Raw genomic sequence first — 68969 nt, forward strand, 5'->3', positions numbered from 1 at the left:
TCTGCGGGGATCGCCCCTCCCCTCACCTGGAAAGACCCTGGGGCATGGACTGCCTCATCCCCGTTGTTTCCTGGAATACACCGTCCATATAGTTACCTGTGTGCACGAGTTACTTGTGTGCATGAATTATCCCTTTCGATACGCTGTGACGAGGTAGAAACAAAGTACAGCTGTTCTAGGGCCGGCTTTTTCCAGAAGTGGGAGGTGGGTTTGGGCCCCGCCCCTTAATGGCCTTGAAGGTCCGACTATGAGTTCCTGGGTTCTTTTGTGTCACTTCTGCTTTGTTTTGCCAACAAAGGAAAACTATTAAGCCCCAGGCCGTATGAATCCAGTAGAAACCTCCCTCTGGTCAAAGCCTTGGGCCCACTGCCCTGCAAATTTACCTGGAAAAAAAAAAAAAAAGAATCCTAATGCTCCTCGCTTCCTGGAATTTCCTCCAGGCTGTCTGGAAACCAGGATTTGACCCTGTGGTTTTAGGTGGAATGGATAATGAAGTGCAGTTAATAATGGCACGTGCAATCAAAGCTGCCTTTGCATTTTTCTTTTGCAGTAACCCTCATAAAGCTGATATATTTAAACTGCTGTGAAGTACACAATTAAGAGTGTTTCTTCACCTCTTTACACTAGGGGTTCAAAGTCCTTTAACAAGGCGAACTGAGGCAGGAAAAAAAAAAGGTTCCTTGCAGTGCAGCCTTACAATCAGACAACACTGCCCCCTAGTGTCTAGTGCAGGCACTGCCTCAGGTGCATGGACTTGCAGCTGAGTGGGTTGCAGAGGGAGGTTCTGGAGCAGGTGTGAGTGTTCGTTTACCGGCCAGCACACGTGTTCCGGGATGTAAAAGCTTAATCACAAAATAGTCCCAAACAAGGAAGTGTGAGCTTTGCAAAACCATGACTCGGAGTCTACTAAAACTCCCGCCTTCTTGGGTCCCGCAGGCGGGTGGAGAGCACAGCAGCTGTGGCAAAGCCACGCCCCTTACTCGGGCACGGCGTTCCCCAATTTCTAAATGCCACAGGACCCAAAAACACTTTCGGGGGCCACATCTGGCTGTAAGCCACCCCTCTGCATTGAAAGGGTTCTAAATGGGAAAAAAGAGACTTTCTTTCTCTCCGGGTTTCTTTTTCGCCCTAAGGGGGCTGCTGACCTGGAGCCAGTGACCTGTGCTGCAGAGCTTCCAGGTTCCGGCTGCTTGATCTCCCCGGTGCGTGGGGACCACCGCCAGGCTGTGGGCGGCCCTGGGGTCGGGTAGCCAGCTTCACGGGGGCGGGACCTGCCTAAACAGCGCCCCCAGTGCCGATGGCCCCATAGGTGGCCCAGCACCACTGACAGGATCTTGAAATTCTTCATCCTCTTTGAACGGGTGGGCCCCACGTTTTTGTTTTGCTCAGGGACCGGGAAATTACATTTCTGGCCCTGCATATAACAGAATGCGCTACATTCATGTCTTTTCTCCCTATTTTCTGTGTGCGCTCCATGTTCTTGGTGCCATCCTGTGCCCGGCAGCTTGCTCAGAAAAGGACGGTTGTGGCCGTGGTCGTGTGGCCCCAGCTGGCCCTCCCAACCCCAGCATCTGAGACTAGGGCTGAACGTCTCCTTCTGAACGGCACCGGCCGTGGTCCTCCCACAACCCGCACCGTGAGGCCCGGGCAGCCTCGTGGTTCGTTTTGGCACCTCTCACTGGATCCTGTGCAGCTACCGTGTTTATGCTTGTTCTCCGGGGGTCTCCTTAAACAGACAGGGGCCCCTGTTGGTGACCCCAGGTGTCAGGGACAAAGGCACCAGGAGCTGCCAGCTGTTTCGCGTGGGGAATTATCCTGAGACATCTTCTGACCACAGATTTGTTTGTGCTCCTCCCATCTCCTTACCCTTTCTGCACCTGGCAGGTTTCTGCTCTTCTCTGCCGTCTCCTCGCCTACCAACCACGCTACCTCGCTACCTCGCTGGCTACCTGTCTGCCACCTGCTCTTCTTCCTACCTGCAGACCTGTGAAGTCCCACACCAGATGCGGCACACATTGTCGGGGAGGAAAATTTATCCTGCACCCTTGAAGTCCTTCGGGCTGGGCCGACGATTAAGTGAACACAACGCAGATTAGCGGGAGAAAACCAGCTCAAACTGTAATAACATGCACACCTCCTATATGGGGGGGGGACCCAGGAACACTGGGTAATTCACCAAAATGGTGGCCGCCACCACCTTAAGTACTGCCTTGGGCTGAGGATCAAAGTCAACGCTGGGTGTGGAGCATGGGAGAGGTGACTGCGAGGGCAGGATTGTCATGGAGATTTAAGACCCGCTTTCTCCAGGGAGGGGCGCACCCTCCCAGGTGGAGGCTCCTCTTACAAATGTAAACGACTCTTATAAAGGGTGACTTCCAGCTTCCCCTCAGGTCTGCAGGTTCTTCACATTAGCCAGGCTCAAATAGTCAAAACCCCAGAGAGGCTTATTTGGGGGATGCCAGCACCTCTGTGTAAAAATCTTTCGCAGCCTGGCCGGGTAGCTCAGTGGGTTAGAGCGTCGTCCCAGTTCACCCAGGTTGCGGGTTGATCCCTGGTCAGGGCATGTGCAAGGATCAACCAATGAGAGCATAAGCGAGAGGAAAAACAAATCGATATCTCTCTCTCTCTCCAAAGTCGGTATTTTTTTTTAAATTAAAAATCTCTTCAGTTCATCCCTAATCTTCCAGCCCTAACACTACAGTTATTTATGTCATTGACTCAGATTCTCACTACTCCCTGCCTTCTCCTTCCTGTCTCCACGTGTCCACCTTACCAACCGCTGTAGAGCCACCTATCCTGAAGGGCAGCCCCTGAGCCCACCGGTCACAGAGGAAAAGCGTCCGTCCTTCGGTCCTCCCCGCCCCCACGGCCCTCTCAGGTCTCTCACGGCACCTCCCTTGAATCACGGCGAGTTGTGTGCTTGTCCGAGGGGACGGCACGGGAGGAAAACGAGACGGGTCTCCAGCAGCCGTTCAATAACAACATCAGCTTTAGTTCTCTTTTGCGTGGTCACATCAAGGGGCTGATTGGCTCTCTGCCGCTGGAAGACGGGTTGACAGGCGTCGCCCACATTCTTGCAGCCCGATGACGAACCCTCCCAGTGACCCAGAACAAACTCCCAGTCACCCAGAAAACACCCTTCGGCGACGGCAACAAGAAAAGCTGGACTGTGGGAAGCGGAAAGCCTTTTCAGTGACCATGGCATCACCTCTGGAAAAGTTGCCGTGGGGCCCACGGGAGCGGAGGGCGGACTCCCGCACGGCCGGCCGCGTTAACGACACAATTACGAGCGCCCTCCCAGTTAGCCGGATTCATTAAGCCCTGGGTTTTCGTGCACTCAATCCGGCCCTTTGTCGCTCGCTGAGGTAGTAAATACTGAGTGGCACCTTTCTCCAGCCACCCGTTTGATGAGCTTAAAATGACCTCATGCTGGTCGCACCCCCTTGCAGGACCCGGCTGATCTCATCATCCATCCCGCTCAGGAACTCCCCTCGGCATTAGTTCGCACCTTCCCCAAAGCGCCCACCCTGGGAGGGGAGTCACAAAAGCCTTTTCTTTTCCCTTGGGAATGTTGCACAGTGAGTGGTAGCCTGCAGCTCATCGCCTCCTCGCCTCCTCGCCTCCTCGACATCTGACATCTCGTCTTCGGTTTCCAGTGTCTTGCACGCAGACGTGTTGAGAATGAGCCCCTCTTCCTGTTCAGCTTTTATTTATTTATTTATTTAAAAAAAAGACTTCATTTATTATTATTTTTTATTATTTTTTTTTAGACAGAGGGGAAAGGAGTGAGAAAGACAGGGAAACAGCAATGTGTGGTTGCCTCTCGTGCACCTCCTACTGGGGGCTTGGCCTGCAACCCAGGCATGTGCCCTGACCGGGAATCGAACCGGTGACCCTTTGGTCTACAGATTGGCACTCAATCCACTGAGTCACACCAGCCAGGGCTCATGTTCAGCTTTTCGTCGTCACCTTCTAGTAAAACTTAAGAGAACTCAGAAAATCTGAGCTCGAGAACCAGTTGACCCTCGCTGGAGAACATTCGTCAGCGCCTCAGCTCCTGAGTTATTATTCCTAACGCCACCTGACATCTGTCGCCCTCCTCCTCTTCCTCGAAGCACTCCCACATTTGTTGTCTCATTCGACCCTGCGATCATCCTTTCGGGGCACAGGGACCAGAGAAGTCACGGTTACTGTAACGAAGCCGCCGCGGGCCTTTGCGTGGGGGTCTTTGGGAGGGCGTGTGCATCACCGATCTGGGGTGTGCACTTGGGGGTGGAGCCCTGGCGCCAGCGGGGAGACACAGGCTGCACTGTCATCGGTCCCGGGGGACCCAGACGCCTGACCTGACTGCGGAGGGATCTCCCCTTCGGCCAGAGCGGAGGTGACCTGCGTTCGCGCATCCAGACGTCCGTAGTATCTGGTTTTCACCCTTTTTGTCCCTGGAACCGCCATGGATATGAGACTCCTGGATTCATGAACTCATTAGCGGTTACAAAGTGGTGATACTCTAGTGATATCATTTTAATCCGTAAGCTGAAATAATTTGATAAGAACACCTCCTCCTGCACCAATTATTAAGTGATGTTTCTGTAAGTCTCACGGAGGAAAGTCGGGATAAGTGCCTGATTATTTCCTTCTATTTACTAAATTTTCAAATAACGGTTTCCTGTCATCTTCAGAAGGTAATTAATGTGTTGTTTAAATATTATTATTAACTCATGCATTTGAGCGTGCTTGGTGGGTTTTAACTCTTTGTAATTCTTATTTTATTGAAACTCAAATAGTCCCATCTCTGGCCACCGGGGGCCTGCCTCTGTAGGTTGACTCAGATCCCTTTGCCAAAACCTGAGAAGGTACCAGGTGGAGGGACAGCCCCTCTGGCCTGTCCACGTGAGAAGCATTCGCACCTGTAGGGAATTTTCGGTGAGTTTATTTGAGCCGAACTGAAGCCATATCTCAACGGACTGAGAAATGCTCCGGAGAAGGGCAGTTTAGCACCTTCTTTTGTCCATTAGAATCAGAGGAGGAGCCCTGACGGGTTCCATGAAGCCCCCTGGTGATAGATTCGGGGGGGGGGGCAGGAGAAAGCAAAGCGGGAAACCTCGTAGGTTGGATAAAAGGTAAAATGATAGGCACGTCCTTCTTTTACACAGGTGGGTAAGATTAGTGCTGTCACACCCCAGCTCTCCTGGCTTCCAGCGGAACAACTTGAACTTCCCCACGAGAGGAGAGGAAGTCCGATGGCACCTAGAGGTGGCTGGCCTGGAGGGGCACCTGCTAGTGACAGCTTTCCCTCTGCTGTTCTGCTTTGCACCCCCTCCAGGTGTTTCCCAAGCTTCCGAACTAGACTGCTGGCCTCCGGGGCCTTGTTTCTGGACATGCATCTGGGAACCCCAAACTGAGACAGAAAGTTCAACAATTAAGGGCAAAATGGGGAGCAGCGGGTGCAATACATGCACACGGATGCAGGGAGGGGTACAAAGGGGAGTGTGGCCCATTCTACCCACCTGGGCAGGGGTGAGAGGTAGGGGATGATCCATGAGCTGAGTTTTTAAAAAGTTTTTTTCTATGACAGACCTCAGTTTTTGACTTTTAGAGAGAGGGGAAGAGAGGGAGAGAAACATCAGTGTGCGAGAGACACATGGATCAGTTGCCTCTCACACGCCCTGAACTGGGGATCTGGCCCGCGACCCAGGCCTGTGCCTTGACTGGTCATCGAACTGGCGACCTTTCAGTTCACCAGCTGGCACTCAACCCACTGAGCCTCACCAGCCAGGATTTGCAGCCAGGGCTTTTTAAATTAAGTTAATTTGAGACAGAGAGGGGAGACAGAGAGAGAGAGAAAGAGAAACATCAATTTGTTGTTCCACTTATTCATGCACTCACTGGTTGACTCTTGTACATGCTCTGACTGGGGATCAAACCCTCAACCTTGGTGTATTGGGACGACACTCCAACCCCCCGAGCTACTTGTCCAGGACCATCAGCTGAGTTTTGAAATCAGTAGGCAAATCCGTGGGTGAGTTTTGGATTAGGGCGGGGACTGTGGGGTGGGCCACAGGCAGGGGTGATGTGGGCAGGGACAGGAAATAAAGTGGTGAGGACTGGGAGGGGGGTCTCGGCTTGTGAAGAGGTAAGGCCTGAGAGGCTGGCGGGTCAGGAAGAGCTTAGCATTCAGTCGTCACATGGGTAACGGGGAGCCCCCGAAGTGACAAGCACGTGATGTACGTGCTCAGATTGGAGCTCCCCCGGAAACGGCAAGGAACTGGGGAGGTTATTTAGGAAGATCAAGAGAGACTAGTTGAGGGAGTGGGAGTGTGCAGTAAGGGCGCAGCACGGGGGGCGGAGGGAGGGACAGAAGCACTGCCGGGGAGGGACAGCCAGCAGGAGTTGTACGTGGTGGCTGGGGAGGCGAGGCGAGGCTGACGAAAATGATCCCAAACTTGAAACAAGCTACAAAGGTAGGTGTGCAGTTAGTTCTTCCACTGAGATGGTACAAGGGGAAGCTCCCACCCGAGGAGTATCAAGGTGATATACTCAGCTCAACTTGCTGCTTTCCAAGGACTGAAGTTCCCGGCTTAGAGAACTTGTACGCTAACCTGTAGGTGTTTGTCTGGTAGAGATACAGGTAATTGCTCTTCGGGGGTGGGGGTGTGGGGGTGGGGAGGGGACAGCCCGAAGGTCATGCCCTATTGTCCGCTAGGATATTAGCTAGTTTTTTTTTTTAAGATTTTATTTATTTATTTTTAGAGAGGGAAGGGAGAGAGAGAGAGAGAGAGAGAGAAACATCAATGTGCGGTTGCTGGGGGTCATGGCCTGCAACCCAGGCATGTGCCCTGACTGGGAATCGAACCTGTGACACTTTGGTTCGCAGCCCACGCTCAGTCCACTGAGCTACGCCAGCCAGGGCCTTATTAGACAGTTTGTAATGCAAACCACCAATCTTATCCCAATAGTTCTTCATCAGCTTGCTACTAAGTACCCAGCTCCTCTTTTTGACCTTCAAAGCAGTCTTAACATCTTACCATTTCCCATGTTATTGCGCTGAATAAAATACTGGACAAGTGTTCATCCTGTATTTACACAAGCATCGTGATTTCATCACTTTCAAAATTGTACTTTAGTAGCTTGCATGCATGACAATGCTAGGAATGAGACTTCCCATAGAGAGAAGATCTAGTTTGTTGGCAAAGATAGTAATTTATGTCTTTACGTACTTGAACTTGAGGTGCCCTTGGGACATGCAGAAGCAAGTATGTACTGAACTCCCTAATGGAGATAGGAAAGAGCTTAGGGAGTGAGGACAATGTAGCAAAGAGGGAAGGTCTTCCAAGTAGTTTTTAAATCAAATTAAGCAGCAGAGTAATTACTTCCAATCCAAAGATATTTCGAGAGTTGCACTCGACAAATTAAGATAACACCCTTGTTGCAACTATGTAACCATCAGACTGGCCTTTGCTTGTCATCAAAAATAATCTTTAGATGCTACGTGTGTTCAGAAAGGGGAGGCTCTTTAAAAATTTACCCAAAACTGGGAGCTAGGGTCCAAAGGTGCGAGGCACGTCCTTCCAAAGCCACCCAGGGGTGCAGCCCAGCCGCAGCATGTCCGGAAGATGGTGCGCTGTCTCTTCGCATTGGTCACCCTTGAGCACGGGGCGCCGCGAGGACCCTCGGCGTTCTGTGGCGCCCGCACCTCAGTGTCTCCTCAATGACGAGGTGTCGTTTCTCCACTCACGACGTTTTTTCTAAACCCTGAACTTAAAGCAGTGTTTTTTTTCCCCCTCAAAAAAGCTGTTATAAATTGATGGTGCTCCTTGCGATTAAGGAAATATTGTGCCATTTCAGTTGACTTTTACTTACATTCTCGTAAGTATTCCTATTAACTAATCAAATGCCCTCATTTTCCATTGACGCGTCTGAGACGTTGTCGGGCCGCAGAGCGCCCTGGTGGCTGACAGCGCCCCCTCAATCAACCGTCAACCAGCCATCAGGCGCGGTTCCGGGAACAAGGCCTGTCAGTCCTCCCTAATTTTCCTCTCCGGCGAGGTGAGCGCTTTGATGGCTAGAAACAGGGGAGCGAAAGACAGGCGATATTTTTATTTTCATAGAGCACTAAAATTTCGTATTTCGAGTCACACCGTCAGCAGTAGATTATCAATGAGAAGAGATTAACCGCCTCCGGGTCCACGTCTTTGTTCTGGGTGTCACGGCCTCGGAACCTGTCCCTCGGTAGTTACGCGTCCTGATTTTGGGCTGATCCGGGCTTCTCATTTCTTGCCCTCCGAGAGCCAGTGAGGTGAGAGCTGAGCATCCTTAGGACTTCCTTTCACTTGCAGGCGAGCTGGGGAAAAGACAGTGACAGTCGCTGAAAATGCACCTCGTTCATCGTGAGGCTTCTGAGTGTTTCTGAGAACATCTGTGTGTACCGAGCGGTCACATGCCTGTTCCTCCCCACCCCGAGGCGATGCTGGAAAGTGAGCTAGCTGCAAGGTTGCCGTGTGTGGGCATACTCCCGGTAGAGGGGCACTTTGTGAAAACTGATTTTAGGGAGAGGCCGGGGAGGGGGAGAGAGAGACAGAGAGGGAAACATCGATTATTGTTCCACTTACTGAAGCATTCATTGGTTGTTCCTCGTATGTGCCCTGTCCAGAGATGGAACCTGCAGCCTTGACCTGCGGGGATGATGCTCTGCCACCTGAGCCGCCCGGCCAGGGTCTGCCCTGCCTCTTCTGCTGCTGTTGTCATCGTGACCCTCCGTGTGAGCCGCCTCAGGGTCCCCCAGTGACTTTCCTTGTGTCCAGTCTCACCCTCTTACCTGCTTCACACACACACGCCCCTCCTGAAAAGTATTCGGATATTTATTGGTTAGAATAAAATACAAATGTCCCCCTGCTGGCGTAGCTCAGTGGATTGAGCTCGGGCTGCAAACCAAAGTATCACAGGTTCGATTCCCAGTCAGGGCACATGCCTGGGTTGCAGGCCACAGCCCCCAGCAACCACACATTGATGTTTCTCTCTCTCTCTCTCTCTCTCTTTCTCCCTCCCTAAGAATAAATAAATAAAATCTTTTAAAAAATACATAAAACATGCCCTGGCTGGCGTAGCTCAGTGGATTGAGCTCGGGCTGCAAACCAAAGTATCACAGGTTCGATTCCCAGTCAGGGCACATGCCTGGGTTGCAGGCCACAGCCCCCAGCAACCACACATTGATGTTTCTCTCTCTCTCTCTCTCTCTCTTTCTCCCTCCCTAAGAATAAATAAATAAAATCTTTTAAAAAATACATAAAACATGCCCTGGCTGGCGTAGCTCAGTGGATTGAGCGCAGGCTGTGAACCAAAGAGTCACAGGTTCGATTCCCAGTCAGGACACATGCCTGGGTTGCAGGCCATGACCCCCAGCAACCGCACATTGATGTTTCTTTCTCTCTCTGTCTCTCCCTTTCTTCCCTCTCTAAAAATAAATAAATAAAATCTTTTTAAAAATACATAAAACATGCATTAAAAAAATACAAATGTCATAGGACAGCACGGAAGGGTTTTCCCAGCTGGACTTCAAGCCCTTTTGACTTCACTGATGCGTCCCCTTGGACCGCTGGCCCCCCCGAAACAAACCTCTTCTTTTCCCGCTCTGTGTTATTTCTTTTAGAAACGTTTCTCCCTCTGTGGGTGGAGCCTGTGCCCGTCCTCCTGAGCAGAATTAACCGTGTTCTCTCGCCTCACCTGTACCTCCTTCCTTCTCCCCACGCCCTCGAAGGCATTCCTCCCGAGGCCCCAGCCACCTGGCCGGCCGCCAGCCCCTGACGGGTTCTTAACAACGAACGCTTAAACTCGGAGCTCAGACCCACACCCGGGCAGTTTGGTGTGACAGTCCGTGCTGTGTACCGGGATGGACTCTTGAGCTCTGAACTGCCAATGCAGACGTGACAATGAAGTGTCCTTGGTCATAACGGAAAGCTGGACAGAGGGCACGAATGGTTACCCGTAGTTCATCTCCACTCACGGAAACCCGTCTCAGCTCTTAAGCACCAGTGAGAACAGTGATACCCGGACAGAGGCTGGGCCCAGAGCGGGGCTGCCCAGGGTTGGCCGGCAGGGTGCAGGCTCCTGCCTTCGTGCAGGAGAGATGGCACGGCACGAGCCCAGCGGCTGTGAGGGCGGGTTTGCTCCAGCCGGGGCGATGAGACCAGGATGGGCCCAGCACGGAAGCAGCGACAGGAGAGCCGAGGTGGGGCTGCCTTAGCCCACGGGGAGGTCAGAGGAAAGGGGGCGCTGGGGACAGGTGCAGGGGACAGCCCAGGACCAGCTGCTCCCTCACCCCCCTGGTGGCAAGTCTCGTGGGTCCCCTTAGAGTTGAGGAGACGCAGGCTTGTGGGGGCAGGGGAGGGGGGGAAGAAAATGGCTGGGGCAGCTTCCCAGAGGAGAGCGAGCCCTGGGTCCTTTCAGTTTCTTTCTCTCTCTCTCTCTCTCTCTCTCTCTCACACACACACACACACACACACACACACACACACACAGGTGGGGACCTTAGGGCAGGTCTCAGGGGCGGGGTTCAGCAGAGTGGCCATCATTCTTTCAGGGTCGTGGTGCCCACTGACCAGTCAGTGCCCGGCAAGGGGTCTTCGGTCACTGCCGTTGGCTCTGGCGTCGCCCGCCTGGCTTTGCTGCTTTTCTGGGCCCGGGGCTGACGCACCGCTGGGGCCCAGATGTTATCTCCAGGGAGGCAGCCTTCTGTCTCCGCCTGCAGATGGCTCGGCTGGTTGGTTCAGCCGTCCGTCTCAGTTTCCCTGTGCCACCTGCCAAGGGATATTCCCGGCTTCTGAGTACCCTGCTTCAACAGGTTTGTTCCAACCCCTTCCTTAACTCCCTTGGTTAGAATCCCAGTAGCCAGGGTGGAGCTGTGTGGCTGCGTCCACGCGGATCTAAGGTTCAGAGGGTGCGAACAGCAGCCGCTGAGAATCAGGGCGACAAGGACACCGAGCGCCTTCTATGACACAGGGTCTGGCATTTCCCTCAACTCACCGTGCAGCTTGGAAAAGCCCTTCCTCCCACGGAAGGAAATTCAGGCTCAGAGGTATTCAATGACCCGTGCACGGACGCCTTCATGTTTCTGAGGTGGGGTTTGGGACACAGTGCCGAAAGGCAGAAAAACTGGGACTCATTCCATACTCTAGTCAACAGGTCAGACGAGTTTGATACATGTTTTTATCGGTAAAACCAACACAGTTAAAAGTACCTGGATTGAGGAAGAGGCAGGACAACTTTTTACGTTCACGGACAGCTATTTGCTTGCAATGATCAGGGACAGAGCGACTTGTGGTTTTTCTGCAGACCGCTCCTGCTCAGGGTCACCTGGTACCTACATGAGGTACCAGAAACCTGGGCCTCAGGTTTCTTGATCAAGAGAGGCATTTATAATACAACGCCTAGCTGAGCAAGCAGCGCAGGCAATGGTGGGATAAGACCTGGAAACGTGACTCTGGCCCAGTGTTCAGACGCACATTGTTGCAACCAGAGTTTCATCCGGACGCAAAGACACGCTCGGCAGGCCTGGCTCCACTCCCTCCTCCCTCCTTGCCCCTCCCCTCCACCGCTCGCTCCGACCTACTTGGGTTTCCCGGCCCACCTTCTCACATCCAAAAAGACCAGGTCATTATCTGGGCAGACTGTTTGAAATGGCATGGTCTGGATTCATCCCTTCTATTCTAATTGCATAAGACTTCCTGCCCTGCACTTCTGAAAAATGTTCTAGAGTGAAGTGAACATCTCTAAGGAACGGAGAGGCCCCCCCATGCCCCCTGCCCCCCCTCCCCTGGGGAAGCCGGCTCCTCCAAACCCTGTTGCTGCTTGTGAATCTCACAGCGGCAAGAATGGTGCTCTGTCCGGGTTGCCGAGAGCCCAACTCTACTGCTCAGCAGTTTTGTGCCCATTGGCACAAGAATGAGGTTTTTACTGGCTCTTATTCAGTCTCCAGAACATGCAGTGACTGCCTAACGGGAATTCGTGGGCACTGGTTACTGGAAAGGGAAACTATTCAGGGGGAAGGGCTCGCGGTTTTCCAAGTGTATTTGAAACTGTCGGAGGGTCAGGTGAGTCTGAAGGACGACGGGTTGCAGGGACCCCCCTCGGCTCCAACGCGCCTTCGGCGGACCCTCAGCAGATGCTGCGTTTGCAACACGTTAGCGTTTCCTGTGTCCTCCGTAGGGCCCGACGGAGGTGCCCAGAACAAAACTAAATTCTTAATGTATCCTAATTTTAAAAGTAGGAGCCTCAGTTTTCTTTTCTTTTAAAATTCTATTTATTGATTTGTAAAGAGAAAGGAGAGAGACATTGACTTGTTGTTCCACTTATTCATGCACTCACTTGTTGATTCCTGTGTGTGCCCCGACCGGGGATCGAACCCACAAACGTGGCGTATTGGGATGGCGCTCTGACCAACTGAACCACCTGGCCAGGGCCTGAGCCTCAGGCTTCTGGATAAAGAGAGGCATTTATAATATCTGCCTAAGGGATTGTCATGAAGATTGCATGCGATGACGGACTGAAATGCTTTGCCAGCTAAGCTATGACTGTAATTCACTTCTCCACGGTAACTGGATGGGAAATAGCTCCACAGGGAACCGCACCTCTGTCCGGCAGGACAGAGGACCGGATCACAGTGCGCGCACCCAGGTTCCACCTCTGGATTCGGGCTCCTGGACAGAGAGTCAGTGAGTGGCTCTGCGTGGGGGCCTAAAGGAGTCCTCACCCTGTTCTGTTGAAAAATAAATAAATAAATAAATAGATAGATAGATAGATAGATAGATAAATGAAGTGGATCTGAATTGAAATCAGAAGGATGAGTGAACTTTGAAAGGAGGCTTGCGGGATGAAGAGGGCGGGGCCGGCGAAGAAGTGTGTTCCAGACTGAGGGCCTGCGGGAAGAACCTGACGACACAGGGGGCTGGGCCTGGGGCCTCTGCGTGCAAGCATGTCAAGGCACATAGCGTGAGATAGATTTGAAAGGTAACTCGGGGCTGTGGCTGGTGTGGCTCAGTGGACTGAGCACTGGACTGGGAGCCAAAGGGTTGCTGGTTCGATCCACAGTCAGGGCACCTGCCTGGGTTGTGGGCCAGGTCCCCAGTAGGGGGGTGTGTGAGAGAGGCAACCATACATTGATGTTTCTCTCCCTCTCTTTCTCCTTCCTTTCCCCTCTCCCTAAAAATAAACAAAATAGCCCTGGCTGGCATGGCTCAGTGGATTGAGCGCGGGCTGTGAACCAAAGCATCGCAGGTTTGATTCCCAGTCAGGGCACATGCCTGGGTTGCAGGCCACGGCCCCCAGCAACCGCACATTGATGTTTCTCTCTCTCTCTCTCTCTTTCTCCCTCCCTTCCCTCTCTAAAAATAAATAAATAAAATCTTAAAAAAATAAAAAATATTTTTAAAAAGGTAATGTGGGAGCAGATCATAGAGAACCTTGTTATTGTAGAGGGTTTCGATCACATTCCATAGTAACAGTGAGCCGCCGACGCTTTGGGGGAGAGGAGGTGACAAGATGTACCCAGGTCCTGCATTTTGGCAGGACGCCCCAGAGCAGTATTGCTCGCCAGAGAGACGTCTTGGACAGGCAGAAGCGCGAAGACGGCGTGGCTACAGGGAAGCCACTGAGCAGCTGAGGGTGGGTGGCCGTAGGTAAGAGGCAGGGCGGGAGATGCATGGGAAGCGAGCCTTCGGTGGGGCCGAACGAACAGGACGTGGCAGCTGAGTGGTACTGGAGGGCAGGAGGTGGGCAGGGGGAGCCCAGGACCAGTCCTCGTGCACGGAGGGGAAGGAGAACAACACAGCAGCGTTGGAGTAAACATGCTCAGTCCTTAGCAATGCTGAGCTTTCAGGGGCGGTACCGTCTCTGGCCCCGCCGCCACGCTCTGGCCAATCAGCTCCCGCCGCCACGCTCTGGCCAATCAGCTCCCGCCTGGGCCGTTTCCCTCCACTACTGCCCAGACCTCCGGGAGGCCCGGGCCGCGCAGCGACGGGCCCTTCCTCTTCCAGGAGCGTGCCAGCGGCTTTCAAAGGAGTGGGGCCCCGATTTCTGGGTGCTCCGTCCTCCATTTGCGTCCTCATGGCAACGGGGAACACCCAGGCGGCTCCTGCCCGCAGCGCGGCCATTGAAGGTTCCCAGAGCCGTTGGGTGGGCCGTCTTGGAAGACAGCCTTCAGTGTTTGTGTTCTTTCTCCTCCTTGGCCCAGCGCGACCGGTTAGATGCAGGAAGTTAAGATCGCATTGTCCCAGGGCCCACTGACGAAGTCCCACTGGCCAGCCTCCGAGCCCTGGTTGTTTTTTAAAGGGGGCTCCACAGGCACAAAAATGCATGCACAGGGGTTTATGGAAAGTTCGTCCGAGGCTGGCGCTGGGTGTGCGGCACTCAGGATAGCAGTCAGGGAGGAGTCACGGGGTCCACCACCGAGGAGATGCCGAGCGCTACACGGGACGCCTTCCGGTTTCCACGTCTCTCCCTATTGCGGGTGGACGGGGGTTGGGCGGGGGTAGAGGAGGGGGCCCTTGTTGGGCAGAAGCACATATAAGGGTGCCTCTTTGCTAGAGAAAGCCAACGAAAAGTTTCCCCCCATTGCCAGTAGAGCGAATGTTGCCGAGTGTGTTGGCAGGAGCAAGCCTCCGTAGCAGTATCACTAACAGGGACTGCAGGTGAAGTGCTTCTCGCAGAATGAGCTTCACCTCCCCACGGGGGTTCTGCTCTCGACGCTGTGGAAAGTGGTGCCATCAGCCTCGGGTCTGCAGGAGTTTCAGGTCTGAGACGAATAACAGGAAGCGCAGGCCATGATGTGCGGGGTGGGGCAGAAGTAGGTCTACAGTTGTGAGCGCGTGAAACCATTTGTTCTCGTATTATTATTAATTATTGTATCATTTTCCCCAGAAACAACTGTAAACGTACTTTTGCCCCACCCTGCACAGAAAAAAAAATCAAGTAAAAACAGAAATGATACATAATACTCACTTTTATTTGCTCACGATAATAAAAAGCTAACAAAAGTGAGTATTATGTGTAACTGAGAGGTTGCGAGCCTGCTGATGACTTTCCCTGACTGAATAAGCATTTCTCGAGTCCTTACAAGACACCAGGCAGTTTCCAACGACCCGAGGACACAGGGCGCCCCCAGGGCCCTGGGTTATGGAGGGGCGACCATGACCGTGCCACCATGTACGTGCACAGGTGGAGGGACACAGGTGGCCCTCTGGGAGCACAGAGGACAGGGAGAGTCTTTTGTGAAGTTGAGGAAAGATGTCACAGAGGTGCCGAAGCTCCAGCTGGGTCAACAGGATGATTTGTTTAAATGACGCTTTCAAACAGAGGCGTGAAAGGGCGTAGAATGAGTGAGAAAAATGGATGAATTAGGAAAACGATGAGCGAGGCAGAAACTTTTTTTTTTTTAAGATTTTATTTATTGATTTTTAGAGAGAGGGGAAGGGAGGGAGAAAGAGAGGACGAGAAACATCCGTGTGTGATTGCCTCTCACGTGGCCCCCACTGGGGACGTAGCCCAAAACCCAGGCCAGTGCCCCGACTGGGAATTGAATCAGCGGCCCTTTGGTTTGCAGCCCGTGCTCAATCCACTGAGCCACACCAGCCAGGGCGGGAAACTATTTCTTGCCATTTCCTTCTTGCTGATCAAACCCAGCTCCAGTCAAGTACTGGCAGCCGTCTGTTTCAGAGGACACGAGTCCCCCTCCCGAGCCCAAGGGGTCATCCTCCCAGGAGTGTCCAACCTTTTGGCGTCTCTGGGCCACACTGGAAGGAGAAGAGTTATCTTGGGCCACACATTCAATACATTGTGACATGTAATCACAAAGAAAATCTCATAATGTTTTAAGTCAATTTACGATTTTGTGTTGGGCTGCATTGATAGTACCTTTACAATGTGGTAGGTGCTCGGCCGCTGCGATCCCCGGTTTCGGTGAGAACTTTTGGACGATTCCATCTTTGATACTCGGAAACCTTTTCCTGTAATGATGTGGGTGTGGTGGTAACTCGATCTAAGATCATTCATTCCTTAATGCTGCCCACGCTTTTTTTTTTTTTTTTGCATATTTTTCCTGTAGGGAATAAATTATGCAGTGTTCTGCTAAGTATCGTAAGACTAACAACATATACTCTCATATATATGTATACACATACATATTCTTAATGGTGAAGGCTATTCATTCATTCACCAGACACCTGGGAGCTTTCCATGGATGCAACAAATACTCTGCACGCGCTTGCAGTATGGATCACCATCGGTAAAACAAACACCAGCCCTAATAGAGTGGAGCGGGGGGGCTGGGGAGGGCGAAAGGATACATATAATTACATTTAACAATTTGCTTCAAGTGCGGTGAATGAAAGCAATAGATTGCTGCGATAGAGAGTACGGTGCGGGGAGGAGACAATTTCATTGAGAAGGTGACATTGGGCCCGAGACTTAAAGGATGAGAAGCAGCCAGGCCACGGAAACCGGGTCGCGTTCACTGTAAGTCAGTTAAAAATAGACCCCAATCTCTAGAGCCGGAAGGCGGGCGGTGTGGGTACCGAAGCCTTGCCGCCAGCACTGAAGATGGCGGGCGGCGGGGGCGTGCCCACGCTCTGATTGGCCGGCAGGAGCTGCGTCACGTGGGCGGCCACCGAGCATCCGGGCTCTGGGGGCCGCGCTGCGGAGGCTCCCGGGAGCCGGCGGCGCGGGGTGAGCGCGGCGAGCGGACGGCGGCGGGGCCTCCGGGGCCGCCTGCGTGGGCCGAGCGGCGCGCGTGCGGAGGATGGCGGGCTCCCTGCCTCCCTGCGTGGTGGACTGCGGCACCGGGTAAGAGCCGCGGCGCCGAGCACCTGCCCCGCGGCCCGCCCCCCTTCCCCTGCGCCCGGGTCCTGGCGACCCCCGTGCAGGTGGAGGCGACCCGCCCCGCTCCCCCAAGGCCGCTCACCTTGACCCGGAGGGAGTCGGGGCAGAAGCCGGTCCAGCTCGCCTCGCCACCCCCTCTCCTCCCCGGCCGCGTCCTCTAACCTGCCAGCCTCCCCGGAATGCCAGCTTCAGGCAGATGCATGCAGACCCTCCGGCGTCCCTGTCTCCATCCCGCCCAACGCTGTCCTCCCCTCCTAACGGCCTTAACCCTGGCCCTCTCCTGGTCCCCGGGTGCATGCCATTGCTCCTGGCTGGTGACTTTTAGCCGCTTACTCGCGGAGGCTGTTACAGCCGTCTACCAACTGACACCTTGCTTTGCAGCGCGCTCTGCTGTCTGCCAGCGTCGGGGGCTCGCTCGGGCTGAGCCGGGGCTGTAGTTTGCGTACACTTGCCCTTTCTCTTAAAAGGCTCCATTTTGAAAAACAGGTAGGCTAAATTTGGGAAAGCCTGTTCGTGGTATAGGATTTTTTTTCCTCCCTCCTTTACTTTTTGGGTGTGATTGCTTCTTTTGGTGTTCTCAAGAAAGGCAAAGGAGGCCTTCGGAAATTTCCTGTACTCTCTTGGCCCAAGCTTAGCTGGTTTTTGGAAGGTGTTACTGAATCCGGCCAGCTGGTAGTGCAGAAATTCAAGGTTGCCTGCTTGCTGTATAGATGAGGTACGTAATAAAACAACCTGGAAGGAAATGTAGTCTCTCAAAAGATTTTTCCAGGCGGGATTTTAATCTTTTTTTTTTTTTTTTGTCACGAAATAGTCCATGCATGTTCACTGTAGCCTTGATTCTTTTTGTGCATAAATGCACTTGGTTTGGTTTCCTTGACAACCTTGTGGGGGTGTCTTCTTTAATTTGCTGCCGTTCATCTCCTCCTGAGCTTGTTTCCCTTTTGCTGCTGAAGCCACCATTCGTGGTTACAGGCTGCTGGAGAAAAACACCTGCCTTTTTGCTTAGAGCAATTCTTCTTTTTGAAACACACGTTGTGCCAGAAGTATGATGACTCTCGATTTTAGAGGTCATTTTGCTGCCCAAACCAAGCCAAAGTGAGGATTGCGATTAACACCTCCCGGCTCCAAATGCAGGCTCCTCCCACTCCCGAGTGTGCACCCCTCACCCACCAGATCTGGGGAGAGCACCCCCCGCCACAGTTGCATGTGCAATTTTTGCTTTTGTATTTTCGGCCTTGTCAGACTGTTGAAATCCAAAAGCATTACTTGGTAGCAACAATACAATAATGCCCACAGGGGTCGTCACTTTTAATATTCGGAAGCCGGGGACTCATCATCCTTGCTGTAAATATCTAAAATGACCTCAGAGGTTTGGACCTTCTGCACTCAGTGGTCAATGTAACTGGGCTTTTTTGGAGGTAGAACTACGGGATGCCATCGTTTCGTGGCTCAAAGTCACGCCGTCTTCAGGCTGCCATGGGCTTTGGCGTCGAGACTCAAACAGTGGCAGGGGAGCTGTTGGTGGTGTCACGTGGGCACGTTCTGTGATGGGAAGGACTGTGGTCTGTCACAGATGCCCAGTGTCCAGTGGATGGCCAGCAGGAGCCACCCAGAAGAGCCCATGTTTACTTAAAGCATGGTAGTAGTTCTTATGTTTCCCAAGGAGTTTACATGGGGTTTTGGATGGACTTTTACCTCAAAAGGGGTGAAGGCAGAGTAGAAATAACCGGGACCGAGGGGAAGCATGGGCCTGGGGGTCACCCGGGGGTGCAGGCCGGGGCCGAGGTTGTCCGGCTCCACATTGGGCCTCAGTCTGCCAGTCTGACAAATGTGAGAGTCACCTTTGCTGTGTAGTTCTTGTCACCAGGAAGCAAGAGGAATACCTGGTTCGCAGGTGAGAGAGCTTGCTCTAGTACCACATTTTAAAAGGAAACTTCACATTGGCTAGTCTTCCAGCCCCCTCCCTGCGCCCCTGCCCTCTGAGCTCTGTCCGTGAGCTCCATGTCTCCTTGCCTCTGCTTTTATTTTGTCCATCAGTTTATTTTCCATGCGTAGAATCCACACTTGCGTGAGATAACATGGTGTTTGCCTTTCTCTGGCTGCCTTATTTCCCTTCACGTAATGTTCTCCAGGTCCCTCCACTCGTGTATGTCTAGCCCGTGGCCACAGGCAACAGGGGGTGGGGAAGAGGGGGTTGTGTGAGGGGGGCAAAGGTAGGGGAAATGGGGGACACCTGGAACAGTGTCAACAATAAAGATTAAAAAAAAAAGAAAAATTCACGTTTAACTATACACGATGGACAGCAACGATTTAGTAAACGGTGTACTAAGTAGTGGTTTTTACAGCAGACACATTCATCCTGGTGGCCTAGCACTTCTGGTAACCCCGAGACCCGCGGGCGGAGCAGCTCTGCTGGGGGCCAGGATGCTGGGGGCCAGGACGCCGGGGGCCAGGATGCTACGGGCCGTGGGGTCCGCCCGACCCGAAGACAGAGCTCCGTTTGTTTAAAGCAGTTGCTGGGGTTTGTAGTTTTCAGAGAACATCCACAGACACTGGTGTCACTTCTCACAACCACACTTTTTCCAAAGGCAGATTCTGTATTTTTTAAACCTGTTTTGAAAAGCTGCAGGAAGTGCACCAAAAACACTGCATGTTCTTCATCCAGCTTCACCAGCTGCTGACACTCGCTCTGTCGTTCCCTGCGTGCCCATCTATACTATCATTTTCCTGAACTGTGCTTCAGCGCGTACCGTCTGAGGACGAGGGGCTTGTGTCGGCACAGGCTAACGATCAGAACTGGAGCAGTTCGCTCTACGCGACGACGGTGTGACAGGCAGCCGGGGCCCCCAGCATGGCCCGTGTGTGCCTCGTGCAGTCTGTCCCCCTGCCCTCTGGCACCGCACGTGCTGCTGGTTGTCCTCTGTCCTTTCAGTCCCGCTTACCTGGACCAGTTCCTCAGCTGTTCTCTGTCGCTGAAGACACTGACATAGTTGGCAGCCAGTCCGTACGGTGTCCCGTCAGAGTCAGACGGCATTCTGTCCCCTCAGTTTCACTGACCTGTAATTGTCACATAACTCTGTGTAAGTTTGAGGTGGATAGCGTTGATTTGATGATACATTTGTATCCTTGCAAAATGGCTGTCACCACAGTGATCGCTGACCCTCCCATCAGGACGCATAGTTACCGTTTGGTTTTTGTGGTGAGAGCGTTGAAGGTCTACTCTCTCAGCCTCTGCGGACTATCTGAGACAGTTGGTACCTGGCCGCGGTGCTGTCCCTGGGACCCCCGGACCTCCTGGCGCTCACAGGGGGCTGAAGATCGTGCTTTGCCTGGTTCCCGTTAAGGTTCTCTTGGGTTGTTTGCACCTGGGATGCCCACTGGGTTTCTTCACTGTCTGGTTCCTGGTTCCCTTCTTGTCAGTCGTGTCGTTCGTGGAGAGAGACCCTGTTCGTCCTTAAACTTTCACCCACCAGCTTTAGTATCCATTGGTGGTTCTCGACTTTAGTGGTTATTACAGTGACGGTTGCAAAACCGTGATCTAAAAACACACACACACAGAACTCTAGAATTATCTACATTTGTCAGTTAACATTTCACTTTCAGGAAGCAGTTTTCCATAGCCCCCATTTATTTATTTATCATCTGCCTGGGTTATTATTGATACTTTATTCAAAGGGTTAAAATCCATTGTGCCATTACTGTATTCAGTGGGTTACTGTCTGTTATGGTCATTATTTGTTCTGAGGCTTAAATTGCCCCAGGTTTGGCTAGCTGAAGCCCAGTCAGCCTGTTCCTGGCGTTCACTGGACATGTCCCCGCAGTTTTTTGAGCATTTTGCTATTATCAAAAGACTGCAGTGATAGCCTGTGCAGTGCATATACCTTTTTAAAAGAAAATATTTGTTTTTAGAGAGAGGATAAAGGGAGAGAGGGAGAGAAACACCAATGTGTGGCTGCCTCTTGCACGCCCCCTGCTGGGGACCTGGCCCACAACCCAGGCCTGTGCCCTGACTGGGAATCGAACTGGTGACCCTTTGGTTCGCAGCCCGACACTCAGTCCACTGAGCCACACCAGCCAGAGCCACACACCTTGCTATATTTTTTTTCCTGGAGTATCTCTGGGTTATATTTCCAGAAGTGGAGTTTCTGGGTCAAGGAGTAAATACGTAACGTGATTGTGTTAGACAGTGTGGACCCCACTCTGGTGTGCATCTTCGGCGGTGTAGTGTAGGGAGAACGCCTGTCCTCTTGCAGCCGCACTAACGGCGCATTGCCATTTTCTATTATTTTTATCAATCCAGAAGGGCAGAAAGGACACATCTTGTTGCAGTTGCAGTCTGAGTTCCTTGTGTTGTCGTGTGGGCCAGTGAGCACCTTTTCACGTGGTTAGGAGGCGTTTGCATTTCTCTTTTCTGTCCCTTCATGCCGCTGGCCCCTTTTTCTGTGGGATTTTGGTCTTCAACTTGTTTATTTTTAGAAGTCCTTCATGTGTTAGGGCGTGTTCAGAGCCCCACGTCCCACCCCCGGGTGCAGTGATTTGCTAGGAGGACCACAGAAGTATACTGAAGAGGTACGGAGCACCGTCGGGGGGCGGGGGGGGAGGCTCAGGAGGCAGGTCTGGAGGGGCCGGAGCTGGCTCCTGGGCCCTCAGAGCCGCACCCCTGTGCCAGCGCCACCGACGGGGAGCTCTGTGTGGCTCTGCCCGGGTCTCCACCGCTTGGGGGCTGCTCATGCACCCCTCACTAGCGCGGGCCCAAGTCCCAGCGTCCCAGAGGGAGAGCAGGTGCGCAGCGCGAACTGTCGCTTGCGTGGGTCAGGCACACGTGAGTCAGGCACACGCGAATCACCCCTCCCTCATAGGGGATGGCGGGCCCTCCTGCAACCCGGGGCCCAGACGCCAGCCAGGGCAGGGCTGTGCGGAGGCCTGGTGACGCTCGTCCGCTTGCTTGCAGGGGCGCCCGCCCTTCGTCACGTAAGCTGCAAGCGCATCTTCCCTGTGTGTCGTTTGTCTTTCGCCAGGCGGAGCACTTTGAAGCGATCAGATCTATTTCTTTCTTTCTTTCCTTACTGTGTCTGGATTTTGAGTCGTAGTTAAGGAAGCTCCCCTGCCACCCCCATGCTCAGGTGCGTGCGTGTGTGTTTAAATTTTTTATTTATTGGTTTTAGAGAGAGAGAGAAAAGACATCGGCCTGTTGTTTTTTCCTCCACGCATCCACACGTGCGTCCACAGCCTTGGCGTGTGGGATGGTGCTCCGACCAGTGAGCCGCCCGGCCAGGGTGGGAGGCCCTGTTTTTTGATGCGTAGGTGGATTCTGATCGGTGTTTTATTTAGACCTTTGCACTGGTGGGACTGTGTGCGCGTGTCCGTTCCTTCTGCCACTCCTGTTATTCCTGCGTTGAATTTTGGGGCTGTTTCTCATCTTTTCTCTCTGTTTTTCACTATTCTGTCTTTTTTCTTTATTTCTAGGATATTCCTTTTTTAGCGTCTCTCTTTTTCATGTTTGCTCTAATTTCCATGAGCTCTTCGTGTTCTCTACATGTTCTTTTAAAAAATAGCACCTTGTCTATAACTTAGATGACTCTGTCCAGCAAAGCTATCATTCAGAACGGAAGGGCAGATACAGTGCCTCCCAGACAAGGTCAAGCTTAAAGGAGTTCGTCATCACCAAGTCCTTGTCATATGAAATGGTAAAGGGACTTATCTAAGGAAAAGAAGATCAAAATTGAACATTAAAAAGACAACAAATTCACAGCTATCGACTGGATCTAAGGCAAAACAAAACGAAATACTCAAACAACTAGAACAGGAGCAGCATCGCAGATGTGGGGAGCGTTGGGAGGGTTATCAGCGGGCAGGAGGAGGAGCGGGGAGAGGTACAGGGATTAAAAAGCATGATTGGCAGGTACAAAGTAGACAGCTGTTGTTAAGAATTGTATGGGCAATGGAGAAGCCAAAGAACTTACATGCGTGACCCATGGACGTGAACTAAGGGGGGATTGCTGGAGGAAAGGGGATACCGGGTGGAGGGGGGCAAAGAGGAAAAAATTGGGACAACTGTAATAACATGATCAATAAAATATACTTAAAAATAAATAAATACAGGCCTGGCTGGCATAGCTCAGTGGATTGAGTGCGGGCTGTGAACCAAAGCATCACAGGTTCGGTTCCCAGTCAGGGCACATGCCTGGGTTGCAGGCCATGGCCCCCAGCAACCGCACATTGATGTTTCTCTCTCTTTCTCCCTCCCTTCCCTCTCTAAAAATAAATAAAGTCTTTTAAAAAATAAATAAATACAAAAATAGCATCTTGTTCTTGTTTCTTGGATATAATGTCTTCTCAGGAAATCGGTGATAGTGGGTGTGTTTATTTATTTAGGTTTGGTGTTAGTGGGGCTTCCCCCTGTAGTTTCGGTGTCCTTCCAGTTGTTGTCTCTGTTTCGTAGTGAAGGTCCCTCTCAGATGCTGGTGATTTCTGGTTGCCCACTCACGGTGAACAGTGGAACTTCAAGAGCTTCAGGGGCCTCTGCGTGCGTGGGTTTGCTTTGCTAAGTCTGAGCTTCACCAGGGGCGAGAGAGGCAGGTGGTTTGCTGGGGCTTCTCCCAGTGTATCCGGGGCTTCAGGTTTCAGGGGGTGCTGGGGCCGGGGGAGCAGTGGCCCAATAGTGTGGGATGGGGTGGAAGTCTCCCCCAGGCCCCAGGGTTCGGGTCCTCAAACCCCAGTTCCCTAGGTCTGGTGCTGTGACCGCCTCCCGAGCCTTTCAGAACCTGGGCGTGGGGGGGCCAGCTCTCCGCTGTGCTTCTGTGGGGTTCCTTGTGTCTCCAAAGCCAGCCGGCACTGATCTCTGCTCCCCAGGTCCAGGGCTGTACTACTGCTTCCTCTTTTTTCCTCCATATATCTTAAAAAAATAATTTTGCAAAAAAAAAAAAAAATATCATCCTGGCTGGTGTAGCTCAGTGGATTGAGCGCGGACTGGGAACCAAAGTGTCCCAAGTTCGATTCCCAGTCAGGGTACATGCCCGGGTTGCAGCCCATGACCCCCAGCAACCGCACATTGATGTTTCTCTCTCTCTCTCTCTCCCTCCCTTCCCTCTCTGGGAATAAATAAATAAATAAAATCTTAAAAAAAAAATCATTTTGCTTTGGCGTTAGTGGGTCCTTGGGACAGAGTGAAGTTAGGTGTTTAGTCGACCCCTTTTCCCTGGGAGTCGGAACTCACTCCCTGGTGCTCCACCTCCACAGAGAGGCCACCTGTGCCTCCTGAGCTTACGTTCACGGAGCGCAGAGCAGAAAACGCCGCCCGTGGGAGACATGGCCGAGCACAGGCTGCAGCACACAGAACACCCCTTCTTATTACAAAACCATAAGCATGCAATCCTGCAACACAACACGATGGCACTGCAGCCCGCCCTCTGACACTTTGGGTGAAATGCTCACATTAACACTCTGCGTTATTAAACCCATTCATTCCCCTGCTGACCACACTCAAGCAGGTGTTACTTCTGCCAGACCCTGTATATTAAGTAAAGTGTACAGAGCAGGCAGCCAAAACAAGGATATCGGACCCAGATAAAATAATAATACACGTGGACGCGCACATCCGACTCTGCCCTGTGAACACAGGCCGCCCCCTTCTGTTCGGCACCCCAAGGGGCATTCGCAGAACCGGGTCCATGTGTCGGCCCCAGCGTGCACGGTGGGGAGTGTGTACCGTCCAGAAATACGTCCTTAGGGCTTGTGAGCGATTTTAGCTGTATTCGAACCATATTCTCAGGCAGCGTAGTCACACTTTTTTTTTTTTACACTGACAGTCTTAGGAGCAGAGCTGTCTGGGTGGAGCTGGGGTTTGAGACTGGGCGTCACACGGTCTCATCCGGAGGAGGTTCCGGCAGAAGCGAGGCTTGGAGGATGCAGTTCCCAGGTGGGACCGCTCCCCTTTCAAGCGTCAGTTGAGCTTAAGCCGGTCACCTTCCGCTCTAGACACAGGGTTGCAGGAGGCGTCTCAGCCACACCACTAATGAATGTTACCATTTTACTATATGTCAGTCTGTTTTTAAATTTTTAAATAACCGCATTGCACAGCGAGTGCTCTCCCCTGGGTGAGAGCTTGTGTTGGACGGTGTCTGTGGTCTCTGCCGGACCCCCCGAAATGCTTTCCCCTTCCGAACCCCGGCCCTTCCCCCCCCAGTGTGGCGGTGACAGCCTTGTGTCCTGTCTGGGAGAGCTCGCTCAGCAGGTACTGCCCGAGTGTCTGCTGCGGGCCAGGCGCTGCCAGGGCGGGGCACGGTCAGGACAGGGCACCCCGCTTTGGTCGTCATGGGTATCAGAGCCTCGACCGCGTGGGAACGCGGACCCATTAAACGCGAGGGGCGAGGCGTTCTTGGGGGTGGGCGGTGTGGCCTGTCCAAGCCGCGGACTGACGAGGGACGACGCACGTTAGACCCTGTCGCTCCGTCCGCCTCGGGTCAGAGACTCGGTGTGTCTGTGTGTGTCGGCCCCAGGAAGGCGGCTGAATCGGGGGTGGTCGGACTTTTTTAAGTCCAGTAAACGTTGACTCTTCTGGAAAGCTCCCTGGCTCTGGGCTGGGTGTGGACCCGCCCTGTGGGTCCGGGGAGCCCTGGGGCGGGAGGCTGGTGGGTGTACGTGTGGTGGGGCGTCCGTGGGACTGGGGAGGGCCTGCACGTGGGCCGCAGGGCCGGGCCCGGCCCGAGCTCCGGGGCACCGAGGCCTCCGGCCCTGGGAGCCTGGCAGAGGGATGGGGTTTACGTGGGGCTGACTTGCTTCCTTGTTTTTCTCTTCAGACCCTGTTCACTCACTCTGTGTTAAAAATAGTAAAATTAGCACAGGGTAGATAGAATACATTTAAAAATCATTAAAATTAATTTATTAGAATTTGGAATGTGTTACCACAGCAAAAAATTAGCATCAAGATCTTGAAAGACATTTGTAAACTGGAATGAATCAATAAAGTCATTTTTAGCACTGCTGGCAAGTGTCACCCCCAACGTCGTTGCCGTTGGGGCTCGCTGTCCAGTGGGGCTCGCTGTCCAGTGGGGGTCGCTGTCCAGCCGGGGCTCAGTGTCCAGCCGGGGCTCAGCTGTCCAGCCGGGGTTCAGCTGTCCAGCTGGGGCTCGCTGTCCATCTGGGACTCGCTGTCCATCTGGGACCCGCTGTCCAGCCACCACTGTTTGACACGGCAGCAGAGCCTGATTCGAGTTTCCAGCGGATGGTTCTGGGTGGTGCTACCCTGCCCCCGCTTTTTTGTTTTTAATGTAGGAGATTAGCAAATGCTTTCCGAACAGATAGTAGCATTCTGGCATTCATTTTAGCTGAGGCTTTTGGCACCCGTCACACGTTGCGTCCTGACAGAAAATGGGCTCGTTCGGAAATGGGGCGGAAAGAGACGCTTCTGTCAGCTGCTCGCCCGGTGGTGGGGGGTGGGGGCGGGAGCCATGGATGCCAGGAGCCATGGCATTTGAAGAAAATGATGTAATGCTTTCTACCCCCCACCCCGCCCCCCGCCCCAGTCCACAGGTTTTCGGACTTCGAGAGCAGCCCTGCGGGTGGAGGCTGCACCCCGAAACCTGGGCCCCGCCTCCGCTCACTGGCCGTCCGGCCCTGGGCGCCGGCCTCCTGCCTCGGCCCCTCGCTGTCCTCATTTGCAGAGCGGTGATGCCGTTCACTTTGTCCCCGGGTTTTTGGGAGGGTCCAAAGAGAGTGTGAAAGCGCTTCCAAAGCTCCTGGGGGTCCCAGGGGTAATCTGCGGGCCCGTGTGTGTGCACCAGAACGTTTCCAGTAGGAGCAAGCGCAGCGCCCGCCCCCGTGTTTGGAGCTGCTTGCCTACCCGGAATCAGCGTTTGAGTCCCAGCTGTCGCAACTGCTTTAAAAACAAAAAAAACTTCCAGGGAGGCTTCCGCGGCCGGATGTGTTCGGGCGGGCGCGGAGGGCGTGTGACGGAAGGCGCGAGCGGGCTGCGGGGGGGTGTCCCTGCCTGAACACCTGTCCGTGGCTTTGTGCTTCCAGGTACACCAAGCTGGGCTACGCGGGCAACACCGAGCCCCAGTTCATCATCCCTTCATGTGAGTAGCCCTCAACCTGGGGGGCGGGGGGGGGGCGGGGTGGGGGCGGGTGGCACCCTGGTTCCGTTTCCGAGGCTTGTTAATTTACCTGCCGTCTTCCTGGAGAAGGTTGCTCCGGTCCCTGTGGAGGGTTATTTATGTTGACGCCTAGTTCCTGAATACTGTGATTGTTGCAGCTGGGACCCCCCCCCAGCCCACACGCACACACTTTCTGGCAGCCCTTGGTCACGGGTGTTGGCCGGTCGGCCAGGGTGGCCGGCGGCGGCCTTGCGTTCCGTCACAAGTGTCTGCGTTGTGTCGAAGCGCACGTGTCTCTGGGAGGTTGATGGGTGACGTGTAACGCAGTGCAGTTGCATTAACTGGCAGCTTCGTGGACTCAGTGTCCATGGTGCGTACGACTGACTCTCATGAAAGACTTTATTGTTATGACACGAGAGGTCTGGTGCTGTGGTCCCGGTCCAGGAGCGTCTGCTGCCGTGCACGCTTCCATCGGGGGAGAAGGGTGAGCTGAGAGGCGGTGCTCCCGCAGAGTCTCGGGGCAGGCCGGGCGGGGTGGGACTCTCCTCTGAAACCGTCTCGGCTCTGGGCTCTGCGCTAGTGTTTGGGGACAGTTCTCCAAAGAGGAAGGCGCGTCGGTCACGAGTGACGTGAAACTCCGCCTCCTGAGCGCAGCTCTGGCGCGGTGAGTTGCGGTGTAGAGGGTGGACGCTGTTCGGGGGCCAGGGACAGGTGGCCACAGAGCCCCCCCACCCCAGACCGGTGTGGGACGTGCACAGGTGGGCGGGGCTCACGGGGAGGTACACGCCGGACTCCGTGAGAGCGGTCCGCTCACCTCTCGCCGTTCCCTGCCCGCCGGCCCGCCCTGACCGTGGGTCACTGTCGGTGCAGGGTTACAGCTAGCTGAGGCGTTTATTGTTGGATTTGTTCAAGTCATTTGCACGCCGTATTTTCTTTGCCTTTACAGTGTTTTACTTGGGGATGACTGTAGACTCCCAGGAGGTTGTCCGTTCTCTCACAGTCACTCATTTAGTGCAGTGACATCAGAACTAGGGGACCGGGAGGTGCGGGGGTGCCACTCCCCCCCGCCAGGTGGGCTCCCTCGCCGCCTCTGCCGCGGGACGCAGGGTTCTCGCCTCCGCGGGGACCTCTCCCAGTGTGCCTGCGCAGCGACACCCCGCCCGTCCCACCGCTCCCCACCGCTGACCGCGGTTCGTCTGGTTGTCCGTCTCCGCAAGCTTGTTGCTGTGACGACGTGGGAGCCGCTCCTTCACCCAGTGGGCGGCCTTTCCCGCGGGCCCTTCGCTGGGCACCACGCCCGTGGGTCCGTCCCAGCGCCTGGCCCTGCCCGGTGTTCCTCCCTGTCCCCGAGCTGGACCCCAGTGTGCGGACGTGCCGCAGTGTGTCTGGACGGCCATCGGCGGAGGACGCCGTGGTCGTTTCCGACTCTCAGCTCTCACGGACGCAGGCGCTGGGAACACCTGTGCACGGGCCTTTGTGCGGGCGTGCGTTTTCGGTCTCTGGGTAGACACCGCGGAGTGCCGTCGCGCGCTTCTGTGACAGGTGTGTGTTTAGGGTTTTTAAGAAACTGCCAGAGTGGTTCCCCCTTAGGTGGCAGCTGTGGCATCTGGGTCCCGCGGGCCCTCCCCGGGCCACACGCTGCACGGACAGCACGTGCGCACATCCGTGTTTCCACCAGGTCCGGCGCAGCAGCCCGTGCGCGGTGCCCCGGGCCTTCCCCGCCGCCTGCAGCTGAGCCGCGCTCCCGGGTTACTGCGCGCAGAGCGGCCTCGTTCCATTCACCATCCTGCCGCTCACCGCACCGGGTGCGTGCCCAGCGGGGATGGCCCGTGTCAGCTCCACGGTGGTTGTGTTTGCTGTCCTTCCATCTCGTGTCCTCGTATGTTCTGCGTCTTCTCGCCGGCCTGCCGCGGTGTGCTGGAGACCGCCGCCGGGGCGGCAAGGACCTCTCCTCCACGGAGAGCCCTCTCCCATGAGTTCTCCTGACGCCCACGGGCGCTGCCCTCTCAGACGTGATTCTCCCGCACCCTCCCAAGGCTGTCTGGACCACGTCCAGCTTTTCATGAGGGTAAACGGGAGATTTGACTACAAGGTCTGCGTACCTTTATTCTTACTGTTTTTCAGGGGTTCACTTGCTTCCTGTATTGTAATTAAAAGAAGTGTATTTTATGTTCGTTGTTTTCTTTAAAAACTTATTTTGATTGTTGTTCAGTTACAGATGTCCCCATTTCCCCCTGTGGCTAGTTCTAAGGCTCACTGACCACAGGTCTGCTGTGGCTGGGGCCACGGGACTTCCATCTGCCTTTTCAGGAGGGACCGGATGTACTTTTCGTCACTTAAATTTTCGAGCGTGGTGGTTTCATCCTCACTAGGTGCAGCATTTCCCTTTAAGGCGGTGGTCTTTCCTGAATGCTGTCATGAGCTGCAGAATCCTCCTGCCTGTGTCTCTGCACAGTCTTTTATCCTGACTTGGCAGTTTAACCCCAGACTCGTGCATCATCGAGTCTGACCCCGTGCAGAGGATGGGACCGGTCACGCGTGCGGGCCGCCGGGTGAGGATCCCCGGGGTCTAGGCCGGCCGCCCTGGCGGGCCCTTTCACGCACCCGCCCCGTGCCCCCCACGATCCCGTGTGGAGCCTTCGGCCCTCCGGGGTGGGTTGTGTTTCTTTCTGCAGGTCGCCTCCGGGAGGTGGCCCCCCCCTGCTTCCCTGCCCGTCCTCGACCCGTGGCCCGGGGCAGCAGCGCACCGCTTCCGGCGGGGCCTCAGCCTGGCTCAGTCCCGCCCGTGCCCACCAGGCCTGCCGCGTCAGCCCCGCCCGCGTCCCGTCCGGCTTTGCGTCCCCCTTTCCGACAGGTGGAGGACAGGGGTGGGCAGCCCCCTTTCTTGTGTTAGGTACTAGCCAGCAACCTTCTCGTCTTCTCGTTTGATGGGAAGTCAGTTCTCTTCCTTTTGTAGCAAACCCAGGCATCCTTTACACGTGTCTGATGCAGGGTCTTGTTAAAGGACGTGAGAGCACAGAGGCCCTGTTTTTCCGTGTTCCTCCTCTTCTGCGTTTTGCCTTCAGTTTTGTCTCCTTCTGCATCGTACTTTGAAACTTGGGACCTGTCGGTCGGTGCTTCAGGGACACTGCACTACCGTGAGGAACTTTTTTCAGGGGAGAAACTGAGGAGCTGAGTGAAGCAGCGACCGCGAGCGCTGACAGCAGAGCAGCCAGGCGCCAGCGCCCGCAGCAGACAGTGGCGGAGCGCGGTACCTGGTCTCTGTGTCCTATGCACCCGTGTCCGTCCCGTGACCCCTCGGCCCCTGTAAACCCGCAGCGTCGAAAATCGACTTGCACGCACATCGGGGTGATGTCATCCTTTCCTACTCATTGAAATAAATGTGGATTGCGATGGAAATCTTTGCCTTTTAAGGCATTGCCATCAGAGAGTCGGCGAAGGTGGTGGACCAGGCGCAGAGGAAGGTGCTGAGGGGCGTGGACGATCTGGACTTCTTCATCGGGGACGAGGCGATAGACAAGCCCACCTACGCCACCAAGGTGAGCCCCGGCCGCGCCGCTCTGGCGAGGAGCCAGGCAGGGCGCGGCCGAGCGAGCCACGCGGGGTGTAGCTTATTTAGAAATCGTGCTGTGCGTCGCAGGTGCTTTTATCCACACGTTTGAAGGGAGGTTTCGTTGCTGCTGTTTCGACTGGGGAACCGAGTGGGCTCTCGAGCCCCCGGGGCGCAGCCTGGACTGCGGGGCGCTGGGGCCCCGGGGCAGGCAGGCTCTGCCGCCACGGCAAGGCACAGGGTGACTGACTGACCCGTCAGGTGCGGAGCGCTGCGGATTGGTGCACGGGAGGGGAGCACTAAGATCGTTCGCGGAGACGTTTGTTCTAAAAAGGAGAAGAAACTCCCGGCCGATGGCATGGCGGAGCAGCTGCCTGTGGCACCTGCGTCTCCACCGTCAGGACGTGCGCTGTGGGCGGCGTGAGGGCAGCGGCCCTGCCTTTCTGGCGCCAGGAGCTGGTTCCTCCACGCCAGGGCTTCCCTCGTGGGCTGGTGCCCGACCTGCCCCGTTCCACGGCCCCACGGGGGGGGGGACCGCGGCATTGGAGTGTGGACGTTCTCTGTTCAAGGGCCCCTCGGTTCTGCGCGAGAATGCCGCTCGCCTCACGCGGGGAGGCCGGGGCCCCGCCACGACTCGGTCTCCCGCGCCCTGAACCGTCGTGTGCTGCGCCCGCTGGCAGGAGCCGAAGCCTGACGCGCCTGCTTTCTCTCCCCCAGTGGCCCATACGGCACGGGATGGTGGAGGACTGGGACCTAATGGAGCGGTTCATGGAGCAGGTGATTTTTAAGTACCTGCGAGCCGAGCCCGAGGACCACTGCTTCCTGATGGTGAGCCGCGGCGGCGGGCGGGGCTGTCTCCGCGGGCTCTGGGGTGGGGGGGGGCTGTAACCCGAGACACTCGTCCGCACGGGGTCTCCCTTGCAGCTCAAACGACGTGTGTGAATGAATCGGGGTGCTTTTTTGGGCAAGTAACAGAAGGCTCCACAAGGAAACTGTGAATCTGGGAGAATCGAAAAGGGCTCATTGTCTCCCTAAGCAGGGAGCCCGGAGTTGGGTGGCCCCCCAGCAGGTGGTCTCAGCGGCGGAGGTGAGGACCGCCCGCCGCGCTGGCTCGGCCCCCTGGGTTGGTCCCCCTCGGGCCCCTCGCGGTGCATGTGCTTTCAGAGCCAGGTGCCCTTCGTGGGACTCCCAGGGACCTTCCCAGCCGGCGGGCCGTCACCCACCCGTGCCTCACCCGGTCACTAGCAGGGGCGGGGAATCACCCCGACGGGGTCAGAGCCGCCAACGTCCTCTCCCTGGGCTGGGGGGCCCTGCCCATCACTGGGCAGGGGCATAGGTGCCTCGACAGGCTTCCGTCAGCCGGGGAGGTGGAGGGGGACGGTGGGGTGGGAGACAGCCGGCACTTTGATAGCGGGGGTGGGGCCGGAGGGCGGTGTTTCTGCTTCTTGGGGCAGAGGACGCTGAGGCCCGGGGTTCCTTCGCCGGGGTTTACATTTCACCGTAACGTGAGGTCGGGCAGGGTCAGGGCCCGGATCACGCCACTCAGACCTGTTCCAACAGAACACAGCCTTGCAGCCAAATGAGACGGATTCCCTCGTGGTCACATTGTGTGTGAGATGCACGCTGTTTGGGGAGCAACTGCAGGCGCCGCCGGCTGCCTGCTGAGACCACCCCGCTGCGGCTTTGGGCTTTTCCGTGCGGGGCGCTGGGAGCGGGCCTGGGGGGCCGTTGTGTGGCTCTGCCCGACGTTCGGGGTGGGGTGCTCCTCGGGGTCCTCCGGCCTGACGTGTGCCGCCCGCCAGGCTGTGTGACGGTGGGATCTGTCTGCCGCGTGTCCGTTACAGCGGGCCCGGCGGGGCTCTGGTCTTCCCTCCCGGTGTGTGGTCACAGCCGGGGGTCGGCAGACACGTGTGCGGTGTCTGCAGAGCGCCGTGTCCCCCGCTGCCCCCCAGCGGTTCACGCACAGTGAACGGGGCCAGGGCGCTGCCGGTGTGCCCGAGTGGCCCTGTCTTTGTGGCCGGAACACATCACGGCTGCCCACCTGTCCCGCTGGGCACTTCCCTTCCCCAGCCCGTCCCAGAACTGCCCGCCTGGTGCGGAGGGTCACGAGCCGGCGCCGTGCCCAGCTGGCCCTGCCCTCTGCTCGGCTCACTGTGCTGGGAGCCGACCGTGCCAGGAGCCGGCGTGCCGTGCCCCGCCCCTGCGAGGGGCCTCGCGTCCTAGGCCCGTGGAGCCCACGCGCACCACCAGGACACAGCCCGCGGGAGAGGTCCCCGGGTGTTGCTCGGATCCAGCCGGCGCGTGTGGGCCGGTGAGGCCAGAGTAGGCGCCGGGAAGGGGCGGGGGCGTCTGGGGTGAGTGTGGGAAAGCTCACGTCCATTGGCCAAAAATGAAGACCCTCTGCGAACGCTCAAAAATAGTCGAGTTCGTTAAAGATAAGAAAATACTGTACCACAGATTTTTTTTCTGATCCGCACTTTATTCTTTTTTTACTCCTTTAATTGTATTTTTTCTGTGTCTGTGTAATAGGGACCGCCGGTGTCTGGCGAGGCAGCCGGCAGCGTGAAAGGGGCCCGGCCCCGCCGGAGGCCCGCCGCGTCTGTGCTCTGGGGGCGCTGGTTCATGTTTCGTTTGCACTTGCATGACTCTGACCTTCAGCGTTGGTTCACCTGCTCGTCAGTTGAACTTCCTCCTGCAAATTGCCTGTTCACGTCTTGTCCATACCGTCGCCCTACCGCTCTCCCGTTGCCGTGACCTAGCTGGTTTCTTCCCGTGTGCGATCCGTTGCAGGTGATTGCAGCCGACAGTCACCGCGCGTTTGCCGCGTGCCTGCCCTCCCCGGGTTTACGCGTGTCCGCTCACTGGCCCCATCCCACAGCACCCCCGCGGTGGGTGCTTGTCGGTCCCGTTTGTCAGGTTGGGGGGAGGGGCCTCAGGAGACACACTGGGACCCGTACTGGTAGAATCCACAGCTGTTAACTTACGTGCTTGAGATGAGAGAAATCTGAAATGGTAATGTCAGACAGCACCAGCGAGAACTGGGTGCTGGTACTGCAGGTGCGTTGCAGGTGCTCATCTGAACCCCCGAGGAGGCACATGAAAGTGAGCCGTGTGTTTGTTGTTGGGTGACTTTGAGGTCCCTTATTTATATCTGCTTTTGCGTGTGGCTTCGTTAGCTCCCCCCCCCCCCCCCGCCCATGCTCTAAGACCGCTTTCTCTCGCCCGTCCAGGGGACATACTGACTGCCGTGCTGGTGGACAGGCAGGCCTGCTTGTTGGACGCGGCGAGCACCCGCACAGCAGGGGGTCCAGAGGTGGGGCCGGGTCCCCGGGGCACGGTGGTTTCTTGCCGCCTGCCCTGGTCCCAGCGCTGCGCCAGTCCAGGCTTTGTCTCTGCGGAGTGAACTGTGTGCAGCACATGGGTTACGGATGCGCTTTTGCTTTACACAAACGGTGGCAAAGTATGCATGCTGTCGAACACGTTGACTTTTTATTTTATTTTATTTTTTTAAAAGATTTTATTTATTTATTTTTAGAGAGAGAAGGGAGGGAGAAAGAGAGAGAGAGAGAGAGAGAGAGAGACATCAATGTGTGGTTGCCGGGGGCTGTGGCCTGCAACCCTGGCATGTGCCCTGACTGGGAATTGAACCTGCGACACTTTGGTTCAATCCACTGCGCTCAATCCACTGAGCTACGCCAGCCAGAGCTGAGTTTTTATATTAAATGATTAGAGATCATGATAGGAGCATGGTATGAGGTTTGCCTTCTAACCACTTTCAGGCTCAGTGACGCTTACTATATTTAACAGCATGGCCATGTAACAGGTGTCTGGAGCTCCTCCATCCTGAAAAACAGTACACTTACTGAACAATGCCCCCTCCCCTCCCCCACACCTTGTATTTAAAGGAAAGGTTTTATTGTTAAAAATTGTCAGTACAAAATATTTAAGAATGTTTGCGGTATGGAGACACCTTTCTCTTATTTAACAGTCTATCATAGAGACTTTTTCATATCAGCATATATGGAGCTCACCCTTTTAATTTAATTTAATTTTTATTTTTAGAGAGGGGGAAGGGAGGGAGAAAGAGAGGAAGAGAAACTTCAGTGAGTGGTTGCCTCTAGCACGCCCCCTACTGGGGGCCTGGCCTCGATGGAATTGAACCAGTGAACCTTTGCTTGGTAGTCTGGCGCTCAGTCCACTGAGCCACCCCGGCCAGGGCTGGAGCTCACCCTTTTTAAGTATCACAAAGTGTTATACTTTATGGGAGTGGCGTAATTTAACCAGTTCCTCGATGATGGGCTCTCAGGTCACTCCTGACCCGGTGCTGTCGCCCTTCCCCAAACGCTGATGTAGTCTCCCTGGGGCGCCTGGTCTTAGGTGGGTCTCTCGCCTGTGGGTGTCATCGGAGAGTTCCTCCCTTGGATTTGCCGATGCTTTTCTTACTGATGAGCCCCTTCCCCTGAGCCCCGCCCCCGTGCCGGTGCAGCCGTCTCCCCGGCTCTGCAAGGCGGGTGCTCACTGTGACTGGACGGGCGGGGGTGGGGGGGTCACCTCCCACACTGAGGGAGACCGAGGGCCGGGCTTGGCCCGGCTGCTTGATTCCAGAACACTCATCCCTGCGGGTCCGTGGGGCCGCGGGGACCGCCGGGTGTGGCCCGAGGTCAGCCGCCCGCCTTACTCTGAGAGGCTCCCTGGTTTCCGTGCGTTTTCATTTACGCGGCACTTCTTTACACCGGGCTCGGTTTTCCCCCTGCTTTGTGCTGGGTGTGTGTTCTTTCTAGCGGTTTCTCCCTGCATTTGCTTAGGGCGTGGGACGCTGTCCCCCTGTGTGTGTTTAGGGCGAATCCTCCCTGCCGTGGCGCGTGGCCGGGCCGGCCCACGCCCACGTGTTCATCCCCCGTCTTCCCGGCCTCTGCCCCCCGGCTCGCGGTGGACTTGGTCACGGAACTGGCTCCGGCACCTGCCTTTCTGTGCGTGAGTGCGCCTCTGACGCTTTCCAGTTTGAAGCAGCGTCTCTTGATGCCCCCGAGAGAGGGTATCGGTGTCTTTACGCCCTCCCCTCTCTGCCTCCCTCTCTCACTTGGAAACGCCTCTGCAGTTTTAATCGGACCTTCACATGCCGATCCGTAACCGTGATCCCCGGGAAGGAAGAACCTTGCGTCCCGCACCTGCAGCACCTGCGCGTCTTCGGCTGGTCCTTTGGCCTTCTAGTTTGACTGACGTTTACCTTCCGACGGTGAAGTCGTGCGGGGCTCAGGGGCTGGTTCCCCGTGCTGAAAGACGCTCGTTTTTGCACGGTGCCGGGTGGACGGTGCGGTCAGATGCGGAGCGCGGCCCCGCCTCCCCGCTGTGAAGGCTGTAAGTCCGTCCTGCTCACCGGTGTAAACGGAGGTGCGCTGCCGCTGCCGGTGGGTCTGGCGGCACCTTTCCCCCTGCAGGGGCCGCTCAGTCCGCTCGGGCTGCAGTGGCAGAGTGCCGCCAGCGGGGGCGCCCCGACAGCAGACGCGTGTCTCCTCGCTGCGCCCCAGGCCCGAGGGCCTCCGTGGGCGTGGGCGCAGTGAGGGCTGGTGCCTGGGGAGGCCCGTCTTCCTGGCTCGCATGAGGATGGTGCCTTCTCCCGCGTCCTCGCGTGGCCTTTCCTCCGCTCGCGGGCCGGTGAGAGCGCCCTGGCGTCTCTTCCTAATAAAGGCATCGGTCCTGGTGGTTGCCTCCAGATACAGCCCCGCTCGGGCTTGGGGTTCGACAGTTTTGGGGCGTAGTTCAGTCCCCAGCAAAGGGTGATGTGGGCTTTCTCCCCCCCCCCAGAAGGCCCTCAGCATTTTTATTTACTCTTTCTCTTTTCTTTTGCAGCTTTAAATGTGTGGCCTGTGTCCACACTTACTGACATGGAAAAAGGTTCACAGCATACCGCTGCATGACAAAGAGCAGGTTCAATTATTCTTTTTATCTTCCTGTAACCCCGAGTTTCCTCCCATTTGATGATGGCTCTGATTTTAAAATAGACACTCGAAGTTTTTGAAGCGTCTTTGGCTGTGATTTTTATCCGCTTTATTTTTACACTTTTCTGGGTGTGGGTCTTCCATCTGCCATTTGTTTTTCCTGCGACTTTCCTCTCCTCCCTCTCTTTTTCTTTAGCTTTTTCTGTGGCCTTTGACTACTTTCTGTGTGTTCTTCCCTCATCTTTGAGTGAGGGGAGCCCTTCCAGGACTGCTGGTGTGTGTGACCTTGGCGGGGGCGGGGCGGGGCACAGTCTGGGGGCAGCTGCTTCCGCCGGGGACTCTGCTGCCCTGCAGCCCACGGCGGAGACGTCCGCCCGTCCGTCCGGCCAGCCTCGCTCCTGCGCGCTGCGGCCGGTCTGCCCACGCTGCTCCTCTCGCTCTGGGCGGGGCCGCCTCTGCCTCTGCTCTCTGGGGAGCCTCTGCCTCTGCTCTCTGGGGAGCTCTCTGCCTCTGCTCTCTGGGGAGCGCTCTCGTGTTTCTGCGATCCCAAGCCACCGGGGGTCTCCTGGTGCCCTCCCTCGTCGTGGTAGAGTTTCCGTGGCCTTGGCGACGTGCTGCCGGTCTGTCTAGTCCCAGGGTGCTCAGGTGCCTAGCTACTGAAGCCAGAGTCTTCTCTCCCGAAACTCGTCCTTGGCGTGGGGCGGCCCCCGGGGCAGCGGCGCCCGGAGAGGCCCTCACTCTGCCGCCCGCCGGCCCGCGCAGCCGGGTTTCTGTGATGAGCTGCTGCGGCCTGCGCCCTGCACGGCGCCCTCGTTAACCTGCTTCTGGGTTGGTGCTGCGGCTCGGACGTGACCACAGGAGGTCCGGGTGAGCACTAAACACAGCCACTGCTTTCTTACAGACGGAGCCTCCACTGAATACTCCAGAAAACCGAGAGTATCTCGCAGAAATTATGTTCGAATCTTTCAACGTGCCGGGACTCTACATCGCGGTGCAGGTAAAAGCCAGGGGACTTTTCTCATTCCCATGGGGTCGTCGCTGGCCGGCAGCGGGCCCAGCACTGAGTCCGAGGGCGCTGTGGTGTACAGCGCTGCTGTGAGTTCCTCCCTCTTCCACTCCCGCAACACACACACACGTTCACACACTCACAAGTCTGTCTCACACATGCATGCACACACATGCACACATGTGCACTTTCATGTAAAGTTGCACACGCACACACACACGCACACACACACCCCTCCCTGTCACCTCAGACTGCAGTTCTCCGACCGCAGCGCTGTGGGCCGGCAGGTCTCAGAGGCGGGGCCTCCTGGGCGTGGCAGGGGGTGAGCAGCGTCTCTGGCCTTGTCTCACGAGGGGAGGCGGTGCCACCAGCTGCCCCTCCCCGGAGTGTGACAGAACACGGCACCGGGTGTTTCCTGGTGTCCCCTGGGGGGCAGTGTGGCCCTGGTTGAGAACCGGTGCCCGCGCCCCACCGGCATGCACTTTCCGGGGTGAGGCCGGGAACCGGCTCTCACAGCCCCCACATGTGTCCTTCCTGCAGCCCGCCCGTGGGCCCCACCCCCCGGGGGCCGGGTGTCAGATGTGCCCTCTCCCGGCTCCATACCAAAACCCTGTCTCCCTGGCTGTTCTTTGTGAAAAGTTGATGGAGTTCATTAAAAATGAGCCGTCCAGTTTAAGGGTGCAGAATTTGCATGCTCCTGGTCCAGTTTGGGGTTTGAATTTTGGGAGGGAGGGAAAGAATCGTTCAGGCGTGTTTGGCGAGAAGGGCCTTCCTGCCTGAGCCCGAGCAGCCGCGGGCAGACGCCCCGGAACAGGCCGCGTGCTGATGGCCCCTCTCTGGACCGGAGCAGGCGGTGCTGGCCCTGGCGGCCTCCTGGACGTCGCGGCAGGTGGGCGAGCGCACGCTCACTGGGATCATCATCGACAGCGGGGACGGAGTCACCCACGCCATCCCAGTGGTAAGCGGCTCCCTCTCCGCCGGACTCCTCCCCTGGGGGGAGGTAAGGGAGCGCGGTCAAGGCGAAAACCCCTTCTGTGGTTGAACCGCCACCTGAAAAGGCGCAGCTGCACTCTGCAGGGAAGGACATGGGAGCTTTTGAGCCAGGTGCACGTGGTGAGAAGGGCGAGGACGCCCATACCTGCGCTGCGTGGCCCTTCTGAATCTGCAGGCGCGGTCCTGCTGTGGGGCCGTCGTTGGCACTCGGGGTCTCCAGCTCTGCCCCGTCCCGGGGTCGCAGCCGCCGGGAGGAGGAGGGCTCTCCTGCTTGTGGTCCTGCCGCTGGGGACGGGCCTGCCCCCCGGGGAATCCCACTGGTCGGCGCGTGTGCGAGCACTGGAAGGGGCACCTCTCCTCTGGGACGAGACGCGGTGGCCTTGCCGCCTCCTGCTCCAGAGAGGTGGCCGCTGCTGCCGTCTGGGAACTGGTTTGGGAGCTGAGGAAGGTGGAGCGTGCGCTCGGGCTCCCAGATGCTCCGCATGGTCGCGTTGCAGGTTTACTTTCCAGAACATCAGAGAAGCGGCCCTAACTGGGGCTTTCTTTTTTTCTTTTTGGCCCAATAAGCTATTGAAGTGGATTGTTTAACGTTGGTTTTGTGAAAATAAATCGTTAACAGTTGGAAGGCAGGGGATGGGGAGGGGGATGGGGTGGAGGGTGGGGGGCACCCCGCCCCACTCAGGGTCGTTGCACTGCACCTGCGGGGGTGGGGCGTGGAGAAGGCCGCCTAGCGAGGAAAGCTGGCTGGCGCTCTTCCTTGAACAGTCCGTGTGCTTTCGTTGGAAAACTGTCACCATCTCATGTCAGGACTCAGAGGAACGGTGCACTGCTGATGCGTCACCTCCTTAAAGGCCAGAGCTCCCGGAGGGGGAGGTCAGCAGGGAAGAGTCGGGTCTTCCAGATCCCAGACCGCCCTGAGCTGCACTTCCCGGGGGTCGGGAGGGGCCGGCCGGACTCCAGACGCCCTCGTGGTGTCCCCTGTGCTCAGGGCTCCTTCAGGCCTGTCCCAGACCCTCGCTCCTGCCGTGCGCCACTGAGAAGGGTCAGTGCCACTATGCTGGGTTGGTGACACCCACTGGAGGTGCTGGGCCCGCCTCTCCCTGAGGCGCTCCTCTCAGCTCAGAGCAGTGTCCCCCCACCCCCCGCACCGTGGGCCCCGCTGCCCCCTCTCGCGTGCCCCCGACTGAGGAGAAGCACAGAACACAGGTTTTCTCTGGTGTGACAGGCCCACAGGGAAAGTTGTAGTTCGGTTTTTTCCGGAAAAAAAAATGTACATTTGTTGCACAAAATGTGGATAAAACAGAGAAACGCGAAGGAGAAAATAAAGTGGCCCACTGGCTTACCCAGAGAACCACAGCCCGGGGCTGGCGGCAGGGCCGGGGGCCCCCTCTTGGGCACACTGCCTGCCACACCTGGGCACGGGCCACCAAGGCCGGTGCCGTTCTGTGGAACCGGGGGCGTGACTCCTCTGTCTGCTGACACTGGTGGGAGTGTCCCCTCCGGCCGCCGGTGCCCCGGGGGAGCGAGCTGGGTGTGTGCCCAGGCCTGCAGCTCCCTGGCCAGTGGTGCCCTTGGGGAGGTTGGCGAGGGGCCTCCGGCCCAGCTGGGGCGTGTGGGCCCTTGGCCCCACCCTGCGGGTGCCGGGCTGCACCCCGATCCTGCCACCGGCAGGCCAGCCTCTCGGTTCAGGGAGGTGCCCAGGGAGAGGGCCCAATGTGGGACCAGTGCGGGTCCCAGCGTGGTGGTCAGCGAGCTGGCCGGACTCGCTCCTGACGGGCGCTGGCCCTGCTGTGGCCCGTTGCTCTGCACGTCCCCCCACGCCAGGCTGTCGCTCGCTCTGTGTCGTGGGCACGGGCACTGGGCCGAGTGATGTGTGTCACGGACTCGTCCCAGCCACTCGGCTGTCGACACGGGTGCGGCTGGAGTTTGTATCCAGGTCGCTGGAATCAAAGGGTTGCTGAGTTAACCAAATTGCCGATTTTTAAGTAAAAGTAGGTTTATAGTGGGGCAGCGGTTTATAGACAAAACTCTTTTTGTGGTTGAGGAATGAGAAGAGATGGGTTCCCGGCTCCGACACCAGCCTCACTCTCGGGAGAGGAGCCGGCCCTTGTTGTGGTTTTTCTCGGCACCTTCCTGATGGAGGCGCCGCTTTCGTGTCCCGCGGAGAGGTCAGGTCGCGTTGGGGGCGGGGTGCGGAACGCTGTCGATCCAGAGCGCGTGTGCGTGCGTCCGAGGTGCCGCGGGGGCACCAGTAAGTGCGTGTCAGCGCCGCGGAGCGGCCGGGGCTGGGCACGGCGGGCGGCTCACAGGGCGCCCTCTGCCCCCAGGCAGAAGGCTACGTCATCGGGAGCTGCATCAAACACATCCCCGTGGCCGGCAGAGACATCACCTACTTCATCCAGCAGCTGCTCAGGGAGAGGGAGGTGGGGATCCCTCCCGAGCAGTCCCTGGAGACCGCCAAAGCCATCAAGGTAAAAACCGGCGAGAGACGGCTGCCTGGGGGGTGAGGGGGAGTGGGTGTCGGCTGCTGCCCCTGCCCCCCTCCCTGCGAGTGTGGGTCTCGCACCGTCTCCCCTTGCGTGCCGCGAGGGGGTGAGGACCCAGCGCTCGGTCGGCGCCCTGGCGGCCGGGAACCGAGGGGCCCTGGCTGCGTGGGCGGCCCCAGGGGACGGGCCACCTTACACAGAACCTCGGGTCGGCAGAACTGTCTTCCACACCCCCCTGCACCCGAGGCCTGTTTCTGGAACGGGAGCTGGCGGCCGGCAGCCACGGCGCTGGGAGCCCTGGGCGTGGCCGTGCCGCACTCCTTCCGGGTCACCGCCGTGCGGGGCTGCTCCCTGAGACCCGCCGCGCGGGACAGTACGTGGTCCAGCGCCCAGGACCGTCCCGCAGAGCCCGCCTGTGGTTTCCGACTCCGGCCGCCGCGCCGGACGGGGTGCGGGGAGCCTCACCATCGCGGCGCCCCACCGTCGCGGCCCGAGGGCGTGTCCACGCCGGAGTTGGGGGGCTGGGCAGGTCTCCAGGCGCCGGTGTTTGAGGCTCGGGGTCACGGGCATCTGCCGGAGGAGGCCCTGGGTCGGCCGCTCAGGCCCGGCGGCGTCTCTGTGTGTGTGTGTGTGCGCGCAGGAGAAGTACTGTTACATCTGCCCCGACATCGTCAAGGAGTTTGCCAAGTACGACGTGGACCCCCGGCGGTGGATCAAGCAGTACACGGGCATCAACGCCATCAACCAGAAGCAGTTCGTGGTGGACGTGGGCTACGAACGCTTCCTGGGCCCCGAGATCTTCTTCCACCCGGAGGTGAGGCCCCGCCCCCGGAGCACGTCCCGGGCGGCGTGTGCGGGGCGGTGCCTCCGCCTCGGGTGCGTGATGTCCGGGCCCGCCCCGAGCCGGTGGGCGCGCATGCGTCTCTGTGCGTCAGTCCGTGCGTCCGTCCGTGCGTCTCTCCAGTGGGGCGGGGTGGTCCCTTTGCCTCGCCACAGCCCTGCTCACCTGCGTGTAGTTAGCGGCGGGTCGGAGCACGAGGAGCGGTCGGAGGGCGTGGAATTGGAGTGAGCCGCGCACCGATGGGACCACGGCCGGTCCCAGGGGCCGAGTGCAGGCTGCCCCTGCGTAAAGGGGGCAGCGGAACCTTCCCCCCATGCCAGCTTCTCACCCAGGACGCCTGCCTGACGTGCCCCGGCCGCCGGTCACTGCGGCTGCAGCTGCAGCTCCCGGCCGCGGGCTGGCCTTCCCCCTGCGAGCTGCTCGGTGACACTCACGGTGTCACTGTTTTAGCGGGCAGTCACAAATGACCACTGTTACTTTTGTAGATGCAGTAATTTAGGGTTAAATAGAATGCATTTTTTCAAAAAATTATGTATTTATTTTCAGAGAAAGGGAGGAGGAAAAGAGAGAGAGAAACATGAATGTGTGGTTGCCTCTCCTGCACCCCCACTGGGGACCTGGCCCACAACCCAGGCCTGTGCCCTGACTGGGAATCGAACCATCAACCCTTTGGTTTACGCCCCCTGCTCAGTCCACTGAGCCCTGAGCCAGGGCTGAATAAAATGCATTATAAAAATAGGCCCTGGCTGGTGTGGCTCAGTGGATTGAGTGCCAGCTGTGAACCAAAGGGTCACCAGTTCCATTCCCAGTCAGGGCACATGGCTGGCCTGTGGGTCAGGTCCCCAGTAGGGGGCGCAGGAGAGGCAACCACACATGGATGTTTCTCTCCCTCTCTTTCTCTTTCTTTTCCCCTCTCTCTAAAAATGAATAAATAAAATAAAAAAATAGTTTGGTCTCTCTTCCCACCTGGTTCAGTTTGCGTTCAACAGGCAGGTTGCCCACCTCTGCCTGTTTTTAGACAGATACAAGACTGTTCTGTGCAGGGAAATGGCACAGCGTGTGTGTTGCTGGCACCTCATGGTGTCCTGCTCGTCCACGCGTGTCCCTGACTGTGCTGATCGGACGCAGACGTGCAGCTGGCCGTGTCTGGGGGACAGCTGGCGGGCAGCTGGGTGCCAGCTCCTCCCCGCCCAGCGCTCATGTGCATCGAAGCCCCCCTGGGTTTCCAGACATACCTCAGGTGTGACGGGGGTTCTCTGTGCTCCAGCTCCCGGAACGGAGGGGGCCGGAGCCGAGGCCGTTTCCTCGGCGACGCGACTGTGAGGTTGCTTCCCTGTCGAGGCGCCCCGCAGCGACCCTTCACTGACTGTGTTTCTTCCTTCTAAACCCTGGCTAATTTTTCCATAAATCAGTGTTGTGACCGGTGTGCTCACTGCACACTCACAGTGTCTCTCGTTATTTCACACGCATCACGCACACGCTGGGGCGCTCTCACCGGCACGTCCCGCTGTGTGTGTGACGCGGGGCTGGTCCCCGTGGTCGTGGGGGCGGTTTCCCTCCCTCCCCCCCTCTCTCGGGCACACGGGGTCACCGGCCCCGCACACGCAGTCTCGTGGGCCGCATCCAGCCTGCTGGTCGTCCCCGTGCGGTGCGGTCAGAGGCACGCTCAGTTCCGCATGCGTTAAAGACACTTTCCAAAAAGCGTTTTTGTTTCTTCCTGTCGAGGGGAACAGGTCACGTTTCTCTTGTCTCCCCACAAAACGCAGTTCGCCAACCCCGACTTCATGGAGTCCATCTCGGACGTCGTGGACGAGGTCATCCAGAACTGCCCCATCGACGTGCGCCGCCCGCTGTACAAGGTAGGAGCCGCCGCCCGGGCAGGGCGGGGGGGTGCCCGGGGCTCATTCCGCCGCCAGTGGCCCAGCGTCCTCAGAGCAGGCTGAGAACTCGGCCCCCAGGCGTCCCCGTGCTCCCCCCGCCCCGTCCCATCCCAGAGGACTTGCTGAAGGCCAGTGTGGTGGCAGAGGGCTTCTCCCGGCGTGCGGAGGCCTTACGCGTTTGCACGCAGGACGCGGGGACCTGGACGTGTTGAAGTATCTGCTGCCTCTCACCCTCAGCTGGCCAGCGTGTTTCAGATCAGGCCACGCCGACTGCACGCCTGCTGGGAAGATACACGTGGTCTGCCCGCCCGCGCTCCCCGCCGGTCCTGTCGGGGGCAGACTCGGGCTCGGTGCCCACGCCGTGCTGCGGGGCGCGTGAGGGCCTGGCCTGGGGCAGCCCCGGGGGGACGCTCCCCTAGCGCTTCTTCCCCAGATTCTTCTTTGAAACCTGAGGACCTGCCAATCCGTGTGGTCACAGGGCGAAGGGATGTTGCTGGTGGTCAGATGCTGACGGCAGGAGGGCACGGCCGGGCGGCCGCCCTTCACCTTCCACTCCTCTGTGCCCGGGCGTGAGGGCGCCGCGCCCCTCGCTCAGCTCGCCCAGGCCCAGGCGGCGCGTTCCAGAGCGTCGGGGTTGGGCTCGGGAAAGAGGGATCGGTACAGCTTTTCTTTTTCTTTCTTTTTTTTTTTTAACTTATGTTGTTAGGGTTTTGTTTTTTTTTAAGATTTTTATTTATTTATTTTTAGAGGGGGAAGGGAGGGGGGGAGAGAGAGAGAGAGAGAGAGAGAGAGAGAGAGAGAGAGAGAGAGAGAGAGAAACATCAATGTGTGGTTGCTGGGGGTCATGGCCTGCAACCCAGGCATGTACCCTGACTGGGAATCGAACCTGCGACACTTCGTTTCGCAGCCTGCACTCAATCCACTGAGCTATGCCAGCCAGGGCAACAGCTTTTCATCTGTAAGGTGGGGTACTGTGCAGTCTTTAGAAAGAATGAGGTGAGTCAGTGTAAATTCAGATGGGGAGAGACCAGTCTCCATTGCTAGGTGAAAAAGCAGCTTGTGAGTTTACACTCAGTATCTCACTTGACGTAAAAATGTGGCTCGTGTGTGTACGGAAGGAAAGGTCCTGAGTGATACCTGCTCAACTTTTTCCTGGGAATGTCCATTCTTTAAGATTTTCAGTAAATTTACTTGCTGTTTTTTTTCTTTACTCTTTTTTTTAACTTTGAATACTTTTTCACGCTCCAGTTATTACTGATGTGCGTGACTAAACGGAAGCGACCGCCCCCACAGTCCAGTGCCCGTCTGACACTGTGCATGGTCGCTGCACTGTCCCGGACCGTGTTCCTCTGCGGCACCTGCCGTGTCTGCAGCTGCCGGTGCTTCTCCACCTTTTTGTTTGTTCTCACCCGGCCTCCCAGGGCGGCCGCCCTCGACCGCAGGGAGCTCGGATTGTGAGGGGCGGGCAGAGAGGGGGGTTCTCCAGAGAAGTGACCAGCAGGGTCCCCGTGCTTTCTCTCCGTCTGCCACTGCCTGTGCCGGGACTGAGCGTGAGGAACGGGCCCTCGTGCAGTGCGGCCCCCCCCGCCGGACCTGCGACATTTGTAGCATGGGCGGCCGGCTGGGACCCGGGGCGGGAACTGGCCACGCGCTCTCAAGGCGGGGTCCTCTGCTCTGGGGACCCTCTGGTCCTTCTGTCGGGCCGCCAGCGGCTCGGGTCTCGGTGAGGAGGCGGGCAGCAGGCAGGCTGGGGCCGTGGAGGGAGAGGCCGAGTCCCAGCCGTCCCGTCCCTGGGACCAGCAGCCGCCCCGGGCACTTCCTCTCGGGCCCTCGGGCGCGGCACAGCTCCCGTGGTAGAGACGGGCGCGCTCTCTCCGGCATTGCCGGGACTGCAGCCGACTCGGGCGGAAGCCCAAACGGTGCCGACAGAGGCGAGGGGCATTTGGGAGACAGGGAAGGGGACAGGGACACCCGCGGCAGGACGGCGCTGCTGTCGGGGCAGGTAAATGACACAGTGACACTGTCTCCCAGCTCCATTTCTGCTGGTCTCTGATGTGCCCGTCCGACCCCGTCTGAGCGGGTGCTGGCGCCCCCTCTCCGGTCAGGGCTGGCTCCTGGGGACGGCCGGGGCCAGGAGAGGGCAGTTCTGTGTGACCCGTGACCTGGGCTGCCAGGGACCGCGGGACCCGTGTCTCCCGCTGGGTCTTGTGACATGTGCTCGCCCGTCCACACGGCCGGCCCCGGGACGCCTGACCGGAGGCGGGGCTGCCCGGCTCCCTGGAGGGCGCCTTGTTTCCCCTCCTTTTCGGTCCCCCCTTCGCTCCCCGCCCCCCCCCCCCGCCCCAGTGATGGTTCCTGTGAGAGAGTGAGTCTGGGCGTGCTTCACTCCCCCTCACGGTCCCAAGGGACACCCTGCACCCTGAAGGGAAACAGGTCTTCCGCCAAAATCTGGCAGGAGATTTAATGAGGCTCCCCACGCCGGTGCCCCCTGCCCAGGCCTCTGCCGCGGCCCCTTAGCGGGATCCGAGGGTGACAGAGGGGACGCGGCGTCAGGGGTCCCGTCTGAAAACACCTCCTGCCGGCGTCGCCCTTCCCAGAGCTCAGGCGCCGATCAGAAGACCCGTTTCCCCGAGGTCATTAGGGCCGGGTGAGCCGGGCGTCCAGTGTCGCCTGGCCGCAGGCTGTTGCCGTGACCGCCAGCCCGGCGGTTCACACGGTCCGCTCGCTGTCCGGTCCTCGTGCGGCTGCCGGGCTGCACGCAGCGGGCACTGGGGGCGGGGCTGCTGCCCGGTCCCCTCGGTTGTAACCGTGGGTGGGGAGACGCAAGGGGAGGGGTGTGTCTGCCAGGGGGGAGCGCCATGCCCTCCTCCAGTGGCGCTCGCTGCGTTTGGCCGGCTGTCCCCTCCGACTGTCCCCTCCGACAGGCCAAAGTGGGCCGGTCGCTGGGGGGGTCGGGCAGGCGGGGTGCATGCGGGGTGGGCAGGGGACCCCCCCCAGGAAACCCTCTGCTTTGTGTCTTCCAGAACGTCGTTCTTTCAGGAGGCTCCACCATGTTCAGGGATTTCGGACGCCGGCTGCAGAGAGATCTGAAGAGGGTGGTGGATGCCAGGCTGAGACTCAGCGAGGAGCTCAGCGGCGGCCGGATAAAGGTGGGGGCCGGGCGGGGGGCGGCGGACTCGGCTCTCCCTCCCCCCTGACCGGGAGCCGGCGGAGCGGGGTCGTCTGCGTGTCGGGGAGGAGAGCCGTGTTCGAATCCCCCTCCCAGGCACGCAGGGAGGTGGCCTCCCGAGGCGGTTGCCTGACTCCTGCCGAGCCAGCGTGCGGTGGAGACCAGCCGGCAGTGCTGGTGCCGCAGCAGCGATCTGCCCCCCTCCCCGCCCCTGCCCCCCGCCCCAGCAGCCAGCAGACCCCTCTGTGCTGTGCGATCAGGCGTGTGGTGACCGGTCTCTGGGCCGATGGGGCCCCTTTCCAGGCGGGACTGCTGACGTCCTTAGGGACGCTCTCATGGACCCAAACATCCCGCCTGCGCAGGGGTCACAGTGTAGCCCACCCCCGGGGCCAGCCGCGCCCTGGCCGGTGACCCTGCGTGGGCTCCGGGGCAGGGGTGGGCTTCGGCGCGGGGTGACCGGGAGCACGTGTGGGCCCCCACCTGCTGCTCACACTGCCGGCCAGTGTCCCTTCTCACGGCACTTTGGGGACGCTTCGTGTCATTTGGAGTTACTGCTACATGGCTAAAACATCTCATTTGTTCAGTTTAAAAATGAACTGGGTAGTTGCTTGGATTTTTCCCTTATTTAAATGCCCTCAGTGTGAAAAATAAGTCCTCCCGGGCTTGCCTGCTGAGTTCTCAGACAGAGTACCCCCTGGGCTGGGGGCCTGAGGCTAGGGCAGGGGGCAGGGGGGGTGGGGGACAGGGTGGGGGTGGGGGGTTGCGAGGCGAGAGGCTGGGTGCTGGGGGTCAGGTGTGGGAGAACTGAGGGGCTGGGGGGGGTGGGGCTGGGGGCCCGATGTGGAGAGGCCCCGCCGTCAGGGTGGGCGGAGACGGCGTCCGTCCGGGGAACGGTGGTTGGAAAGCCCCGTCCACACCGGAGTGACCGTGTCCCCTCCCTCGGCAGCCCAGGCCCGTGGAGGTGCAGGTGATCACGCACCACATGCAGCGCTACGCCGTGTGGTTCGGCGGCTCCATGCTGGCCTCCACCGTGAGTCCCCGAGCCGCGCTGCGGGCCCCTGTGCGCGTGGACGGGTGTGGTCTCGGGGAGGTCAGAGAGTGGGTGTGGCCCCGGACAGCCCCAGAGATCCCAGTGCTCGCTGAAGCTCTCAAGTGCCCTCGCTAACGAGGGGCGAGCACAGGTGTGGGGCCCTGGAACCCACACGTAACCTGGGACGTCCACACTGGCCGTGGCTCCAGGGACTGTCCCCAGTAGTCACGACCCCCACCCCCCAGATGTGTGAGTAGGGGGCGGGCTGCTAATTCAGGGTGGGGTGTGGCCGGTCCTCCGCAGGCTGAGCAGGGGTGCAGCTGGCCCCAGACGAACTCAGCGTGGTGGTCAGCACGGTCAGCGCGCCAGGTCTGGAGGGAGGGAGGCTGGACGGGGGGCGGGGGTCCCCAGTCCCGGGGCACTCAGGGCCCTCGCGTGTCGCCCGCAGCCCGAGTTCTTCCAGGTCTGCCACACCAAGAAGGACTACGAGGAGTGCGGCCCCAGCATCTGCCGCCACAACCCCGTCTTCGGGGTCATGTCTTAGCGCTGGCTGCCACGTCGGGCCGGCGGCGTCCCGTCAGCGCGCAAGTGTCCTTCGGAGCCGCAGACGCCCGCGGCCCCGAGAACGCGGCGGCGTTCGGTGTCGAGGTCGAGGAGGGGCCTGTCTGTGTGGCCGAGCGCAGGAGGCGCCCGCACCGGCGCGGCACCGGTCACCGCGAGCCGCCTCCGCGGCCCCCTCCCCCTCGCGTCCCCGCAGCCCACCCGAGCTTCTAGCGAGCCCGGTTCTGAAGGGCATACCTGCAACTCGGGAAATGGTCAGGACACACCCACCACCTGGAACGTGGGGAACCATAGTCCTCCCCCCCACACACCCCCACAAAGGAGCGTGGGGCTGGTCGCCCTGTCCCTTCCAGCCTATTTTTGTAAATAAAACGTCGTAAACTGGAGACGCAGAGGGCTGTCTGTGTCTTCTGTCCCTGTGTGTCTTGTGGTGTTCGGTGCAGCTGGTTGGTCCCCAGCGGCTGCTGCCGTCGCCGCTGGGGCTGGACCCTCACTCCTCCTGGGGACGCTCGCCCTGGCGCCTGCCGGTGCCGAGCGTGGGGGGGGGGGCACGGCCACGCGGTTGCTGGCAAGTGCCTGCGTGGGCTGGGGTGACGGACGCCCGGGCACCACAGAGCCGTGTGGGAGCCGCCCAGATCACGCGCACTGTCGAGTTCCTGGGAGAGCCCCCCAGCCCACTGCGCAGGGGCCGCCCGCTGTGGGTGGGTGCAGGGCGAGACACTCCCCGCCCCCGGGCGGCGGGGGGGGGGGGGAGACAGGCAGCCAGGCTCTCAGGCTCTCGGGGGAGGTGCCCTGCGGCGCCCTCTCGCCCTTCTCCCGGGTGCCCACGTTCCTTCTGAGCAACATTGAGACCGGCTTCCCCTCCGTGGGGGGTCTGGGGGTTAGTTGATACGGAGCCTGGGGGGAGTTTCCTGGCTGATGTGGGGTGGGCTGCCTGCAGGGACCGCTCCCTCGTGGTGGAGGTGGCCTGGGGGCGGGTCAGCGTTCGGGCTGGGGGAGGGGCGCCCCGGGTGACTTCCAGCGCCCCCCCCCACTGCCCCCCCCCCCCCGAGGAATGCAGAATTCACGACCTGAGGTGTGCGCGCAAGGGCTCTGACCTGTGCCCAGGGGATCGCTGGCTTGCAAGGTCATTTGCTAAATTAGATTTAATTTTATTCCATTCGTATAACGTTGTTTACTGCTTGTAGAGGGGAAGGGAGGAAGAGGGAGGGAGGGAAACATCCATCAGTTGCCTCTCGGAGGTGTCCTGACCGGGGACTGAACCCACAACCTTTCGGTTTACTGGGCGATGCTTCCACCAAAATAGGGGACCGATCTGGGCGATGCCTGGTGCAGGGCAGGTGCCCACAGAGGACCGAATTAAGCCCCTTAATTCCGATTCCCCTGAAGAGACACGGTCCCCGGTTTTCCCCGGCCGTGCGCTCTGCCCTGGGAGGTGGGGTGTTCGGGGAACCTCAGGGGACAGGCGGCTTTGAGTACTGGAGGTGTCGGCTCCTGTTAGCTTACGACTCTGAACGCTGTGACGTCTTGCCCTTGCGTGGGGGCACCTGGTGTGACGGCTCCCCTGCACCGCGGCGACCTCGAGCAGTGAGGTCAGTGGGAGAGCCCGCGGAAGGCACTGTCCCTCGGAGACCGGGTGGACGGATGTGTCTGTGACAATCTGCTGCGACTCCACGGGGGACGCGCTCGTGTGTGACTGGAGTGACGGATTCCTCCTTTACGACCCCTCCCTCCCTCCTCGTTTATAGAAATTACGGTTGTGCCAGACGAGCTCGTGAGGCCGATCCAGGGCTTAGCTTACTTAGCCCCTCGAGGGCGCCCGTTAGGAATATTTACCCGTTAAATAATTCTTGACGTAATTGGGGGATATTTCATTATGTTTCTTTTAAAAGTAACTGTCGGGCTCGTTAAATAGGAATAGATTGGCCAAATAATTGTGTGAGGCTTTAATGGGCAATTACATCAGTTTCCCTTGGTCAGATGGAAGTAAATTTTTTTTAGAAGAGAGAAAATAAACCGTAGCTTCGTGTTGATGTGATGGAGGGAGTTTCCCAGCGTTGAAATACCAGTTCCTCCCGCCCTGTGTTACGTCCCCACGTGAGCGGGTGTTCTGCCCCCTGCAGGCCGACGTCCCCGGTTTCACACCTGTTCTGAGCCTGGGGCGCTGTGGGTCACGTCTGGTTGTGTGTGTGTGTGTGTGTGTGTGTGTGTGTGCATAGCCCTGCGTCTGTATCACTAGTATCTGCTGCCCGGTGGTGCAGCTGGGGCATCGTCCAATACGCCACGGTTGCTGGTTCGATCTCTGGTCGGGGTGTGCACAAGAATCAACCGACACATGCGTAAGTAAGTGGAGCAACAGATTGATGTCTCTCTCTCCCCGTTCCTCTCCCTCTCTAAAATCAGTTCAGAGTGGCTCAGTTGGTTGGGTGTCATTGTGCAGACTGAAAGTTCACCAGTTCGATTCCCACTCAGGGCACAGTCCTGGGTTGCAGGCCAGGTCCCCAGTAGGGGGCACTTGAGGGGCAGCCACACATTGATGTTTCTCTCCCTCTCTTTCCCCCTCCCTTGCCCTTTCTCTACAAATAAATAAAAAATTACAATCTTAAAAAAACAGTATTTGCTACCAAGAACTGCAGAACTTTTTAATTGGTGAAAGAGGGTTGATAATTTAATTGGTAACATAGCTTTAAATTATTAAACAATAATTACACACCCAAGGGTTGAGGAAGAAAATGTACGTGGTATGGTGTTGGCTGCCTCTTCAGTCTTAAGGGGTCCAGTCAGCAGCAGTGGTTGACGTAACTCTCTCTCGGCCACCGTGGGACCCGCTGCAGCCGCGTTCGGAGCAGTGTTCCGCCCGGCAGCCTCCGGCCTCGAGTCCGCCTTCCAGCTGCTCCTCGTCGGCCATGACCACGTCAGTCTCCAGGGGGTTCACGCCATGGTGGCGTGCGCTCATGACCTTGAAGCCGAGTTAGGAGGATGGAGCCCAGTCAGGCCGCCTGACGTCCTGCCTCCTTCAAACCGGAGCGTCGCCCGCAGCTGGCTCCCGGCCAGTCCCATCCCTGTCTGCGTTCCTCATCCTCACCTGGTGGGACGAGGGCCCCCCGCGCCCCTGGAGTCAGGCGTGTGGGACCTGCGGTGCTGCCGGCTCCCACACTGGGCCTGGGGGGGGACGAGCTGGGGGCAGCGACCAGGAGGCTGTGACGTGAAGCGACCTGGACGTGAGGGGTCGACTGCTCTCACTGCCCACCTCCAGGGGAGCCCTGCGGGGTGTGCGCCGTAGAAACCTCACCCTCGGGGTTGGTGCAGTCGAGCCTGCCTGCCTCGGGCTGTAGGAGTTTTCTTCGGAACTGGGAAGGCCATCATTTGCTGAGTGCTGGCTCAGTTCTGGGCGCTGTGCCAAGCCCCCATGCTTACCAGTGCCCGTCGGCGGTGCCTGGGGGCCTTGGAAAGCCAGGCTGAGGTGCAGTGTGTCCCCTGGGTGGGTGTGTCCCCCCGGAGGGTGTGTCCCCTGGGTGGGTGTGTCCTGTGGGCACACTGCTTGAACTGCTGCCCTGGAGGGGGCAGCAGAGGTTCCCAGTTCACATCAGGACCCCTCAGACCCCAGTTGCCCTCTGCACCCATCTGTAACCAGTCTGATCTGTATACTCTGCTTTGCTCCCGGGCTGGTGCAGCGGAGCTCTGCCTCTGCAGCCGCCGGAAGCCGGCCGGGCCCCCTCCGGAAGCCGCTCCCGTGCCCACGTGCTGCTCTCGGGGACGCGGGGCCCTGTGTGGAGAGCGGGGGAGCGGAGGAAGAGAGAGATTGTGTGGGAGGAGATACACAGGAATACAAACACCAGCTCCAAATGTAGTTAAATTGTAATTTTTTGTAGGATCAAATTCTTTCAATGATTTTAGAAATCGAAATGTGACCCAGCGACTAAGCAGCAAGAGTGGAAACCACCGGGGTTGGCTGAAGGCAGAGGCTCGCCTTCCCTTCTAGACTGAAACATAAAATGTATCCAAGGGCTAGAACAGTAAAAACACAAACAGAAGTCACTTCAATTGCTGTTGTTACAGTAGCCTAGGCTTGCGGACCACCCACCACCGGAGCTAGGCGAGGAGGCATGCATGGCCCGTCACCTTGAGTTTGGACTTCAGTCCCCAGACGTGCGGGAGAGTAACTTCCTGTAGATCTCAGCCGCCACTGTGTTACGGCTGAGCCAGGCGTCCGTGCCGGTGGCTGTGGACGGCACCTGTTCGGACCGACCGCCTGAGGTGTCGGCGTTCACCTGGGCGAAACCCATCTAACTCTCCGTGGGTCTCAGCATAAAGGGGTCTTGAGGAATGGGGAAATAAAAAAAACCCCAACAATCCAGCAACCCTCCATTTCCCCAAAGCTCTGGGTTGTGCAGCCCGGAGTCGGAGCCGACCTTCCACATGGTTGTCCAGCAGAGACCACGTCCTCGTCGCTCACGGACCGGCAGCATGTCCAGAGGCGTGGGAAACTCAGACTCTCAGCCTGCCTGTCTGCCCGCCCTGGACGCTGCCGCAGGCGCCCGGGTGATTCCCGCATGGTCAGGGCGAGCAGGGAGGAGGCAGCCACAGTCCCCTGGAGTCGATAAAAAAACATGCTTAAACGATTCCAGCACAGTCTGAGGGCTGGTGAAATCCCGCGAGGCCGGCGGTTCAATGGTTGAGCGTCCTCAGGGCAGCCGGGGGCGGGGGGGGGAAGGGCTGAGCTGCGGGTACCCCGGGGAGAGAGCAGGCCGCTGCCATGGTCTCCGAGGGGGGTCCCTCGGTGGGTGGCACCGTCACAGGCGGGCGAGTGGCGTGAAGTGTGGGGAGGTGGATGGAGGAGTGTGGGGGGACAGGTGCCCAGGGAGGGGGGGAGGCCGGGAGGGGCCAGGGAGCCAGGGATGAGCGCAGGAGGTCTCCCATCACCCTCTACCTGCCCCACAGACCGACACCTCCCAACTTCTACTGCCGACTTTGCTTTCGTTCTCCCCAGCTTTGCTGAGATACAGCGCACACACAGCACTGTGTGAGTGTGGGTGCACGGCTCTAGCTGCTATCGAATGAATGAATGTCTGTGAGACTAAGGTTTTACGTTTTACACTGAGAAACGACCCAGAATGCAGATGCCTCATTGAGACATTCAAACATGTGGAGGGAAATTAACCGCAGCCGAAGATTGGGGATTTTTTAAATGTTTGCTAACAAGAACAACGAAGCAAATACATCCCCACAACTAGGTTCGTTGCCAGGGGCAGGAGGGGGTGGTGGTGGTGGTGCAGGGGAGGGACAGGGGTGGTGTACATCAGCAGGCTCAGACAAATATCTTCCGGCGTCCCAGGAGCAGGCCTACTCGCTCTTTGAACCCAAGTGGTCATCTCTGCAGCAGCCCAGCGGACGGCCGCAGGAAGCCGGGTCCCCGTCCGCACCCCCTGCACCCAGCCCACACTATCCCGGAGTGAAAACAAACCAAAGCGCACGCAGCGCGCCTCCCTCGAGCACGGTGTCACTCGCGGCGCTCACCGCTAGGGGGCGCTGTTCCCCTTCATCCGAGAGCGCACTGTCGGGTCAAGGCCACGTTGCCCACGCTCACCGCGCTCCGCCTCTCCTCTGCTAATTGACGGTGTTAGGAGCCCGGAGCAGAGGGTCTGGAGGCCAGGGTGGACATCCCGGGTCCTCCCTGAGTGATCGTGCAAACCTCGGCGTATTTCCTCTCCTCGGACCCTCCGTTTCCCAGTCCCACACGGAGGACGTGACTGAGCTGTCCGGGTGGCGGGAGGTGGAAGGGAGGTGGGGGTGTGCCGGCGCTGAGATGATGCGACATCTCTGGGTGCCTGGTCCTTCCCTCTCTTCCAGCCGTTTGCGCTCTGACCCTTTGTATCTCCGGGGAGGGAGCGCCCGAGGGCCAGAGGCGCCCTCGTGGTTCCGCCAGACCCTTGCCCGCCTGTCCCCGAGGCGGACGCCAGAGGGCGCGCCAGCCCCGCGGCTGCCCCGGTTATGGGACCGGCGGCGGGATTTGCAGCAGGGTTACTGCCTGCTGAACCCCCGGGGCTGGGAGGTGCGGGGTACCGGGTGCAGAGCGCGGAGCTGGCCTCGCCTCTTCATTTCCTGGCGAGGACACAGTGCTAAAGACGGGAGTGACTTGGGCACGGTCCCGTTCGTTTGCCCAGAACGAAACGCTCCTGGTTCCCAGGCCAGTGGAGGGGCCACCTCTCCCCGACCTTCAGCAGAGCCTTGCCTTGAGGCCACACGCAGGTGGGCTCCGCAGGCAGCAGCGGGGGGTGGGGGCGTGGGGTAGTGGGGGGTGGGCATGCAGCAGATTTTTGCAGAAGCCCCCAGGGTCCCCTGGAGGGGACCTCCCTGGATCTCTGGGGCCCCTTTCTCCTGTGCCCCTTCTTGTTGTGCCCTTGCGCCTTTGGAGAGCGGAAGGAAGCCTCCGCCCGGCGCTCCGGCCCGGTGACGCGTCCCAAGGCCGCGCCTGCATCTTCCTCCGCACGTGTTAGCTTGCGCTCTCACCTCCACGTGGAGAACCCATCTGGCGAGGCACCTGTGTGTTTTTCCAGCCCATTTCTCGTCAGGTCTAACAAGATCAATCAGGTCACGTGTCCAGTTAACCCGATTGAGCACGCCCGAAGTCCCATGACACCGCCTGCGTGCCAGGGACACGTGCCAAGGGGCAGCGCCGCTCTGCTCCCCTCTCCCTCGGAATCCACGTGCTCCCCTTCTCAGACTCCCGCCCAGGCAGGCGCCCCAGGGGCTCTGCGGCGGGGTCCTGACTGTTCTGGTGGGACAAGGGGGAGTTCATCCACGAACCAGGAGGTGGGGGAGGCAGGAATGACAGCGCCGATGGTGCCATTGGGGAGAAAATTCAGAAGTGCTCGGCAGAAAACCTGACTGGGAGAATTAATGCTTTCCAGTTTGACCTCATACTGCCGGCGCCCTGCTCAGTCTAGCGAGGGAGCGAGCCTGCACAGCTGTGATTGGGCCAGGCCCCGGGGCCCTGCCTGGCCATGGCTGCTAGGTCGAGGTTGGCTCTGGCTCTAAGACGGACCCAAAGAACCCTCCCTTTGGAATTTGAACATGGGCACTTGGAGACTGAGCCAAGAGCAGACAGATGAGGAGGAAGTCGACCCTGAGCTCGTCCCATCTGTGGGAGGTGTGGCCCGAGGTCCAGAGGCCCTCTTACCCTGAGGTCCCTGGGTGCTCGCCCCCACTGTGCCAGCGTTTCTCGGGGTCCCTGGAACCGACACCTCACAGCATACCGTCCTGTTCTGGAGACCGCCTGCATGGATCTGTGTTCCTGCAACCCAGTGCGTGTGGCTTGGAAGAGAGTCCTTCTGAGAGCATCCGCCCCGGCTCCCGCAGACCTGGGAGTTGAGAGTTTTCTGTGTGGTGGCCTTTAGAGATGCGCGGGTTGCTGATTTCCAGCCTGCAGGAGTGCGTCCTGTGGGTTGCATTTAAAATGCTCTGGTTCTGCCCCGGCTGGTGTGGCTCAGTGGATTAAGCACTAGACTGCAAACTGAAGGGTCGCCAGTTCGATTCCCAGTCAGGGCACATGCTGGGATGGTGAGCCAGGTCCCCAGTAGGGGGCGCACCAGAGGCAACCACACATTGATGTTTCTCTCCCTCTCTTTCTTCCTTCTCCTCTGTCTAAAAATAAATAACATCTTTAAAATAAAATGTTCTGGTCCTGTTTCCCTGGAGAGCCCTGTGGCAGGATTGAGCTCGGTTGCGGGGGCCCTGACTCGTGCACGGTGTGCACGGCAAACACAGAGGCGGAGGCGAGGCCGAGCCTGGGACCCCGAGGAGTTCCCGCCCTGGTGGAGAGGGGCCTGGGACGCGGGTCAGAGGAGCCGCACAGGAGTAAGTGCTGGCTGTGAAGGCAGGTGGGGCAGAGACAGGGAGGGGGAGGGTGAGGCAGGTTGTTCAAAGACTGTCTGGTCTGTTCAACTAGGTCACACACGCCCCCTGCAGGCCAGATGCATTTCTCAGCAAACCTACTTCTTCTACGTGTATTTGTATTGCCCACGTACCTTTCAGAAATCTTGGAGCTAGGTTTGTATGTCTTTCTAAAATACACTTCAGGGTTTTGGCGGCCCAGACGAAGGTCAGTGGGCACAGACTCTGAGTGGGTGGGCACCGGGCGGGGACAGAAGCCTGATGTCCCAGCTCTGGGCGCAGGGCGGGCGAGGAGCCCGGGCAGGAGGCCAGACCCCCGCCTCCCGTGGTGTCTCGCTATCGCTGAGCCAGGCCCACTCCCCTTCCCCACGTCCTTGAGCAGTTCTGATGGCCCTGCAGCTGCCTCCTGGCGCCTGTAGTTCAAGTTGGGAATGGGTCCAAAGAGACCCTCCGGGAGCCCAAACCCCGTGGCACCTCCCGGATGGTACAAACTGATTTCTGGCTGATCCTGGGACTGGTTCCGCCGGGTGGACCCCCTCGCTCCGGGCGTGGTAACTGTGGCCCACGCAGGGAGGACAACATTAGCAATCTGAAAGGAATACCTCTCTCTCTCTCCCTCTCTCTCTCTCTCTCTCTCTCTCTCCCTCTCTCTCTCGTTCTCCCTGGTCTGTCCCTCCAAGCCGGGGTGGTGGCAGTGGGGATGCTCGCAGCCTCGGGCCCAGGGTGTGGCACTAACGAGCAGTAACAAGCACCTGCCACCAAGCAGGGCCGGTGGGGAGACAGGACAGAATCCGACAAAGTAACTGCCTCCATTGTTACCTGTGCCGTCGTCACTTCTGCTGCCACGGGTACCGTTCTTCCCATCTCCACGACCACCGCCATCTCCACACCCTGCGCACCCCACGGCCCCGGCCCCGGGCTCCCGCATGGTTCTCCTGGACCAACCCACCGGAGAGCTTCTGTGCAGGAGTTCCCAGAGCCACCAAAGGCCGGCTCGCCCGGGTGCCCCGGAACTTCACTGCATCCCCCACCCCCCTGACCCCACGAGAAGCCTGACCCCGAGGCCCTCCCCTAGCCCGGCCTCGGGCGGCTAAGGACCAGGGTGCGCTTTTGAAATAGTCCCTGGAAGCAGCATGGATTCGGATGGTGCAGTCTGATTGCACAGCCATGAGAGATTTGAAATTACTTTCTTGTAGGTTTGGGGTTTCTTTTCCAGTCGCATGGGTGGAGAAATAACAGGGCCAGTGAGGATAGCTGTCAGTTCCGCTGCATGCGGCCTGGAGGGAACGAATTTATCCCGTTGTAACTGAAGATTAGGCCCAGTGATTATTTGTAGTTGGGAGCTCTCTTGAGCCATGTAGAATTCCTGGCAGTCAAACATTTTAAGTGGTTTTTGTTTTTGTTTTTTTTCTCTCCCCTTCTCGAATTCCTTTTTGTGAGCTCCTGCCTGGGCCCAGGCATAAACCGACAGGGAGAGTTTGCTGGCGGTCTGGCTCACCCCTGAGACAAATCTCCACCTCAGGGAGGAACAGGCCTCATTTTCTCCTCCTCGGTGCTGACAGCAACCTCCCCACGTTCTGTGTGGGCGGGAGGTGAGCCGTCAGAGTAGCTGGAGGCGGGGACAGAAGTCACCGAGGGGGTGGGGCGGTCACAGCTGCTCTGTGGCAGGCTCACTGCTCTGAGCCCGGGCTCCTCATTAGCTGCGTGACCTTGCAAATCACCGATCTTTCTGTTCTCGGTTTTCCTCGTCTGACAATGAGACTCATGACCTCCTAGGGTTGTTTGGGAGATTAAAAATAACACTGATACCTCAGAACGATTCCCGGCACGTTGTGAGCGTGAAGATCACTGTAAGCTGAGCACACGGTTCCTTTCCCGGGGAATCGCGGGACCACTTGCAGGCAGCGTCCAGAGAACCCTGATCACCGAGGGTGCTGGCTCAGGAACCGGGCACTTTTGTTTTTAAGTAGAAACTTAAATTTAGTTTGTGATGATAAATGAGTAAAACCTTAGAAAAAGAGAAAGAATTAAACTTTTTTTCTGATTTCATTTTGGTTAAAATCTTTAAAAACCAGGAGCACGTCCCAGGCCATCATACCTTACGACACAGCCAGCTGCCAGTGTGGCACCTAATGCTGCTGAAACTTGAGTTTCTGTTAATATTAAGTCCTAAGGAAAACAGACTTAAGTTGGAAAACATTTTTTTAAAAGATTTTATTCACTTACTCTCAGAGAAGGGGAAGGGAGGGAGGAAGGAATGAAAGAAACATCAATGTGTGGTTGCCTCTCGTGCGCCCCCTACTGGGGACCTGGCCTGCAACCCAGGCATGTGCCCTGACTGGGAATCGAACCAGCAACCCTTTGGTTTGCAGTCTGGTGCTCAATCCACTGAGCCACACCATTGTGTTAACGGTTTTCTGATTGCTTTGCACTGCTCTTGTTCCCTCCTTTCTTTCTGTCTACGTGGTGGTTCAATGACAGCCTTTCTTGTAGCGGTGCTGTGATTCATTTCTCGTTCATGGTTGTGTGTGTGTGTGTGTGTGTGTGTGTGTGTGTGCTGATTCTGCAGTCATCACGAGGCGTGCCAAAAACACTCTGTTGCTACGGTCACAGAAGTAAGGAGGTCTTTCTTACAGGGGGCACTGGGGGGTCAGGCAGATGGAGGTGCTGTCTGGAGCTGGGCAGAGAGAACTTTGGTGCCACGATGGCCCAACACCGGAATCCTGGCCTTCGGGGTCACCTGACTGCTTCGTGCTGTGAAAGAGGAACTTAACTTGGAGACTTACAATATTCTCGCCCACCCCAGAGGCCACGATTGGTGACAAAAACAGACTTCCAGCATGAAAGTGATTGCTTCTACAGCGGGAGAAACGGAGGATTCTTGATCTCATAACCTTCCAAGGTCCCGGGGCCTTTCTGAGTGGGTGGGTGTTGGCTTCCACACACTGTCTGGAGCTGGCTTCGCCGGCCGGCTGGTTCTGCTCAGCGCCTCGGTGCTGGCCCTTGGTCTGGGGACTGTCTTGATCTCCAGCCTCTGTGTTGTTCTGTTTCCTCTGGCCGGGTAACAACGTCCCTGCACACCTGATGACTTAACAGAATGAACACGCGTTTTGACCATGAACCTGAACTTTGTGCAGGACTTGGTGGGGATAGTGGGTGTTTCCCTCATTTAACATCAGTTGGGGCGGCTTGCAGCCTATGATCTGGAAACTTCTGAGGATTTGTTCACTCACCTATCTGGCCGTTGATGCTGGGTTTTGGCCGGAACCCTGCGGAGGACTCTTGGCTGGAGCTGTCTCCACGTGGCCTCCCCACGTGGTCTGGGCTTCCTGCAGATAGAGGGAGGACCCCCCCAAAAAGTAGAATTATCTTCTGGAGGGCAGGACCCTTGTAGTACAGACTTCCCCCACTAGGTGAGTGTTCTGGGAACCCATCTGTATTGGTGTGCCAGCTGGTGTTGTTGTGAGAGGCTGCATTTGGCTTCTGTGAATTTGTTTTTGAAGACTCTTTCAACACATTTGCCCACTGCACGATGGGTGATTTCCAAGAGCACCTGCCCATACTGTGCTGAGTGTTCAGCAGTTTTTGACCAAAAACGACAGGACTCCCATGCTCCACCTTCCCTAGTCACCCAACCTCCCCCTGAGTGACTTTTTTGTTTCCCTGGATGAAAGAAGTCCTCATAGGGAAACGTTTTGCAGATGGGGAAGAGGTGAAACAAAAAACGGCAGCAGCACTAAAAGGCATTACCATTGACGAGTTCAAAGTGTTTCGAGCTGGGGGGAAAAACGTCTCGCTAGGTATATTGCCTCCAATGGAGAGGACTTTGAAGGCGACTGACGTTTAAGCATGTAAGAATAAATGCACAGTTTTTGATAAGTAAGTTCTGGTTTTCTGGGTCCCCCGTCGTGTCCGTGGCTGGGGTCCAAGGACTGGCGGCATCGTTGCGGCATTTCTGGCGTGCCATTCTGCCCCACTCGTGTGTGCCTCTGTGACTGTCCCACGCTGCCCCAGCCCTCCTCCTGCTCCGGGCCTGGGCACCCCGCCCTCTTCCGGCTCCGACGCTCCGCCCTCCTCGGGACTCCGCCAATTACGGCTCAGACCCACGGGGCGGCCGGGCTTCTGTCGTCGGCTGTCTCTGACGTTCTGGTGCCCCAACCACGTCATCCCAGAGGCCCACGTGAACTTGGCGGCCGCTGGGCGGGGGCGGGGCGGGGATGCCCAAGCCCGGGAGAAAGTCCGCAGAGTCTGGGCTTTCCAAGTCCCCCCTCCTGTCAGCAGAAACGGTTAGATTTAGGGACCGCGAGATTGAGGATGTTTGGTCGCACAAATCAAAACCCACCAGCCTCCTTGGGTTAACCGGGACAAATTTATGGTGAAGAAATTATGCTTTAAGGGAAATGAGACGCTGTGAGATGAACTAAGATCCCGCTGCTGGCAGGGCCATTTTTCCTGGCGAAGTTTTGAATTTCTCACTCGGAGAATGGTTCTGTGGGTGCTCTCACGGATGACTGAGAAAGCGATATATTTGCAAAACGTGAAGTTTTCTTCCCCGGGAGCTCATCTGTCCCCGACTCCGTAGCAGAGATGTTTTGATTTACCCACCAGCCACGCTTTCCCTCGGAGGGGTGATGAAACTGGCCAGCCGCTGAAATATGAGGCAGGCTCCTTTGGACGGGGGCGAAGCCATGTGACCAGCCCGGCCGTTCCACGCCAGGGCCGGCTGGCCCCGGGAACGGGGGCTTTGAGGAAATTTATAGGATGAATGGGAAAACGAAGAAGATGAATGGAAATGGGGAAGAAAAGTAAATAAATCCTCATTCCCAAACCACTGAGAGCCAGAGTGTGAGGGAAATACGGAGATAAAAACGGATGCCTCGCCGTTTTAAAAGCGATTATGCAAAACAGGGTATAAAGCAAGCAGAATATTTGTATTAAAAACAGGGGTCCAGCGGTAGCCCAGGGAACTCAGAAGTGGCGGCAGGGGCCGCGGAAGCAGGGGCGGCCCCTGCCGCCCATTCAGCTCTCAGACCTGCGGCACCACCCACCTCCCTGGCACTGGACGGACAAGCTCCCCGGAGTGCATACGGTGTCTACAGGGCAGTTCCTGGCCCTGAGGAGCCACCGTCTCGTAGGGGACTGTGCCGGGCTGAATAACTGCCCCCAAAGAGACCCCGGTCCTCTGGCTGTTGTATGGCAGAGGAGGCTGCACAGGCGTGGTGGCTAAGCATCCCGAGTGGGGGGATGATCCTGGATCGTCTGAGGGGGCCCCACCAGTAACTGCCACGTCCCCGAGTAAGGGAGGCAGCGGGAGGTGTGGCTGGAGAAGAAGGCCCTGGGAGAGCCGGGTGTCAGGCTGCCGGCTCTGGAGACGGACGGAGGGGCCGCAGGCGGCGAGCGGGGCGGGTCTAGGAGCCGGAACAGGCATGTGGCCCTGCCTGCGGACACCTGGGCTGTGGTCCAGTGACGCCCAGAGTGGACTCCCGCCGTTCCAGTCTGTGGCCCTTTGCTGCAGCAGCCGGAGGAGGGGTTTCGGCGGAACGGGTAACGTCTACGATACAAAGTTAAGGAATGAGGAGCTGCCTCTCCGAAGATGTCTGTCGCTTCACGGCTGGCGAACGAAACGTTTCCATGGTTTCTTTCTCTGGCTTTAGGATTTGCTCGGTGGTCAGTGATCAAATGTCCTCGGGGTCAGCGATTTTGGTCCGTTTGTCGGTGCGTCTGCCGGACAATCTAATGACGGGGAGAGGTGGGATGTCGTCTGACTTTTTAATGTTTATGTTTCAGAGTTTTCCTTTTTAAAGAGGTAGGTTGAAACTTCTGTGTGCAAACACATTGTGGCCTTATCAGATCTTCACGTTGGATATTGTGTATCAACTCTAACGGTACTGCCATTGGTTAGGGAAAAAGTTAAATTTTATATTTTATTTATTTTGTAAAAGATTTTATTTATTTTTAGGAGGGAGAGAAAGAAAGAAATATCAATGTGTGGTTGTCTCTCGAGTGCCCCCTACTGGGGACTTGGCCCACAACCCAGGCCTGTGCCCTGACTGGGAATTGAACTGGTGACCTTTTGGTTCACAGGCTGGTGCTCAGTCCACGGAACCACACCAGCCAGGGCTATATTTTATATTTAAATTTTTAAAAATCTTATTCTTCCATCACAGTGTCTTCTCAAAATTATTTTGTATTAGTTTCAGGTGTACAGAATAGCGATTAGACAGTCATATATAAGTTTGATTTTTCTTTTCTGAGCCTTTGACTATCCTCAAAGTTGGCAACTCTCCCATTCCACGGAGAAGCTGGGCTGTGGGCGTTACTGCAAACTGTGCCCAGGGCCCAGAGATTTGCTGGGCTCTAAGTCTGTCTCTTAACACGTGGGGTCAAGACAAATGATTCACAGGTGCAAACAGACCCCTTCCCCGAGGAGAGACCCCGACCAAGTGCCGAGTTTCTTTTCTGCGTGACCTTTTTCTGAATTCGAGTGGCCCCTGCGGTAAGAAGCCTGCTCCGCCCTGTCTCACTGACAAGGAGAGAAATCTGCCACGGTTCTTTTCTAGGATTTTTGTTTTCTAGTTGTTGAAAGGTATTGTAGCTTACGCAGACAGATGTTTTCCACTTATCATTCTGTGCATGTCTGAAAAAACAAAAAAAAAAAACCCAAAACAAACCTCAGTGACGGTGGCGGAGAGCGCCCGGAACAAGTTTGGGATCAGGGCCCGATGCTTGCGAGTCCCCTTGGGACTCAGAGTCACTGAAAAGCCGTGAACGGCATCGGCAGAGGCACCTTGTGGAAAAGAGGGCTCTGCCGCATTCCGTGGGGTTTCCTCCCAGTCTCCCCCTCGTGTCCGTGGAGCGTGCTTGGGTCCCGGTGAGCCTCCCCTGCTTCGCTGGTGACGGCTCATCCTCCCCTGGCTGTTCCCTTTGCGCGCTCCCCGCGCGCCCAGCCGCGCTCTGCCTTGACTCGGCATCGCCCTCTTTGCTTCGGACACACCGGTCTTTTCACTAGCAGACTTCGAGCTCCCGCAGCAGTTTTAGGCCGACGGGAAGGTCGAGCAGAACGCACAGCGCGCCCCCGCGGCGGCGCGCCGTCCTTTGGCAGACGCCTGCGCGAGCAGTCCCGCTCCGCACGGGGCGGACGGCCAGCGCTGCTCCTCCACGGCCGCGGGGCCCAGCGGACGGGGACCGTGGGACCCTTCCTTGGACCGTGGGAGACGGTAGGACTCCCAGAAATCCCGGTTTCAGGGCGTGAGCGCGTGGGAGAAGCGTGCCGCGGGCATCGCCAGCGTTCACCGCCTTTGCGTTAAGATCGTGCGGCTTTAAACCCGTGTCCAGCCGCCCCGCGGGCCGCCGGCGGCAGCTGTCCACGTTTAGGCGTGAACGACCGCTTGGAGAGCAAAGCGCTTTGCTCTCGGTCCGACACCTGCAGGGATGGCGACCCGGCGTGGGCCGGACGACCGCGCCGACTTGGTTTTCCGTCCTTCCGTGGAGCCGGGGCGCCCCGCGGCCCGCTGTCCCCCGTGAGTTTTAGAGAAACGGAACCCCGCGTGCCCGCGTTCCACAGAGGGAAACACGGACTCTTGTCGCCGCCCTGGACTCGGCAAGGCTGGCGCTGGCGGCTCTCCGGGGAGCGTGGGTGCGGGTGGGAGCCCCGCGGGACAGAACCGGTCTGCACGGGTCGCGGTGGCATTTCCCCGTGAAAAGCGACTGTTCGGACAGGTCCACTCCCCCCCTTCACTCTGTCCTCGTCGCGGACCTGTCCTCAACTGCTAGCTTCGGGAGGAAAGAATCCCAGTTGTTGTTTTTTAAAAGGTCTTGAAACACTTCCATTTGGAAACCTAATCTGCAGGGACTGTGGGCTTAATTAGCCCGAGGCCCGTTGGTGGGTTTGCGGTGGTCTCTTCCGGGAGCAGTGGGCGCCGCGGTGGGCGGGGAGCGTCTGAGCTCGGCTCTTGCGCGGGGTCCGGCCGAGGCCGCCCGGTGGCGCCCACCCCGCTTCTCTGCCCCCGGGTAGCGACTGTGGCCCCCGAAGTGCTGGACCCCTGCAGAAGGCCCACCAAGTCTCGGGAAGTGCAGGAGAGGCGGTGCCGGAGGGTTACTCTTCCGCCAGGGATCTGATGGTTTTGAGGCTCCCGCAGTAGAATGGAGGCGTCACAAGGATACGATTTTCATGGGTGGGGGTGGGGGTGGGGTGGTGGCTTCTGGTATTTGTTGTCTCACGTCTACTCAAGCGTCTGCTTGTGACCGACATAGCGTGGGGGCTGGGGGGACAAGAAGAAAAGAGAGAGAGGGGGTTCCTGCCCTTGGCACGGTATCCGCTGGCGGCAGAGGCAGGCAGAGGGTTGGAGTGTGGTGGTGGGGGCGCTACCCCAGAGCGGGGTACAGAGGGAGGGTGGGCACCCAGGGGAGGGTCCACCCCACAGTGGCTGGATGGCCTCCCGGGCCAAGCTGGGGCATTCTCTCGCTGCCGGGTGACTGGCAGGAGTTTCACAAGGGCAGGACCTTTGGAGTTGGGGCGGGCAGGAAAACGGTTTCTGGCTCCGCTGATGAGTCAGGGTTCTGCAGAGCTGAGCCTCGGTGACGGAGGCAGAAATCCTCGTACTTCAGTGAGGTCCTCCTCGTGTGTGTGTGTGTGTGTGTGTGTGTGTGTGTGCGTGTGCAACATGTGACGGGTTCCTTCCCTTCCTCCCTCCCTCTCCCTCCTCCTCCCTCCCTTCCCTCCTTCCTCCCTCCCTCCCTCCCTCCTTCCTTCCTTCTCCCTTCCCTCCTCCTCCCTCCCTCCCTCCCTCCCTCCTCCTCCCTCCCTTCCCTCCTTCCTTCCCTCCCTCCCTCCCTCCTCCCTCCCTCCCTCCCTCCCTTCCTTCCTTCCTTCCTCCCTTCCTCCTTCCCTCCCTCCCTCCCTCCATTGTTTACTAAGCACCAACTCAAAGCCGAGACCCCGGTCTTTTTCTGACCCAGGAAACTCTCTGTCATGCTGGTGGTGTGAGAGCTTCCGCTTTGATTCATTTGCTGTGTAAGCCCCACCTTGGGTCCCGCGACACCGCGGTCAGCTGGGCCTCATCCCAGCCTCTCTGCCCGTTTCCCTTTTCAGGCTTCCCTTCCCTGTGTCTTTCCTTAGTGAGGATGTCTCTGGCCCCTTCTTCTTCTTTCCGTGCAAGATTGGGTCCTTTCTCATCGCTCCACCTCATCGCTTCGATCAGAGGGGCGGGGGGGGAGAGAGGGGGAGAGAGAGAGAGAGAGGGAGAGGGAGAGAGAGAGAGAGAGGGAGAGAGGGAGGGAGAGGGAGAGAGAGAGGGAGAGAGAGAGCGGAGAGGAGGTTGGCTTTCCTCAGCTTCTGGACGACTTGGGCACCCGGGCAGCTGTCCCCGCTGCTCTTCCTGCTCACGGACACGTGGACGTCGGGGCCTGCACCCCGACTTGCTGTGGCTGGAGCAGCCTGAGGGGACGTGCGCGCTCTGAGGCCTTGCTAGGGCGGCCGCAGCGGAGGACCACAAACCGCGCGGCTGAAGTCCGGCGTTTCTTCTCTCCCGTCCGCAGCCTGGAGATGCGGGATCCAGGTGTTGGCCCTGCCATGCGCCCCCTGGAGGCCCTCCGGGGAAGGACCCCTCCTGGCTTCTAGGGTGTGGGGCATTTTGTTTTTGTTTCTAAAGATTTTACTGATTTGTTTTTGGAGAGAGGGGCAGGGAGGGAGAAAGAGAGGGAGAGAAACACCGATGTCAGAGAGAAACACCATCCTTTAGTTGCCAATCACGCGCGCCCTGGCCAGACACAGAACCCGGGACCTGGGCACGTGCCCTGACCCGGAACCCCAGTGGCGACCTTTGGGTTTGCAGGGTGACCTCCAGCCAGCTGAGCCGCTCGGGTCAGGGCTTGGTTTCTGGCGTCCGCAGGGTGGCCACCGGTCCCTGGTGTTCATGGGCTTGTAGATGCGTCACTCCAGTCTCTGTCCCCATGGTCACATGGCCTTCTCCTCCGTGTGTGTGTGTGTGTGTGTGTGTGTCTGTCTCCAAGTCTCTCCTTCCTTACGGGGTCACCAGCCCCTGGGTTAGGGACCACCCCGATCCAGTGTGAGCGCATCCGTGACCTGACCACGTGGCAGAGACCCTCGGCCACGCCAGGCAGCATGTGCGCAGGCGCTGGGGACTCAGACGGGGGCGTCTTTGTGCGGGAAGCCGAGGTGCTGCCCTCGAACCCCGGAGCAGAGCACATGGTTAGGCGGGAACCAGCGCCCACCCACGCGGTGCCTTACCCATAATGCACGCGCGCTGGCCTTGTTTTCTCTTGAGTTGATCGGAATTCAGGGCGATCGTTTGCTCTCAAGTCCCCCTCAGTGGGAGGAGAGTTTGGTGGGAACACGTTGACCTTCCTGCCGGGAAACACCAGGGGCAGGGAGGTGGCAGCTGAGGCCCCCGATGGAGCAGTGATGGAGGACGCTGGGGACAAGCCCCAAGCACGAGACACAGAGACACAGCCGCTGAGGCAGGATCGCAGCGGGGGTGGGGGGGGTGGGGGGCCTGAGACCTCAGCGGGCGGGGCCTGGGGAGCTGACCAGTGACTGTAGTAGTGACGCCAGCTCACCAGTGTCTGCACAGCCATCCCACACGTGCGCTGTGCTCACCGCTGTGGTCGTCGCGCTGACTCTCACCGTCACGTGGGAGGCAGGTGTGGTTCGTCTCCTCCTTGTGCGGGCGGGGAAACTGAGGCAGAGAACAACGGGGTAACCTGCCGGCCTCCGGAGTTGGTGAGGGGCGGGGTCAGAATGTCGGTGAGGGGCGGGGTCAGAACGCAAAGGGAGGGCAGCTCAGCTCCGGAGCCCGCCAGGCCCGCCCACGTCGACCTGCCTCAGGGACATTTCCGGTGTCCCAGGCCCTGCTGAGCCGTAGCTGCTGCGTGGCCCGTGGGCTGGGTGTCCGGGCAGGTGGACCTGGGGGGACGGAGCCCGAGATGCTGGTTTTGTTTGCAGTAAGTTCTAAACAACGGAGCTGACTATACTCAGATCATTGAGAGTAATTTGGTTTGCACCGAAACGATCGATTCCTTTGTTATTATAGTTGTTGTTCCTTCCCATTGGCAAAATGCCCCTTTTGGTGTTTTTCCCCCCAGTTTTATGGAGATATACTTGACATACAGCTTCTGGAGGAGCTTAAGCTCTGCAGCGTGATGGCTTCACATACGTGTGCTGTAACACGGCTACCACGATGCTGAGTTAGCATTCATCTCCTCATTATAGTCACAATTTAAAAAAAAAATCCTCACCCGAGGATATTTTATTGATATGAGAGAGATAGAGAGAGAGAAATGTCGATATGAGAGAGAAACATCGATCGATTGCCTTCTGTAGGTGCCCTGACTGGGGATCGAACCCACAACCTTTTGGTGTATGGACGATGCTCTAACCCATGGAGCCCCCCGGCCAGGGCCGAGACACTCTTTTTCTATCATGTCATTTGCGGCTCTGATGAACCGACGGCCTCCACACGAAGTCCCCTCCTTGAGTGCACGCCCGTCCGGTCTTTCGTCGGTGCTGCTGCTGTTGTTGTTTGCTGTCACCGAGCCGTCTCCGGGGTGTCACCTGCAGCGCCGACGAATCGATGTCGGCTTCCAAATGAAGTCCGGCCCAGGCTGTTACGCATTCTGCTGAAGCGGCTCCTTGCCGGTGGCGGCAGGAGCACCCAGCTGGGGCGAGCCCTGTATTAGCATTTTAATTGCGGGCCGATGGCGTTCCTGGGGCGAGGCTCAGCCCACGAGGAGGCAGCAAGCAAGTTTCAATTAGTTCTCGCCCTGCGGTTGACTGACCGCAGCCCTGAAGGATTCCTCCCTGCGGCACTCGGGGAGCAATGCCCTCGTGTCCCGGAAGCAACGGGGAGCAGTAAGGGAAAAAAATCGCCTCTACCGAGACGTGCGCGTCCGGGACCCCTGCTGGAAGACAGGGTAGATTGTCTTGGTGGGGGCGGGGGTTCTCACTGAAACAACACAAAACCAGCAAAAATCCAGGGCTCTTCCCAGCGCCTGGCTGGGTGTCGTCTCCCGAAAGCTAACAAACAGGGTGCAAAATGACAGGCCCCAAACACAGTCCTTCGCCCCTGCAAGGACAGCACACGGAGACTCGGTGGCAGTATTCAACCCCTCCCAGGAAGGTGACCTTTCGGTCTGAGATTCCCGGAGAGCAGCACCTGGGGGGCCGTCTGCACGGTGGGGGAGACCACGCAGGTGCCTCCCCGCCACAGGAGCCGGCCTGGCCTGAAACGGTCTTCTCTGTGGCCAAATGACACCCTTGTCCCGTTCTTCCCCCTGCAAATGCCTTCCGCTCGGTGAGGCCCCCTGAGCCCCCTTCTGCGTGCTCGGTGGGGTGCTGCCCGGTCCACGAATCCCCGACCGACACGACGGAATCTCGCTGGTGAGCAATGGAGACGCCCCTCCTGAGTGCCCCTGCCGCCTGCCGTGTGTTGTGGGGCAGCTGGCTCATCAAAACGACATCTGTGAAGCTCAGCAAGCGTGTGACCAGGTTCCTAGTTCCTCGGGGGGGGGGTGAGAGCTGACACCCCGATGCTCGGCACCTTTTGGAAGCGCCGGGGCAGCTTGTGAAAATGCAGATTCCCGGGCCTGTGCGCAGATCTGGTTCCGGAGGCCCGGGGTGGGCACTCCGATGGCGCTGCCGGTC

At 58.0% G+C, this 68969-nt stretch overlaps 1 protein-coding gene across 4 annotated transcripts; it reads left to right on the forward strand.

Moving 5' to 3' along the window:
* Positions 1–16685: 16685 nt before the first annotated feature.
* Positions 16686–48801, forward strand: ACTR3B (actin related protein 3B). 4 transcript variants are annotated; one of them, XM_045837851.1, is made up of 12 exons: positions 16686–16830; positions 26887–26942; positions 30375–30499; positions 31228–31338; positions 37351–37446; positions 38306–38413; positions 40776–40919; positions 41575–41748; positions 43542–43634; positions 46679–46804; positions 47771–47854; positions 48303–48801. In XM_045837851.1, exons 1-12 carry the CDS (start codon positions 16787–16789, stop codon positions 48396–48398), a joined length of 1257 nt encoding a protein of 418 aa, XP_045693807.1. In that variant the 5' UTR covers positions 16686–16786; the 3' UTR covers positions 48399–48801. The 4 variants fall into 4 exon arrangements, with proteins under 4 accessions (XP_045693807.1, XP_045693810.1, XP_045693809.1 ...); XM_045837854.1 differs by lacking the exon at positions 26887–26942; XM_045837852.1 differs by lacking the exons at positions 16686–16830; positions 26887–26942 and adding an exon at positions 36361–36438 and having other exon boundaries at positions 30472–30499.
* Positions 48802–68969: the final 20168 nt, after the last annotated feature.

The sequence above is a fragment of the Phyllostomus hastatus genome, unplaced genomic scaffold (assembly GCF_019186645.2).
Source record: "Phyllostomus hastatus isolate PE091 unplaced genomic scaffold, TTU_PhHast_1.1 phas_contig_244, whole genome shotgun sequence".
Lineage (NCBI taxonomy): Eukaryota > Metazoa > Chordata > Mammalia > Chiroptera > Phyllostomidae > Phyllostomus > Phyllostomus hastatus.

Bases quoted from the DNA above. Each gene is read 5' to 3' on its own strand.
- ACTR3B (XM_045837851.1), top strand. From the start codon at position 16,787: ATGGCGGGCTCCCTGCCTCCCTGCGTGGTGGACTGCGGCACCGG. The intron at 41,749-43,541 runs GTGAGGCCCCGC...CACAAAACGCAG, and splicing joins AGATCTTCTTCCACCCGGAG to TTCGCCAACCCCGACTTCAT. The intron at 43,635-46,678 runs GTAGGAGCCGCC...TGTGTCTTCCAG, and splicing joins TGCGCCGCCCGCTGTACAAG to AACGTCGTTCTTTCAGGAGG.